Source organism: Aulostomus chinensis, chromosome 9, assembly GCF_037954235.1.
Source record: "Aulostomus chinensis isolate RoL2024-O1b breed Wild chromosome 9, RoL_Achi_v1.0, whole genome shotgun sequence".
Taxonomy (NCBI): Eukaryota; Metazoa; Chordata; class Actinopteri; order Syngnathiformes; family Aulostomidae; genus Aulostomus; species Aulostomus chinensis.
Window position 1 is genome coordinate 24,977,162 of NC_141328.1, and position 64,170 is coordinate 25,041,331.

Here is a 64,170-nt window from a genome sequence, read left to right on the forward strand (position 1 = left end):
GTCAAAATGAAAAGTGTTTTCTCTCACTGCACAGAAGTACCAGGAAGGATATGAGGGGTCAGAGGTCATTGGTACGAGAGAAATATTGACCGGCTGTAGTTTTAGTTTGAGTCCTTGACCTTCGTCTCTTTCCGTCTCAGCAGACAAAAGTGAGGGACCACGACAGACTCCATCATCCTCCAGTGGCTACCTTTAGAGGCCCTTGTGTCAGATGAGGTGAGGCTGGTAGTTGTAGTGACATGACAGTCTCTTCCAAAGACACAAGTACTCAGGAGTACTTATTCCACTACTGCAGTGCTACTGCAAGAGCCTCACTTCAGCATAACTCCCCAGGCAAGGTTGCTGCTTTCAATATGGATATATTACAGATTCTTAGTTACTGCCATTGGAAAGTAATAAGTAATATTGCAATATCACCCTCTGTAAAGTCATGAGTTGCATGGCTTGTTTTGTCGATTTAAACAAAGTAGGCGGAGAAGTACGAGGAGGCACTCGGAGTAGAAGAAGACAGCGTTCCTTTGTCTTCACCTGCTCTCCTCTCAAGGTTCAAGTAGCTCGGGCAGCCAATTTCTCGGTTCTCCTTCTTTCCCTGCTAGCAACATCTTTCTCTTCAAATGCAGTGCTGCATCAGCTTCAGGCTTGTATTGCTCTTTATTATGTTCTGTAAACTGTAATGTTGCAAATGTAGAGTCCAACTCCAGCGACAGGGAACACACGTGGGACATCTTTGGCAGAGTGGTGAGCTTGAATTAAAAACAGAGACACGACTACTTAATTATATTAGTATTTTAGTTATCATTCGTTGCTTTAATGCGAAGATATTACTGACATTCTATGAAAGAGTTACAATACTGCATTACAGATAAGAGTAAGTACACAGTCAAGCCCCCTCAGCGAGAGTGCGATGTTACTTGTGTAACTACAGGTGATTCCAACTCAACACACCGACTTCAATTAAATACATGAACTTGAGTCTCACCAGAACACCCTGACGCCTGGTTTGCATCCTGCCGATCCTGAAGTGCTTGCTGAACAGTAAATCCTCTGTGAATCATCAGAGACATCAGATGGTGTCTGCGCTCTAAATCCCACTTAAATGCAGTTTGTCGTTGCCATTTTGTTTTGAGAGTTTACTCGGTTTTGTTTGTTCCTGAACATAATAAATGACTCTCATCATGTAGCGGTGCTGTAGCTGCAATTTACAGAGGAATCAACCGGAGAGAAACACTCGGAGACGAAATAACATTCAAACTGTCGTGCCAAAACACGACAAGCGTTTACAGCGACCATTATCAGCCTGAGCAGTTCGAGGTGTTTGAAGTGTGCCTTGAGGGTACGTCGCATGATTATAGTAAAGATAGTAATAAAGCAAGACAGTGAGAGACAGAAAACCCCACCAAACACATAATACCCATCTGTGCTTATTGCTCCAGTGTGTGTGTGTGTGTGTGTGTGTGTGCGCTTTAATGTTGAGCTGTAATGGTACACAGCATGTGAAAGGATCAAGTATTTTCATGGTGGAGCACAGGACAAAGCCATTACAGTAATCAGTCTATGCTGAGTGGAATTGAAAGAACCAAATATGCAGGCTTTCATGTTTGTGTGCCATCAGGGTTTGAAAGTTGATTGTGTGGTCATTATCTCTGTCCAAATGATGCTTTTTACATCACTTTTACTTGCCATTATCAAGCATCACACTCACCTTTTCGCAACAAATTGATGTGTAAAAGGACAAGAAAATTGGGGGAGGAAAAAAAAAAAATCCAAACATCCTATAACCACATTACCTGTCACGGCAACACTTCTGCACTGTAAAAAGCCAAAAATGGACAGCTTGTGCTGGAAGTCGCGGGATATTTATCATACACAAGATTTATTCGCCTTTTCCGTTTGATTTTCTTTCCTCGTGCGTCATCCCAAAACACAAAAATACATCTGTATACTGTATACACTAGATTTTTGTTGGATTTTCAAAAAAACCCAACAAAAAAACCCCAATTCAAATTAATGAAGGAACATGAACGCAAACTGAAGCAGACACAGGTCACATAATTATTTGTAATGTTTTCCAAAGCAAGCAGAACTTAAAATATGCATCCTCATAACCAGTGTGCGTTTGAATATTTTACAGCCGGAGAGAATGTGGTTGAAATTGAGGCTGGATGTGAAATCGTAACTTTTTTCGTTTTCTGCCATTGCCGTGCTGTAGATGGCTCTTACAGCATGCATGAGATGAATCAACTTCAGAATTTGTCAGTTCTGATGTATGATGAGTAAACGGGCACGACATGGTGATGCACAAAAGTAAGAGATACATTTATTTTTAGCCGTGCTGATTTATGGCTCCAGAGATGGTGCTGGCAGCCCATCTTCTTGTTTGTTTACAGGGAACCAAATTTTTTATTTATTTTTTTTTTAAATTTAGTTTAATCACCATCAAAGTGCAATAAACTGTCCTTCTGTTCTGGCTGTAACTTTGTCACATTTTAGGAAATGGCGAAAAACTCTTAGAATAGCTGCGGCTGGAGAACATGCACATCTTGCATTGGCTTAAAATGGATTTTACAGTTGCTACATGTTCATATGGTACTTCTGCACGTGTGCTCGCTCATCGCCTAAATGACTCATTCGTTCTGCACGACAAAAATGGAGTGTTTTGTCTCACGGAATTCGTTTTATCGTTACAGATACATCTGCAAAGCCACGTTTGACAAATAACTGTCAAAAATAATTATAATAATAAATGGCGTCCCTGTGGCTCCTCCAGAGAGACACTAATTTCCTCCAGATTTAGATTCCTTTATCATACTTTATTTACTCCTTCAAGTGGGTTATTGCACCAGAGGGGTCCACTCTGACCCACTTGCATCCTATTCATAATTTTTCATTTCAAACTTTTGGGTTTATAATCAGTTTATTTCGAGATATTTTAAGTCTTGGCTTCTTTTTTTTTCTTTTTCGGCAGTCCAGTTCTATGTTAAATAATTTGACATATACACCAGGATCAAAAGCCCTAATGCATCTTACGCGGCCCTGTGTGTTATGCAAATGGAGGTGTTTTAATAAAGGCGGCATGAATAATTCAAGAGTGGTGTTCCACTGAAGCACACTGCTGGAAATAATTCATAGAAAAAGAATTGCTTTAGAAAAATAAAAATTGACGTTGAAGTGTCTTTCCTTTCTGTTTGATATCCGCGGCTGCTCATCTCCCGCTTATTAACAAACTGCAAAATTAGTTTGTGAATTACAGAGTGTGCGCCCATTCTTCGTCCACTCAACTCCTGTCTCGCTGCCAGCCAGTCTTTTAATAATACTCAAACCCAAAATGAAGCCCCAAAGTCTGATTGTCTTTTTGGGTTGTTTGCACAATTGCAAAGTGCGAGTGCTGCTCACAAAGAGACAGCATAAAAGGCTCGGTCACACTTTGCTAAAATAGAACACACCAATTAAATCGCTATTAACAAACATTTGATGCGCTAAAAATATTCAAGTCACTGCCGCTGAGCAGGTGGAGGCTTGTCAACACGAAACAAATAGGAAAACTGCTTTTTGATCATCGTCCTCTGTCACATCTGACGATCATGTTATGAACGGATTGCGCCAAGTTGTTGCTTTTGACAGTGTCGGCCAAGTATTGAAGGTGAGAATTATTCAGCGCCCACGCAGCACTTACAAGTCTCTTATCTGGCTCAGATGAAATCCTTAGCTGGATCAAACTCTTGCTGACCTTAATGGACCCAGGCAGACAAGCGTCCTTTAATGATGCACACAACACATTGTTTCACGTCAAGCTGTTGATGGCGCAGACATCTGCACGCACTTCTACTCTCTTTCAGGTGCAGTAATGTGATGCAGCAGGTGATGTGAACATCCCAGTGTCCACCTTGTCCTGTGCAGATGTCGTTACCAAAGCGTCCCTCTGTTCTCTGACATGAGCCAGCCTGACTTTGTAATTATATTACCAATGCATGTCTCATTAGTTTCCGCCATGGCTGAGTGTCCCTGCCTCCTCCTGCTCTACTCAAGCCCTCTCTCACACACACACACACACACACACACACACACACACACACACACACACACACACACACACACACACACACACACACAATTGCTGGCTAGCATTTTAGAGTGTCTGGACTTGAATCTAAAGCAGTTTACTGGGGAAATAATAGCCCTCTAAAAGGATTCTGTGTACGCAGAATCCTCACATTCCATTTGCATTCTAGTGAGACATATTAAATTTTAGCAGGAGGTGAGTGTAGCACCGTGTCGAGCTGACAAAAGAATGATAAAAACACAGGAGGAGGACCCTTGGGAGCTAAACAGGAATTCTTCCAGATGTTAAAGTTAAAGCCTGAAAGCCGGTGTTTTTTGTTGTTGTTGTTGTTTTTTTTCGGTGAGGAGATTTGGATGAGTTTCTGATTTAAAAAAAAAAAATCAATAAAATCTTCAAGAGAGGAAAGGCTGAAAGAAGCAGATGAACAACAGTGTAGGCTATTAAGAGTAACTGCTCTTGAATGCACATCTAGACTTGCTCAGCAGTGGTGTTTTCTTGTTCGTCTGCTCGGGATTTCAATGAAAAAGGCAAACCCAGACTTTCATCCCACATCTACTTCAAATGCAGTGAAAGCACGAAGGCCATTTCACAAACACGGAAAATAAAACATTGCTTGCCGAGGTCATGAGCTTCCTAACCTTCTTTTTTTCAACTCTGATGCTGCTGAAACAGTTCCCAATCACCACCCAACAGTCAAGTAACCTTCCCTCTTCTCCTCCCACCCTTAAACCCTTTTTTTTGTTAACAACGTGTCCTTGAGAGCTCTTCTCCTGGTTTCTCTCAATAAGTCAGACTTTGTCCCTGTAAAAGAGTCGTGACGCTAGCTCAGCTCGAGATGCCTCTGCAAATGCTTTAACTGCATTCCTTCAAAAGCTGCACGCAGAAGAAGGTCTTCCTCAAGAGCGTCTCCGGAAACACCTCTCACAGTTACCCTCACGGTGAACCCGCCGGCGTTCATTATTGATGAGATGTTAATGGTCATCTTGCTACCTTCTTCTTCACCGGGAAGTTGCAGCCTAAACTCAATATCTTGCTACCCGGAGACGACTCTTCCCTGTGTGCTCCTGGTTTTCGTGGTGGTCCCGTAGCGTTGCCTTTTGGTAAAGCTATTCCTAAAGTGAGAGGTTAAAACTCGTGGGTGCTGGGCTGATATCAGAGCACGTTATCGATTTCCTCCCACCAGGCAATTTCCAGGGCAATTTTCCAAGTGACTAAAACTGAGGAATCTATGTGAACTGTGTGAGCTTACGTGTAAGCATGCAGCAAAAAAACAAACAAACAAACAAGCCCATTCACCGTGGCTACAGCTGATGTAAACGTCCTGACCTGTGCTCATTCAAAAATGGGGCTATTATGGCTCCTGAAAAAGGTCACCTGCATGTCTTCAAAAAGGATTTGGCAGAGAAAAAAAGAAAAAAAAAAGCCACTTGTGTGACACTCACGGGGCTTACAGAGTAATCTTTTGTTGTTGTTTAGAGGTTTTAACGTTCCACGGAGAAAGCAATTTTAAAACGGATGAGGGCGTAATCCCCGACAATACAGGGATTATCTCTTTAAATGACCTTTGTCTTACCATGAGGCATGGAGTACTTTTCAGCTCCTCCATTCCAGGTCTGGTTTGATTACAGCTACAATGCCTATTTATAATCACCCGCTATACAGCTGCAGGAGTCCTCAGAAGATAAAGGCAGAGATATGCAAGACGTCCAGTGACAGAACAGGAGAGGATTGGAGCACGATTGGGGAGGCTGCTGGAATAAAGTTAAATAAACTCCGCTATCTTGTAAAAGCTCCCACAAACGCTCAGACGGTGTCAATATTCAGTAACTATCTTTATCTCCCTCTTTTTGATAAGTATAGCATTTGAATTTCAGGCGCAGTTTCTGGGTTCGTTTTTTTTTTTTTTTTTTGTAGGAATTTGGGACAAACAAATATAGAAATAAAAGGAAAGTTGTTGGGTTGGTTTTTTTTTTAACTTCTGAGCCGTTTCCACTAAAAGGCTAAAAATGAATAAGAGGGGTAGTTGTGGAGGGATGTGAAGGAGCTGACGGATGAGCCGATCATCTTCCATCTTCATTAGCTTGGAGGTTTTTGTTCGTTTTTTTTTTTTTTTTTGCTTCATCAAAGGTGCTGTATTTTGCCTTGAGAATCTGAAGAGGAGAGGGAGCAAGACTTTGGTTCAGATAATTGGAGCCATGGGAGCTGGTACAGTAATGGGGAAGAGATTGACTACAATGTTGACTACATTTCATCGCTAAACTTTCTTCCGTATGGCCACTTTTGATCTAACTGGTTTGAAGTGAAAATGCTCTTTATCGCCGAGGATTGTTTTCTGGTGTCGGTTAAAGCGTGGGAGTTTTTTTTTTTTTTTTTTTTTTTTTAATCTTTTAATAACTTCAGAGAACTCGTAAAACACTCTTTTAGGTTTGGTTGCAACAAATTCAACGAATCAAATTGAGTGTGTGCAGCGATTTACATCTGCTTCTTGTGTTTGATTTGCAAGTGGTCTTCATATTGTAAAAAAAAAAAAAAAAAAAAAGGAAAAAGAAGAAGCTTCTAGCCGATGAAACATTTAGTGCCGTTAGCCAACATGGCTGCTATATATCTGAACTTTACTTGACGTATATCCTTGATGAATATTTTAGCAGTATGTATTATGCAAGTGGGGATCGACTGTAGGGGTCAATGATGATCTCTAGATCTGCGATATGTTTGACCTTTGAGAATATCAAGCTTGATTCCTCCATGTTTGTGTCATTCCAGTCTGCCGTTTGCTGTTTAATTCTGTAAAAACTTTGAAAGTAGCACCAAAGCAGGAGTTTATCTCAGAAAATGTGTTCCCACTCCCAGGTTGAGGGGATGGATTTATGAACTTGTGTTTCTTAAATGAGTGAAAAACTGCAGCAAACAGAAACTGATGAACCATTAAACCAATTAAAAAAACTGGAAAAGAAGCCCCTAAAAACTCAGAGATAATAATAAATACCATGATGCCGGGCAATTTGTCAGGAAAGTAAACCCCCCCCCCCCCCCCCAACTCCCCAACCCACCCCCCAACTCCCCAACCCACCCCACCCTCCCAACTTGGAATGAAATGTTGTTGTTTTTTTTAAAGGAAATCCTGAACCTAATACTGTAAATAGAATCATGAAAAAGGCTTTAGTTTCAAAATTCACACTTCAATGCTGGGGAGGCTCTGAGGTGAAAGCTTATTCTCCAATTAGAGATTTGACACGTTCCTTAAATAAATGCATTCATTACTCCACCGCAAGCATGAATGCAGGATTACACTTTGACCTTCTGTCGAAATATTCTGCACAGCCCAGCTTTACATGAACTGACAGAAGCGCTGATGTAATTCCATCCAGTGTGTGTGTGTGTGTGTGTGTGTGTCTGTGTGCGCACTCTTTGTGCTGCTCTCCTGTTTATGTTGTGGACTCGTATATATTAAAAGTCAAATATAATAATGTAAAGGGAACCATTATCAACATTTCCATTAGAAACAACATTTAAGGGACCGTAACAGCTGCACTGATGGCGCTGACCTTTGTAAACCGTGACGCTGAGCAGGGCAAAACACTCCACTTGTATCACATCTTCCAACAAATACGTTCATATCGGCTTAAAATGTGAATAACCTTAAAAAAAACATACCCAAATCAAACATATCTATTGTCGCAGCATACTCCACGTGGATGTCCAGATTTCCTGTCATCAGCTGGGCATTAAACTCCTGTTTCTCAACCCTGTGGTGGCCGATCCAGTTGAAGTCAGAATTTCCCAGTTGAAATTTCAACTAGAAAGTCTTCCTTAAGGTCGGAGTTATCGACTCCTAAGACACCTGACAAATCCCCAGATCCCCAGATCCCAACTCAATAGCGGGAACACTTTGAGAATAAATTGCTTTTAGCTCTTTTATCTTAATTGTGTCATATCAAAGTCGTCGTACGTACAACCTTTGCAGTACGCTTGCATGCGTAACTCGGGTGCAGCATCGCTTGATCACTCTCAACCAGGACAATGTGATTGTTTATCTTATGGATCCGTGTGTGTGTGTGTGTGTGTGAGGGGGGGGGGGGGGGGGACTGCTTACCAATGTGGTAATCTGGGTTTTGGTGGGACTACTTCTGTGTCTGTGTGGACTCTCCAGACTGAAGAGAATCCTGCGGTGGTTGTAAGAAGACGTACGCATGTTACAGGCTCTTCAAACCAAGAAGAACAAGCTCATCTTTCTGTCCCTTTGGCTCAGACGTCCATCTTTCATGAACCCAGAAGTGGCCTGCAAAGCATCTCAGTAAAGTCATGATACCGTCAGACATCCTGCACGGTGCGTGAACTGCATTAATACAGTGAGGAAAATATATCTATGTTTGCTTAGTGTAAAACAAACTTTAACCCACTGCTGAATAAAATCAATATACATCAGCGACTGACGGGTAAAAAAAAAAACTTTATTACATTAATAAAATCCTGAAACACTCAAAGGATACAGTTCATTCTCCTGCAGTATGTACAAAGATGTGTATGGTGGGTGTATTCATTCCTTTCCAGTCCCGAGGCAAAACGTCTGCCTGCTGTAAAAAGAATTGAGTCATTTTTATTCTCCCATATTTGGCTATTCAAGCTATGTTTAATGCCATGGAAGCTGAATGTAAAAAGTGTCTTGAAGGGATTTGAAGTCGACCATTTCAACTGGGGCTTGGCTTTATGTGGTAACTGGGCTGAGTCCACTCGGCTCGTTAACAGAGCCTCCGCGCTTGCGTCCAGAATATTCTCCGATAAATGAGCCGTCCTCATTGAATTCTCCTCCGCCATCTGCATAGTCGACCAGGCTGTCTCTGCTGACGCTGTCCCCCACTGCATCATCGCCATTCAGGGAACACAAGCTACTGCCCTTCAGTGGCTTTTCATCACTGTCACTGCCATCAACAACAACAGAGAAGGATGGCCGGGGTCAGCGGTGCAACACATAAACAAGCACATTGTATAGCACATCAGGCAGATGTTCGGATGCAACACATATGGCCTCAAGAGACTGTCTTTGACATACAGGCACACGCACCAGTTTATGGAGTAAAGTACACACAGACTATTAAATGCTTGGCTGCAGTAACAGCCACACACACACACACACACACACACACACACACACACACACACACACACACACACACACACACACACACACACAGCAACTTCTTATGGTTTCAATACATCACTACGGGCAGTAAGCAGGGGTGGATGCAGAAGCCCGACAGTAGGAAAGGGAGCACCAGGGAGACGGGGAGGGCTTGCTACAATCACTTCAACTAATTGCTAATTGCCGGGGCTTCAGGACCAAAGGCAATTTAAAATCTCTTTAGAGCCAGGGATGGAAATTGCAAGAGTGCAGCTCATTCTGAGCAGTGAGAAAGAAGATGGGTGGGGGGTGTGTGTGTGTGTGTGTGTGTGTGTGTGTGTGTGTGTGTGTGTGTGTGTGTGTGTGTGTGTGTGTGTGTGTGTGTGTGTATAAAGAGGGTTGGAGGTGAAGGCTGAGATTGAGAAAGGGAGAAGAAAGAGGGTAGGAAAGGTGGGGCATATACAATTCCAGACAAACAGCCTGTCATTCCCGGTGTTCCCAGGGGGCTCGGAGCAAGGGCCGAGGAGATTAGACGCCAATTTAAGGCTAGGCAACTGGCCAACTCGCAGGTGTCTCACTACAAGACGTGGGGTCACCTCAAAACACTGAGCATATTTTTCCTCCCTGTCCTGTTTTCTAATTCCCTAAACCGTCCATGTTTGGTAACACCTCTCTCTCTCCTCCGGTTTAGTATTCATGACACAGAGTGTCTGCGTTCACAGACGACACTCAGGTGGATGCTATATGATCGTGCCATTCGTGGCAAATGGATGTTGACACCTTTTTTTATATAATAATATAAGCGCAACATTTTGAGCAGCATTTAAGCACAAAGCTGTGGCCCGAGCTTAGCTTTCAACTAGGGTCTCCTTCATGTGGACTTTTAATAGCAAATCTTATCTGTCCTATTTCACGAGGACGTTTACCATGCAAGCCACATAAGGTCCGCATTTCCACTCTTATCAAACCTTCTTTCTCTGACGACTCTAGAGCCCTGAAGATAAGTGGCTGTTATCTGAGAGCAGCGGAATGCCACAGACGCTGCTGCCCGCCCACAGTGACTTTGAATATAGTGATAAAATGGGGCTCAGTGCTTTTGAGCCCCGGCTCATTCGAGACCTTGGTTGGGATCGCGTCCGTCGGAGCTGCCGCTGTGAAAAAAGGTTTCCCTTCAGTCCTGCAAACAGGTGAGCGATGGAGTGAAGGAACATCGCTGGGCAGAATGTAATTAAACGTGTCTTGCCACTGACCCACGCTGACTTGGTCTGGGGGCAGCGTAGGAACGTCAGCTGCAGCCGGGATTTTTCCCTCCTTACTCCTGAAGTTTCATTTATTTTAGTTTAAAGGCATCTGGGGGAAGACTCACTCACATCTGTTGCTTCCTCTGAAATCATACATAAACAAATAAATATGAGAAACGAGGTCTAAAAAAAGATAAACTGGCTGAGGAAACAATCGTGTCACCCTGTTGGCTTCTAGCGGACTCCAACTATGACACCTGGTGGTCCTGCAGTGGACATGGGGAGGGGGCAAGAAAGCAGAGGGTTGTGTCTTCCATAGAGAAATCATCTGAAGCATAATTACCACTTGTCAGCTCCCCAGACACGTGGCATACCAGTGGGTGGTTTATTGCCTTCAGAGATTCAAAGGGCATACGAGAGCCCTCCTGGATCTGTCTCTAAAGCCAGGAAAACAATATCATAGTAAGGCTAAGGGCACTCTGGGGGGACAGCAGTCAGAGCAGCCTCGTGAAACCAACCATGAGACGCATTCCAAACAGACAGAAGCAGCCAAACGTCTCCGCTGGGTTACAAACTTATATGACCAGGACTCCCAGTGTAAACTTTGTGCTAAAATCAATAACACAATGCATTCAGATAATCTATCCACACGCCCCAGCACGACACACACAATGGCATTAAAATGATGGCCAGCCCGACAAAACCGGCCTCCACGTGACAACATTCTTACACGTGAGCTAAAAACGGATATCGTTCTACCTCTGCTGCTCGGCCCCGGACCGGAGGTTGTATTCTGGTTGTCTGTATGTGAGGCCACACGTACGTACACGCATTCTCATTTACACATTAATTGAATTTCTTTCAAAGGTCACTGTGGCCTGACATGAACACAACGTATCAGAAATGTGTCAATTTTTTTTTTTTTCTTAATCCAGGACAAACATCCACTGGGACACGAGGATGAAGTTAAAAGGTTTTGGTTGTCAAAGGCCAAAGGTCACGTCGGTACTATTCTCCTCAACGTGAAATTGCAGGGACACCTAAAGGAAATGTCATTACATTTGCCACAGATGGCCACAAGAAATAATTATCTATCTATCCAACAATTATCTATTCCAGGGCAGGTGTGGACTGTCAAGAAAGATATGGTGTTTGGACCTTCAGGCTCGGAAAAAAAAATCTATTCACTGGTGAAAAAACTCATTCATGACTAATAAATTATAATATAAGCTAGGGGCTGTTTAGATAAAACCAAACAAACATTTTCATTCCAGTAAGTCGCACAACTCTTTTTATAAATACAGCGAAACAAATTTGTCAGCCGTCCGAGTTTAAACTTACAGAAGAAAACAATATCTAAAGCAACTGTGCAGCAGTGAGAGTCACAGGCCAACATCCCTTTCATCCCCATATGAGACAGAATAAAGTGACTTATCGCATCTTTAAGCTACACAATCAGGACTGAAAACACTGTAGACAATAGATGTTTCTCCCACTGAGCAGAATTATAGTCTTGGCAAGAATCACAGGAACGCAATTGGCAGCAACCACTCGAATGTGAGTAACCACATTCTGAATAATATGATGACAAGCAGAATCTTTACAGACACAAGGGGCTATTTTAGGTGATTTCTCGTGTGTGTGTGTGTGTGTGTGTGTGTGCGTGCGTGCGTGTGTGTGTGCATGCGTGTGTTTCTGCACACGCAGATACGTCATTGTCACACGGTTGTTGCAGCGCTGTCAAGCTAAATAGGATTCAGTCGATTTTCCTTCTGTTACCGTAGCAGGAAAAAAAAACAATATAAACAATGGAAATTCAACAGCTATTATAAAGTTCAACAGCTGTCTGCTTCAGGCTTGAAAGCCCAGTCTTTCCACCCATTTGCCATGCTTGCTTTGTGACGGTTTAATTTAACGTGAGATATTCTTAGTTACTGTACGTGTAGAATCAATTTGTGTGTCTGCAGTGGGAGCTGCGCCTGGCAATTAAGTGTGGCCTATATTTTAGACTTTGCAGAGAAGAAAGTGTCAAGGTAAATCTGTCAAATCTCGACGTAGGCAGAGCTGCTTCAATAGACAGCGGCGTTCCGTGTTTCAGTCATGAGAAGTTAAGAAACAGAGAAATCATTATTCAAGTGTTGTGTGGTGTTTTGCACAGTATTAGACGGCGCTACAACGGCTGTATCTCATAGAAAGTTGCATTTGCCGGACTGAAATGGCTGTCGAGCTTAGAACGGAGTTGCTGACGTGTTCTTTCTTTACTTCCTTTTTTTTGCTCTTTTTCTGTTTTTTGTACTGTAACTGTATTACAACAGTAATGACCAAAATGCATCCTCCTTGTTAACCTGCCGGCTACATTCTCCATCTCCTAGTAGCAGAGAGGCTGCTGTGGCAACAGAGGGCTTGTTTGGTGGAACGTGCTGGTCTAGACTGCCTGACTCATTGATCCTTTATCTGACTGAGGTGTGTTCGAATCTATAGCCTCAGTCCCCAGTTCTGAAATATCAGCATCTTAACTGCTGTGCATTGATAAATCCATGACTCTGTCCGCGGTGCTGATGTAGCGGAGCTATGCCTCTTTGTCTCAGACTCGGATCAAGCAGCAAAGTCTAAGGGTGTATTCACACCAGGATAGAAAAATCTTTGGGCAAATGAGAACGTGGCATTTAGATCCAGCACCAAACAAGTGAGATCGCCAGGAGAGGGGGATCTGGAGTGTTTAGTCTCTAGGGAAACTTAAGGTCACAGCACTTACAGAGCATTTCATACGATTTAAGATGCTTTACGATTGCATCCAATTACTTCGATGAGTGGTGGCACAAATGTGAGCAGAGATGTGATGAAATTATCAAAAATAGCCAAGTCCACATATGTAACGGACAGTGTTTGTTCGTTTTCATGTTAGCCGTTGGTGCACGCAGCGGCTTGTGTTGATTTGGGACATTTGAATCATGCCTTGTTTTAATATTTTGTAGAAAAGCTTATTTGTAACACAGTAGTGAGTTTTTAAGGGGGAATTATTTCAAACAGAGCGTTTATCTCCGACAGGGGAATCGTTCCAGCAACATTTCTGACAAAATTCCTGGCACATGGCATTTGTTTACACCGCTGCTGAGGGTTGCGGTTTGAACACAAATAATCCAAGCGATAAATGCAAAAATTTGGAACTAAGCAAAATGAGCTACAGGTGTGAATGTGACCGAAAAAACTGGCATAATACAGTCCAAGAGCTCGATAAATCCTCCCCTCATGAGGAGTGTAATGTGTAATGTCTTACTGAATCTTTTTGAGAGAGATGTTAAATGATTTTATTGGACATTCGAGAGGCTGTAATTTGTGTCGCTGTCCTGAATAACACTGACAAGTGTTCATTTTTGTCCATGCCATTTTTTTTTAAAGGTTGATAAAACCCTTGTCAGTATAACTGAGCACAGACCATTAAAATAAATCAACACCTCTCTCAGGCAAGCATTCGTTTTACCTACTGTAAGGGTTCCTAAAAACTGGCAAGCGAGTGTACACAGACAGTATACAGTATAGTGCATACAGGAGGCACAGACACATACGCACATGCACAATCCACAACACAACCTACTGATGCCAAGCCGACTCACATACTGCACAGCGTGTCACACAATCTGAATCTAAGAACAGCTGAAAAGCACGTTACTCCAACTAAAGGTGAATACCACTTTAGTTGCCTTTTACCAGCTACTCTGGTCTACACTGTGTGATTACCTAGCCCATCACATGATGAGAACTTTGGCTTCCAGGCCGATCCTGAGAAAGCTCATGAACGCAAGGTTTGCTTTTGGGATGGGAGAGAAAAACATTACTGTGACACGTAATGAATGGGTTACTAAGTCAAAAAAACCTTTAATGCATTGTTGTTTTGGGAAATATAGCTCAAGGACAAAGGCTTTGTCGCTGTAGTTGTTGCTCTGCGGAGAAGGAGTGCAGCTCACCTGTATTCACAGAAGGTGTCATCATTCATTGGTTGTGACTCCTCGTCGGGGTGGAGGTCTTCCTTCGCTTTCACTGCAGGAGGGGTAGAACAGGCACCTCAGCAACATTGTGACATATCAGCTCTTTCATCCTCCAAATATAATCAGGACCTGAAATCATTTGTAAGGCTCCAAAATTCAAGCGACTCCAGCCTTTCCTGTAACAGTTTCCCGAGAGGAATGACTCAAACTAGCATCCAGCGTTTGTTAGCTTTAATCAAGCTCATTGATTTTTCTGTCTGGCAATTCTCCCCGAATCAGTGCTTAAATGATCTGAACTTTTATTTCAAAACACCTGAGTGCAGGTTGAGACAGTGAGCACAACTAGATATGACTTTGTAAACATTATATCAAGTCTGAACACAGAAAGCCTTTATTCTGTGTGCCTGCACAAAGTGCTACACATCAGCTCTTTGTGTAAATATGCTTTGAAAAATACCAGTTGCCGAGACAAAATATGGGTTTCATGGAAAGAGCTGGATGGGCGAAGGGTGGTGGTACAGTGGTGGAGGAGGAGGAAGGTGTGTATGATGTGGGGTGGGGGGTGGGGGGTCCAAAGGAGCTGTTGAAATATTCAGTGCTATATGTCAAAAGCTACTGCAGGCAAAGACTTGGAATGGTGGAGAGAAAATGGGAGAGGGAGTCAGGAGAAATGCAACCATGTGAGGAGACACTTTGCAGGTATAGGTGCCATTGTTAAGACTGAATTTGGCTCTGATACAAAGCGGGACAGACGCCCAGGCAAAGAGCCGGGGGAGTCTGCACAGTGAGAGGTTTGAAAGGTGTGAGACAAACCCAGCTGATTCCCACTCATCTGGCTTGACAGGTAATCAGAGGTACCATGCACAAGTAGTAAGTGCATGGAGAGGATTTCACATGCAGTGGAACTACACTAGCAGCAAGCATCTCATCTGCCATTTGCTTCAGGTTAATTGAAAGGGCTTGAATGCGCCCAGCATGCGTGGAGAGGGATTTTTCAAACAGGGCGGGGTTCAGGGGTTGGGGTCCATGGTGCAATTCTTTCAGGAGGTCAACCAAAATTACATTTGAAGTCAAATTAAAAAATGGTGACGCTTCCAAAAAAAAAAAAACCCTCCTACCAAATCAGACCAATGTCACAGTGTATTCTAATTTATTGAGCTGCATTTTGGTTCACTGCCTGAAGAGAGAAGCCATGGGGACCCAACCCCGGTGAGAGACTAACTGACCTTTATCCATGGAGAACATGTCTTGTCGCTGGAGAGGTGGCGTACCTGCATACTTGCCACCTTTGTTTCTCCGCAAAAAGCAGGCAATGAGCGCTACAAGGGTGAGGAGCGCCACGGCGCACAAGGTCCCGAGTAACCAGCCCTGGGTGGACAAGCTCCGCTGATGACCTGTCACGGCTGCGAATAAAAACAGCAGAGAAGATCGACTTTACACACCGGACCGGTTGAGTGTGGTTGAAAAGCACACCGGTTGAGTATGCGTTATCCCCTCAAGCGCTCCTCATATACGAGTTTATCTTTGACTGGAAAGATGGATTCAAGTTTGAGAGTCGTATTTGACTCACACGTCCTTCAGCTAGAACACAATCTCCACTGACAGAATATTAGCGGAAAAGGAAGAAAAACAAATGTGAAGAGTTGCGGGGTAATTCACCACACTCACACATCCACTACTCAACGCTAGCCCAGCATCGTACGGCACACGCTGAAACCCTACTGACCGCTCTCACCTTTGACTCGTGTCTGGATAACGTCTTCGAAAATGCTAGCATTATCGAGCAACCTCTTGGTCATGAGGCGCACCGTGTACGCCGTCCCAGGTTTGAGCCCATCAATTATGTGGAAACTTTGAGAGGTATTTACAGCCTCTGAAATCCTCCAGTTACCATCACCTGCACAGCCAAGCACAAGAAGTGCACAAGCAGCGAGTATGTTAGTATTCATCAGAAGTGACTGAATGTATGTGACATCATATATAACTTTAAATACATCTAAAAGCATTCAACAGGGAACGCAACCGTGCAAACGTTTGTTATATAAATGATGGCTTACAGGTATTTTTAGATGTTTATATAAAAACCCTCCCAGATGCACCTAAACATGATGTTGCCTTAAAATGCTATCGGTGTTAAGCGACGGAGAGACAGCGAAAGAAGCTTACGGTTATTCATATAAGCCACATAAAGCTGCGAGTCCTCCTGCTCCTCCCTGGCAGTCCAGCTGATTTTGGCATAGGTGTCACTCACATAAGAGCTTATGTTCAACAGGCCTGGAACTGATAAAGAGAGAAGAAATGGGAGGAGGAAAAAAAACAGGGAGAAAAGAAAAACACACACGCAAAGGGAAAAAAAAACAGGAAAAGAGGATTAGGAGAGGCAAATAGGATCCCCCTGCAGCTTGAGAACAGTGCAGCTAGCAGAAACCCTTCAAGACGACAGTTCAAAAGGCAAGCATGGGCTCCAGACTTAATTGAGTGGAGCTGTATTTTGGCTCATAAAGGGTAGATATAGAGATGGTGGGCGTGAGTGACATCTAGTCTTCTCTCTCTCTTAAGTAAAGCTGGCATTTCTTGACGCCCACCTCACCACAAGAGAACACAAGAATAGACTGAAGAAACGCCGTGTCTCGATTCCCATTGTTAGTTGAAAGTTCAGGTACATCAAGATGAGATCATAGGGGTATCATTGGCTGTGCATGTGTGACTGCGAGCTAGATACCTAGAGGAGGATGAGTAGAATTGCCTGCGATAGAGCTGGGAGAGGAGGGAGAGCAGTTGTGGCCTGGAATGAAAGAAAGAACGCCTCGGATGTTAGATTCTTGCTACCGTCTAATACTCTATTTTAGCTCTATACACTGCACAAAGGTGGGATTGTTAGAGCTACTGGAGATGCTGAGAACTGTGCATGAACAGCACATCTGTAACTAGAGCAGGGTCAAGGCGTACACCATAATTGAATTGCAAATTCAAACGTCAGTTGTAGGTTTATGACAAGAGAAAAAGAAAAAAAAAGCAACTGTATATGTATTTTGCCACCCTATAAGGTAGAGTTTTGGACGAGGCCATGGCAACCGACTCACTACAGCAACAAGCTGACAAGCTTGTCTATCTCTACAACTACTTCTACTGCAGCGGCTGCAGGCGGTGATACATACTCCTGGAAACAGGGGCCACATCTGGAGCCGGCGACAAATCTTCAGAGGGATAAAAGGGGAAAAAAAAAAATACGGCAGAAGATTACAGATCTATGGAGAGCCAGCTTTAAGGTTTGTAGACCAGGCGTGCACACACACTCACGTGCACACACACTCACACACACACTCACACACACACACACACACACACACACATTCATCCTGACACATTTGCTGGGATGCATGAATGCACACTGACATACACACACAAAAGTGGGCAGCGTATTCTCACAAACACATCTACATGCAGGTGGAAGCCTGCCTGAGCGGACACTTTGTTAGTGGGATTTGCGATCTGGTGCCTGGTAGGGAGATTCACCAGCTGAGGGCACTGTGTAGTAAAAAGATCATAAAATGTGACATCCCTGTTATATAACACTCTGAATTCATACCAGGACTTATGTACTGTATGTGGAGTCACAACAAATGAGGTGAATTCTAAGATATCAGCATATCAACGACATCAGTTTTAAGCCCCCGCGCCCACAGCAGCTGAGGCTGGCGTGATGATGTTTTTGGGTTGTCCATCTGAGTCTAATTAACACGATATCTCAACAACGCCTTGATTGAATTTCTTTCTATTTGGCACAAATGCCCACTGTGTCTGGTTGTCAGAGGTCAAGGTCGCTGGCCCTCACATGACGGTGATATCCTAGGAACACCTGGAGGGTGTGTCTTCAAATTTTGCACAAATGTCCACTGGTACTTGAGGAGAGAGGTCAGTGCCAGCTCGCACCATCATGAAACATCTTAAAGTTGATTCTTAAAATCTGCCACACAGCTATTGACTGATATTTCAGGATGAACTGAAAAGAGTTTGGTCGACAAAAATCGATGTCACTGTGACAACTGCCGCAATTCGCACAGTGGCGTGCACATCTCGTATTTTCAGTTCCACTTGCGTCTTGAGTGGAGGACACACCGCTTTAGATTCTCATTTCCACTGAAGAAAGACATGTACGGCACCAGATTAATCAGAAATGATTGCGTTTGTGTTGTCTCAAACTTTCTACATTTGAGCAACTATGGGTATCTACGTTAAATTTCATTTCAGTCTTCGCCTGCGTAAGCCGATAAAACAGTTCCACAAATAGTTTCAAACAGCTCAGTCTCGTCGAATGGAGTGAAAACTATCTTTCTGAAGCCAGTAGCCCAGAATAAAAGCCCGATATGATAAGACTGCAAGATTGTGTGGTGTGATTGCAGTGCGATCAAGATATTCAGTTACAGAGCGATTCAATGAGACTTTTCATTCACCTCAGAGTTTGGTTAGATTATCTGACGCTGAGCAAAAAAAAAGAAAAGAAAGAAAACAGCTGCAAATTCATTTTCACAAACAGGCATCGAAAGAATTAAAACGCTGTAGTGATTATCATGGCTGAGGTGGATAAAACCATTTCACACATGAAAAGTGAAAACTATTATTCATGCGGGATATTTTAATGTACTTTAAAAGGTACTCTGGGACAATAGTTTTACCCTCGCGTGTGATTAAACAATAAACCCACAGTCTTAAATTCCGATTCTTCATTCAGTAACTAACTTCTTTACTCTACTATAATTAATGACTTTAATATGAATATTTTCTTTATGTTTGCCTTCATCCCTTAAATACAGAAACTGTTGCATCTCAGTTGCATTTGTCAACCTCGAACTAAAATGGCTGCCGCGGATCTGATGGCTAAATCCCAGGCTGTTAGTGGCGAAGATGAAAACCAACCCCTGTTTTTTTTGTTGTTGTTTTTCAAAATTATTTTCCTCTTCATCAACATCAAGGTGAAAGCGCAGGCAAACATGCTGGAGAACAACGTGGGAGCTCAGATGTTGTGTCAGAGAGCAAATAATTTAATCTCTGGAGGAGCTGCCTGGTTACTTGTGTGTGACTTTAGAGGTATGTGCTCTTCGTGATTCGTTTTCTAGTTTGCAACCAGCTTTATCTCTGCTGCTCCGTTATCTCATGAGACCTGATGGAGGAAAATAGATATTTTTTTTCCGCCTGTCTGCCACACTCTTCTGCTTCAACTATTAGCTGTTCTCTCTCGGTTTTTCTGGTTCTTTTTTTTTTTCTTTTTCCCCCTCACACATGTTCCACCCCAACCCTCGGTTTTGTTTTCTCTCTTGTTTCAGCCGTTTTCTCTACAGGCTTTTCAAATAAAGACACGTGTACGTACACACAAGTCGGGTTTTTCTAAAATACGACAAACTCTAATTTGACTACTTTAAACCAGCTGGTACCCTAATTAAACAAAACCAATTAAATGGAAATAAGATTTAAATATCATTTCCAGGACAAAGGTGAATTCTCAAAAGAACACTCTGTCGCATGGACTCTCTCACGTGTCCATTCTTCTCACTCTCACTCCATCATTCCCTGTTAATGTCTCTAAATTCATGGCGCCCCTGCTTGGTGCTATTGGCATCCATAAATTACCCTGCTGCATTGTGACTAACATGCCCCGAGGACGGCGCCTGTGAAACAGAACCATTTGATCTCCCTGCAGAGATGCAACTCAACCGTATTTACAAACAATGAATCTTATAGCTCTCAGGCCGGGCATCCACCTACGAGCTGCACAGCCTCTCAGAGGAAATCTTAAAGCCAGGGAGGAATGAATAACCTTTATTAAAACATCAGAGATACTGGACAGATAGTTGCTTATGCCTCTATATTTGTTGCTTACCAAGAGAACAAAAAATAAAAATAAAAAATGAAGAGTTCAGAAAGATACTAAAGTAGACAGATGCTTGATTCTATCTCAGAGAATTTAAATCTTTATGGCTGTGGCTAATCAAATCTTAGCATCCATGCTGCCCAGTATCAATTTGGGGTTTTTTGTTGTTGTTTTTTTTCTTCCTCAAGTCGATTCTATTGGCGTTTTAACAAAAGCTACTATGTTTTAAATGAGATAAGCATCAGATTTGAGAAAGAACACTAATGTTCTCCGCTGCTATCTGGTTTTTGTCGACGCGTTTGGTGGAATATTGACAATACGACTTCATGCAAATAGAGACTGCTTCACGGCCTTAACCAGGCCGTTCCAGACCCTCTGGTGACTCTTGCATGTCTTCTGTGAGGACACACAAGCTTCTATTTACTGCTGTGTGTTTCTGGGCGGCAAGTCTGCTAAACGCGTGGAAAACCTCGGGTGAGATTGGGTCTAGATTAGGACTAAGATAATTTAAAACTCTACAGTAAAGCGATGAGGCTCAGAGACGGTGAACCACAATTCACAAGAATATTAAACTGATCTCGAGTCCATTTCTACTCATCTTGAGCACGTAAGAGATGAACAATACAGAATATACATATGTGATATATACTGTATGTATCAGGTGGACTTTAAAAGTTGCTATAATTTCATAAAATTGAACACACAGTAGCTACAATGTTAAGCCGTCTCGATGTTTTTACTTAATAAACAACAAATACCTCAAAATAGAAGATGCAGCTTATAATCTTTGATCATTCAAGGAGAAGAGACGTGGCAGGAGAGGCAGCTTTCTTTTCAAAGCACAACACCTTTGTGTTCTAAAAACCTGACTGGAGACGTGTGTATTTTCAGGCTATTCATTTAAGAAAAAGGCTGAATTTATGATGCTGTCTGACTGCATACAACCCCTTTAATATGAAATTGTGAGAACATGACCACTGTATAGCTCTACAACTCCACTGAACCATACATGGAATTAAGAATTCATTTGTTTTCGTTTAATTTTGGATGTGCAGAGAATCCTTGGATCAGAACTCGTGTCAGAGATGTCAAAGTGGAGTTTTAGTTTTTTGTTCTGAGAACTTATCATCTCATCAGACCACTCAGCCAGGCTGCCTCAGCGCCTGACACGGTTGATGTCCTCCACAACAACCTGATGAACGCTCAAGGACGAGTACTCAACAATGAATAATGCATTCATAACCTTCCCCCTTAACCGTTCTAAGGCTTTGACATTGGGAGGAACAATATCGTCATTGTTCTCCGATCGAATCCGTCATCACGTCAAAAATGAGCCCTGAACAGAGGATCAGTTCTAACCAGGAGTTCGCAAAGTCCATCCCATCACCCAGAAAAGGACCTTCGAAATTATGAAGCCGCACAACAATACCGCACGACCCAACGCCAAAATGAGTACAAGTTTTTTGCGTTGTTCACCAAGAGTAACAAGCAATACTTAATAACCCTAACGCGAGGCACTCCTCCAGCTATTTTTTAATTCAGTACCCATGTTTAAAACGGACTCAGCTTCTCTGATTGTCATCACTGTATTTCAGCTTCTTCAGTGTGAGTTTTCGCAGCGTTTCCATGTCACACATGGCAGCACATTAAAAATGGAAGACGTCAATGTGAGAAAATATGAAAATGTTCACAACTGTTAAACAATTTATAGACTGGATGATTACAGATGGAATAATTGGCTCACGTAGAGGGTACAGACGTTGGTATAGGTGGTGCTGTGTTCACTGCTGTGACTGTGAATGTGTGGAGATCTAGACTACATGATGACTAGCGTGCTGAGCTAGTGGCTAAGATGATAGTAATAATAATAATAATGACTATTCTTGCTGGTGTTGCCCAGTGCCATCACTCACACAGATCCACCAGTTGCACACATACGTGCATGGCGGACCCACTGACTTCACTCATGCCCTACTACCGTTATCACTGTCTATTTTTTTTTTTTATTTACAAGTGAAGGAAGAGAGAATGATCGACATATCTGCAGTGTAAGCTAACTTCAATGAAATCCTAATATTCTGGATCCTATAAATCGAGACTGTGAAAGGGGTTCCTGCACATTTCAACGTTTCATTTAAGATTTTTTTTTTTTTTAGACCACTTTGAATTGAATTCCATACCTATTTTACAACCGTATTGGAAAAATGTATACGAGAAAATGCGAATGAAAAGGGAAGCGAGTCCCAGAATGAGTACACAGTGAATGTATTCATGTTTAAGAACAACACACCATGACTGGAAGTGGGTTTATTGGCTCCATGTTGATTTTTTTTCCACACCGATTTGGGGAATTGTTTTGTATTACTGTTTATTTAACGGTCACATAAAAACAGACTAGTGTGACATTCACAGGGAAGTTATTGCAACATGGAAGTAAAATCCTGATGTTAAAAATCTAGAAATATATTTGACTTGTTTATGTAAACATAAGACTGTTTAAAGGCCCAACTTTCGGATAAAAACCCAATGGGAGCCCTGAAAGCTCTCCAGCTTGTTCTATTGTTATTACTGTTAAACACCAAATTCAAGCCAACTATATCTGTAATGCGTGATGCTTGGCACTGGATCTTATTACCGCCTCCACAGATACGCTGGTTTCTTCAACTCACCTCCTTCAGTGACAGTCCAGCTCTCCTGCACCGACGGACGTCCACAACCCACTCGAGTGCAGGCACTGAGCTGGAAGCGGTAGCGGCTGCCCTTCTCCAAGCCCTGAAGCTGCCAATGAGTGGTGTCAGCCCCAGTGATGTTCACCTCCTGGGAATCAACCTCCTCCATTGTGGTCTCATTAACTATTGAGGAAGGAGAAAGATGTCATGTCAGTTCATGTGGCGTGAGTGAACCTAGACCAGAAAGATGCGGAAGAAGTCATCAGTTTTGGCACATGTTGTGTATTAATGGAACACAGCTATAATGAGGGTCAATAGTCGAGGGAGGGGGAAGATGAAGAGATGTCATGCTAGCTCATGCAGAAGGTAAACGTAGCAGATACATGTCACGACAGGTGAGATGAGGAGGAATACATTATGAGGAAAAGTGAGAGGAGATGAAAGGGGAAAGATAGAGAGCTCAGAAGAAGAGGAGGGACGAGTGTAAACAAGTGGCAATGGATGAGAAGAGAAGGAGGCGGAGGAAAAAAAACAGGAGGAGCAGGAAGATAAATGATGAGGGTAAAAATGGACGGCATAAAGGAAAGAAAAATTAACGTGACACTAACAAAATATAGTTACAATCACAAATACATCAGGGGGAAATTGAGTGAATAGAAAGGAGAAAAATAACACTTAAAGTGGAAGCAGAAGAAGGAAATCAGAATAGTAGCAAGCAGCATAACATATCACCAAACATGCATTATAGATCAAAGTACAGTATGTGTGCAGACTGTAGAAAGCAACACATTTCTCCTGCAACCACCCTGCTTGATGTCATGACTGTGCTAACGCTGAAACACAGGTGAGGGCTGATTCTGTCCAACCCAGAGCCCTGAATATCTATACCAACCCCATCAGGTTATCACTTGACTAATAATGCATCACTTTAAGCACTGTAGTATATACACCCTTGGTATGTCATGTAATACTGAATTCAAATATTCAACAGAAACCAATGTTTGAAACACGCTTGAGCTACACGGGTGAGTCGATTCTAACGTGACGCCCACACTCTATAGCGTGTGTGTAGAGTCTGACATCTGACATGGGAAAAGGCAGAGAGGAGAAAGGGGACGGAGCTTATTGAAGAGCTGGCCAGACTCTGTGGGTGCTGCTGCTGCTGCTGCTGCTGCTGCTGCGGTTGGTGCTGGTGGAGGCGGCAAAGGGCTGTCTCTGCCTTCACAATTTACACAAAAGACTTCAGATATGTCAGCCGGCAAGGTTGTAGGCTTTGAAAAATGAGAAAACGCAATGAAAGACCTCTCTCACTTGCTCACCCCGAACAGTTCTCAAGCATAGTGGCGGTGTTCTTGTTTCAGGGTTGTTGCTGTTTTTTTTGGGGGGGGGGGGGGGGGGGGTTCCTTGTAAGACGAAATGCTCGCGAGTAAAATAAAATACAGGAGGAAATTGTGGAAGAGGCACAAACAGGAAAGACATGGATGATTCTTTTTTTTGTCTCTCTAGACAAGAACCTGCAGTCCGGGAGGAGAGGAGATAAGAAACACTAAGGGAATCCACAATCTGAAGCTGCTGTTACAGGTTCAGAATCAAACACTGCCACCTAGTGGCTGCCATGATCACATAAGAGAGGAGGGTAGATTGATAAGAGTGTATCTAGTATGTTTTCAGGTAGAGCAAATAGGCATCAATCCTCTTGTATGCTTAAAGATAAACTGCTGTATCCCTGAACTACACCCACACTCATACTCACACTCTCTCACACACACACACTCACACACATACACATACCGTCCTCTCTTCTCTGACTCTCACACTTCCCCCACAACAATTCACACAACACACAGAGCAAGAAGCTACAGCTAGGTGAAACCTATTAATGCAAAAACTCCCAGGGGGCCAAAAGTCATACCACAGCGTGTGTGTGTGTGTGTGTGTGTGTGTGTGTGTGTGTGTGTGTGTGTACATACGGAGGTAGTACTGCAGCAGATAACCAGTCAGGATGCCGTTGGCCCTCAGCGGTGGACCCCATACCAGGGAAATTGAATCTTTCTTGGCGTTGGAGGCGGTTAGAATGGATACTTGCTGAGGAACTGTGAACATGTAAATACATCAACTTTCTACTCATGTTTCACAAGTAGCTGTTTGTTTATTCAAATGTGTGTGTTTTTGTTTGTTTAGACCTGATGCAACAAATTGCTTATTTCCTTTTAAGACCAGAAGACACCCACATCATTTTCCATATTTAATAAACAGTAGAGCAAAATAAAATGAATTTACAGAGAAAAGAAAGCTTTTTTTGGTTTCTATTTCAGATTTTGTATCAGCTACAGAGGTGGAGAAATGAAGCTTCTAGTGAAAGTTAATTCTATCAAAAACCCTCAGTTTTAGAGGACATTTCGGCAATTGTTAGCCTTTATTTCTTTATTCCCTCAGTATCTTTGTCATTGGCTGTGACCTTGATTCTATCCGTATGTCACTGAGCACTAGTGTCATGACCTCCTCTCCCTCTCTTGATCAAAAAAATCTATCATACCGTATCTATTTTAATGTAAATGCTACAAGATGTACAGTACGTGCTTTGGTCTCCTGATAGCAAATGCTGGATAGACGTGTCTAAATAATTGTTATTATTTTCTGTTTCATATTTATCTGGCAGGGACAGATGCAACTTCATAGAAACCTTTGGAGCAGTTTCACAATTCATTCATCGCCGCAGTTTAGCTAATTTCTGAGGCCCGTCCCCAGAAGAGCCTTAAAAATAGCAGACATAAATATCAGCAAAATGGGAACATATTCACAGACAACAGAAGACTTGGTGGTACATGACTAGGCATTATCAGACCTAGGTTCCAAAGCTGCAGTCCACATTTTGAAGTGTCAGGACAAACCGGATTTGGGAGGTACTTGGCATGTGGAGCACATCTGTGCTGTAACCCTGCGCGCCTGCAAGCCTGAGCTTATTTCCATGTTCTTGTGTACTACATGTTTTGAGTCCTCACCTCCTTCTGGCGTGGTGAAGGTGACCGGGTCACTGTTGGGTCCGTTGCCCTTTATGTTATAAACATTGACAGTGAGTTTGTACTCTGAGAAAGGTTCCAGGCCGGGAACCATAGCATGATTCCTCTCCCCGGGGAAGGACATGGACCGGCGCTCATCTAAAATCTTATTGGGATTCATCAAACTCAACTTCCTCAACCAGTGAACCTGAGAGACGGGAGAATGGAAAAACGTTGAGAAACTATTCTGATTAGACCGCAGAGAGAACGAGTAAAGGCAGAGAGGGTGAAGTGAAATGTGGTGAGAAGCAGTGACGAATGCCTGGTCTCCCCTGTAATGAGGAAGATACCTGAAATCACACGTGAAATATGAAGCGTAAATCTGAAACATAGCGTTTTATCACCTCATGTGGTGATCCGATAAAATCCGTCTCTCTCTCTCGTGCTTTCACATCAACACTCTGCTATCTACATACTGACTTTTAATGATCACACTTATTCAAAAGACTGGGAGGTTTCTGCTGTACTCGCTCGTCGTTGTATGAATTATCTACATTTTTCAAGATCTGCGAGTTTTATTCGCGATCTGTGACTCTTTATGTCCAGTTACGCAGCCGAATATACTGTAGCATTATGTAGACTCAATTGTTTGGCCCCAGTGAGTAATAACATATTCATATTAGGGGGGAAATTATGTCTTATAAAAACACATAATGAAAAGATTTCTGCATGTCTATCTCAAGTGTAAAGTAACTTGCCTCATTAAATGTATTCCTTGTGTACTTATTGGTTGAGTATTCATAAAACAGTAGTGGTGGAAAAAGAGGATGTGTTCCTGCGAGGTTAGGAATTCCTGGCGACAAATGAAAAGGGTTAAGAAATACTGCAAAAGATGAGAACAGGAGGGCACCAGATAAAGCTGGAACGCTGGCAGGTACATGAGGTAGCTCACCATAATGGCCATTACTTAAACAACACCGACGGGAATATTCACAACCCTCTCCAAAACACCTGGAACATAATTGCATCAGCTACTTATGCTAGTATTTTCTTATGCTCTTACTGAGCTCAATACACTTCTCAAGAATGTTGCCATTTCCATTAAATGACAGCTGATGAGTTTGAGGATTTTTTTTAAATTTTTTTTAGGAATAATTAGTCACAGCGCCATCTGGTGGTAACAGGAAGTGACTTTTTTAACACTTTGTTGTGCTCTTTCTAGTGGGTAAATGGACTCAATTTTATATAGCGCTTTTCTACCTTACCGGCACTCAAAGCGCTTTACAGTGTCATCTCATTCACCCATTCACACACAAACACACGCTCACACACTGATGGTGAAGGCTGCCATGCAAGGCACCAACCTACTCATGAGGAGCAATTATGGATGACTCTTGGGTTGCTAGACGGCCACTCTACCCCTGAGCCATGCCGCCCACACGTGGATCCATCTCAGATTTGGTCAGAAACACATAGAGAACTTGGTGACGGTCACTGAGAAGAGCTTTGCCTTTAAATAATGTAACTTTGCAGTGCGTTTTCTTGCAGTTTTGTGTGTTGTCGAGAGGATGAAGACGGTTTAATTTGCTCCTGTTTTGTCTGTTTGCATGTATTCTCCTCAGTTTCAGAGTGCTGGCCCTACTAAAAAACTAAAAAAACAAAAGGAACTACAGTTATCTACTTTTTGCACGGTTGCACTAATTGCAGCTCATTATCTTAAGCAGATACAACTTTTCTATTGCGTGTAATTACAAATTCAGCATTACTGCATGTTGTTACATCATTTACGGTACTGAGTCTAATTATATCTTTTTAACCACTAATTACCATGTAATTGCATAATTAGTCCAGTTAGATTTATCAAATCATTGCAGTGTGGAGTTGCCAGTGATCCTATAGTGCTTCTTTAGACTATGTAAGGAAGGGGAAATGGTTTCCATTCTTCTCAACCACTAGAATCACTTCTGCCTCCAAAGGTTTGTTGAACACTTCTTCAAGATGGTGAAAACTTACATTGTAGCCCTTAAGGTCACCTCTCAGCGTGGAGGGCGGAGCTGGGGTCCAGCTTACTCTCAGAACGGTGGTGTTGATCACCTCCACAGCTACATCCCGCGGTGCTGCAGAAGGAACTGGAGAACACATGCAGGGAGGTCAGGAATACAGACTAAATCAGACAGACTCTACAGAGACTCTTAAACACTATAATAAAACACTTTGAAAAAAAAAAAAGAAACACAAGAAGAAGCTTGTAGCCACAGCAACGAAACAAATAATCAAATAACACTGCTGCAAAAACTAATTTGATGCTTTGAGTAGTTACTTGAAAGGCAGAGGTCAGACTAACGCAGGTAAAAATACATCCTCAGCTGGCCCAGAGCTGAAGCTGCTAAAGTGCACAAAGCTGTCTAACAGAAAGGGAAAAAGAACAACAACACAAACATGTAATGAAAATGTTCTATATGTTTTGTGCTCTACACGTCGCTGCACCAGTATGACAGGAGAGAAGCCGAGCAGACACTCGACGAAGAAGCAGCCATTGTGCCTCAATAAGCCTACGCTGTTAAGAGTGTCGCGATCTGTCAAATATCCCACAGCTTCTGAGACACAAATGGAAATTTGACTTCTCTCTGCTCTACAAAGGTTATCTGACACCTACTGGATGGATTTTTTTTTTTCTTTTCAGAGGGAAGGAAAAGCCGCTACTACACACCTGCACGGGGTTAAAACCATGAGCAAAGAAGGAAAAGAACTTAACCTGACACATTTTTCCGTAGACAATGCCAAAAGAAAACTGGAGATAGAACAGGAAGTGATGGCAAGAAAAGTCCGCAGTCAATCAGCAAAACATCTTCCTCAGGCTCAGACGTGTCAAAACATAGCAATTTGGAATTCAATGTGTTACATTTGTAACTCACCGTCTTCTCCAGAGTAACCTGTTTTAACTTTAGGTTGAGGTCCCCACCCATAGGTGTTCCTGCTCTGAATTTTGACCTCATACGGGATGAAGGTGGGCGTGTTCCTCACGATGAAGGAGTGTCTCTCAACCAGGTGCTCCTTCCACTCATCGTCCACCCCCTGTTTCCTGTAGCTCACCTTGTACTCAAGGCCCGGGCCATTGTGTTCGATGGGCAACAGCGGCTTAAACAGGATAAAATCATGTTTTTCTAATATATTATTAACACATAAATTTTACAGAGAGACGTTCTTCTCTTACCTCCCAGCTAATGTCCAATAGATGAGGAAGAGGGCCTTGAATTTTTATGTTTTCTGGGTTCCTGTCAGGAGCTTTAAAAAGATTTGTGAAGTTTAAGCACATTTTTAACTACTGGGGGAAAAAAAAGGAGTAAAAGCAAATGTTCCATCATGTTCAACTAAAATTAATAGAGGATAAATGTAATGAGAGACACAATTTACTTTAATGGGTTCTAAGACCCGAAATATCCACAGCTCCAGCGTTACAAATACGTGTGTCCAAATGCGACCTTATTCATACTGCAACCTGCTTCAAATGTGATAAGTAAGCGCTCAGTGAGTCCAAATGCGGTATGAAGTTGGTGGTCTTGTACCGCCGGGATTATGGATGAGATGCAGGCACTCAAAAAAGCCAAGGGGAGGAAAAAACCAGCATGTGTTCTTCATCTGAGCAGAAGACCACACGCTGCTCGAAGAATTTCCAGCCATTACGTTTGAATAGAGGCTTTTTAACTTCATTTCCTTCCCCTGACTTTCTGAGTGTCTGCATCAACCCATCGCTTCCTGAGCAGATTTCTAAAACTTTGCATGCTTCCACAATCGACAGATACACGTTAATTACAGGGAGCGAGTCTCACCAGTAGGGGGTGTTTTGTATCTTTCACTGGGCTCACTAGGGGGTCCGGGGCCCACGGCATTGACGGCATACACTCTGAACTGGTAGTTAAGATGTCCGTGTAGTGCTAACTCGACTGTTGCCTGGTTACCAGGGACTTTCTGCAGCTTCTTCCACCTGCCTGGCTCCCATTGGCTCTCCTCATACTCTACTATAAATTCTGTGTTCGCACAAGAAGATAGACGCCACACAAACATTTAGTCACCAACATGGAAAAGGCAATTACATCTGCTGAAAGAGAGCATGCGATTGTAAACAACAGAATATTAATAGATGATGTTCGAATGCTTTCACATACCAAAAAAGCCATAGTTAAATAAATAAATCTTTAAAAAAAAATCGTTCTTTCTGTGTGTTGGATGAAAAGATCAATAGCACTCTAATGTTTTGTATTAAAAACAAAAACGGGACAAAGGAGGTAATTATCCTCTCTGAGTATGAAGACGGGAAGAAAATAGTCGAGTAATAGCATACAGCTCTTCCTAAAACACCAAATTGCTGTTTGTGTACAGATTAAACAAACTGCTGCGATGGTGAGCAGAATTTTGAACTTTGGAGAGAAACAGATACAGTCTGATGATAAACTGTTCCAATCACCTCCATGATTCCTTACGGATGGCAAGATTTTCATCTAACTCCTTAAAAAAAAAAAGTAGATTTTTCTAAAACTTTCCAACTACTCATTTATGAAATCTTTCACCCACGGGTAATAATTCGTCAGGATATTACACCTATCACGCAATAGCGCACTCGTTTCCCTTGAGCTATTTTGATGTTAAAACACTCAATATTCCCTGTCTATCCTTTTTATTTTCATCCGTAAGCCCACTCTTGTATATTATTGACTAAATGAACTTCTGTTATTTTTGTGTATCCTCCTTGTTGAGATAAAGTTAATTTACAAAAAAGAATAACAGAAATCTAGAAAATAAAAGAATAAATGCACCTGCCACTCACTCAAAACTCACAGGACATTAGGCTGGAGATTTACCTGTTACGGAACTGTTGTGATCACTCCCGGGAACCCAAGACAGGCTGATGTTCCTCGGATTCGGGGTTTCAGATATAAGTACGTTTGTAGGAGCATCAGGAACATCTGCGTTACACAGCACAAACGTTAGCTACTCCGCAGCTGTGAATGGAAACATCGTCTTCATGAAGTGAATTATACGTATTAACTGCAGAATGAATATCATGATCTCACCGAGAACCGTGACCAGAGCAGTCGCGATGTCCTCATCTAGACTGGTTCTGGCTACGCACGTGTACGTTCCCTCATCACTGAGGTTCACGTTCATCATCTGCAGCACACCGTTTTCCACCAAGTATCTGAACAGACAAACACATTCAGAAGGGATGAAATGTGACATCAGTCAATCAACAAGTAAACAAAGATGCACCATCGTTTGAAAATTTATGGATGAAATGTTGATTTTTTTTTTTTTTGGTCAAAATGTAAATAAGGACTAAAAGATTTATTAAAGTTTAGTCTGTGAATGCCTAACTTTCTTCCATCCATCCATTTTCTATACTGCTTATCCATTAAGGGTCGGGGGGGGGGGGGCTGCAGCCTATCCCAGCTGACATTGGGTGAGAGGCGGGGTTCATCCTGGACAGGTCGCCAGTCCATCGCAGGGCCACCAGGAGTAATTAGAGGTTCAGCATCTTGCTCAAGGACACTTCAACATGGTCACCGAGGGAAGTGAGGATCGAACCAGCGACCCTTCAGTTACTAGACGGTCACTCTACCACTGAGCCACGCTTCCACCCCTTGCCTAACTTTCCTGTTTCTTTTAAAAAATGACAAACCAGCCAAACACACAAAAAAGTTGAAATTGTAGAGGGAATGAAACATTCATCTGAGTAACTTTCCTCAATCTGTTGATCAGGATAAGGAGAGAATTAAAATGAATTACATTTTTTTAATGAATTTGTTGAATATGAACAATATAAATTTTCTTTCATTCAAATTAAATCAAAACGTAAAAAAAAAAAAAAAATGGAGTCTCCTTCTGTAATTGAACACATAAAATATTTTGGGATTTCCCATTTCTTCCCAAGCAGTGACATCCAGATAAAGAAAGTGAGAGAGCTGGAATCTCTTCAACGCAGACACACCCAAAGGAAACACCATCAGACCAGGTCCTCTTACCTGGAAGCCTCCTCAGTGGCGAGCGAGATCTCCTCTCCATCCTTCCTCCATGTCACCTCAAAGGTGTCCTGCAGGCTTTTATCGTAGTCCGCATGACACACCAGCCGACCCGTCGTCCCGCTGATGATCTGCACATCCTCAGGTGGTTCCACGATCTTTGTGGGATCTAAAGATAAACAACCCCCCCCCCAAAAAAAACAACATTCGGATCAAAATTATATCTTTTTAGATAACATTGGAAAATCTTGCGAGCGTAACAACGAGGTTGTTACATGCATGTTTTGCAGATACCTTTCACGTCTAGCAAAGCAGTGATAACTGACTTGCCCTCTGAGTTAAAGGCAACACACACATATTCCCCGCTGTCTTCTTTTTCTGCACTGATGATTTGTAATGATCCGTTCTGGAGAGACAAAAATCGTTCCCCCTCGATGGTTTCTGGAATCTCATCTTTGGCCCTGGGAGAGAAAGTTTTCAGATCTCCTTTAAAGTTTATGCAACTCATCTGACAGCAGAACTGAAGAAGAAGAAGAAGAAGTGTTAAAAGATTTCCCTTCTGTATATCAAGCCCAGATTATTTGAAGAAATTCAATTTGATTTTTGGTTAAAGCAGCGCTATGAATATTTAAGTCTCAAGATCTAATATGCTGGGGGTCTTGTGTGAGGTTACGAGTGTTTGTGATTCAACTGAGATCCTATTTGCTCCTTTGTAGAACTGTAGCAGAGCTGTAGTGCTGGTTAATAGGATTTAATTAGTCCAATTTCAAATAACGGGAGAGGATTATCCTATTAAAGAGACATAAGTGTGACATCAGACTGTCGAGCAGACACCTGAAGCAGCACGGCCCACTGAGGTGGTACAATAAGTCCCTCGATTCTTTTTTCAACTCCAGCGCAGAGCTAACTGATATACACTAAGTAAAATGTCACACCGATAGACGAGGTTCCATCTAAATGGGCTTGGAAATTCCTAGTCACTCACCAAGAGAACTTTGGTGTCGGAGAACCAAAAAAACTACAGTTCATGACAACGTCCCTTCCTCGGATCACCATATACTCCTGGAAGTCCCTGGTCAGCATCAGAGGAGCCACGTCTATGACCAGGCGGAGGGAGGAGAGATTATTCAGATGTCAAATTACTCTTCACCGTATGATTGTGACAAGAGCTCAGGGTCCCTCGTAACATCTGCAACAACACAGTCTGTTCTACACTACATCTGGATGAGGATCAGGCATTCTAGAATCAATCTTTTTTGTAGCGCGTTCAATAAAAGAGATGGGAGACCCAAAGATTTTAACCTTGATGAGCGCAGACGCTTCCCATGCAAGTTCATCTTTATGTCATATTATCTTGGTGTAATTATCTTGGCGGGCACAACATATATGTTTTATTTTAACTTGAACCCACGAAGGATGGAGATTCAGAAAAAATGGAAAAATGTTGTAATGATGATGTGCTCTAAAAACCTGTTGTGATCTTGTCTAAATACAAATTTGAATTGAAAATTAAAAGGATAAAAGTCTTTATTCGAATATCATGAAGATGGAAGCAACCGATTTAGAGAAACAATTTATTCATGGTCATTCATCAGCGACAGATGCACTTTGGGAAGAGAATTGGACAAATGGTCATTGCACCGCATAAAGGCATTCATATTATCTTAAAATGTGGACAATACGCCTTTTGTTTTTTCAGAAATACACATGACACAACAGGCTGAATGAGAGATACGGTTGAGGAAGCCATTGGAACAGAAAATCTGAATCTTTCTTATATAACCCTCCATTTCAGTCAGTATCCACTCGACTAGACCCACAATACATCCGCTGACCATAATAGAAACGTGTGAACAACCTTGATAGGGCTTTGAACTGCGCTGCTAGATACACAGAAGCATTTCACAAAGACAGCTTTATCTGGTACCATGTGGAGCATCTTAGTTTTCAACCACGATACAATAAAAAGTGTGAAAGTGCACGTTAATGTTTGGAGATGCAACAGCTTAGCAGTACACGCGGCGCTGCACCTGCAAATTTCGGCAGATGGGCAGCAGCAGATTTGACAGAGATGCATGCTGTGCAACTGTGGGTGTCAGCTTTGATTGTTAGATAATGAGAGAATGAAGAGATAATACACATTTGATCACGACATTTGGTGATTAAAGAGGGAACAAATAGCTGTAGCCCATATAAATCCATCATTTCAAGACTGTTAATGACCAGGTAATGTTTGATAATGGCCTGTAATCCATTGGGATCAGACAGAATGTGACGTTTTTCAGTTGGACGTGGTTTGTCTTTATGGTAGTTCATGGTGTAATCACTCTGCTCCCTCGTGTTGTGCAGGGCGAACGCCTTGACTTGTGACAGTGGTACTCACTCATGACCATGATGTTAATGTTGGCTAGAATGCTGCCGTGGCTGTTGGAGGCTTCACACTGGTAGACAGCGCTGTCCTCTGGCATGGCGTTGTGGAGCACCACCGTATCATCGAGCACTCGCCTGTTGTTCAGCGGGTCGTCTGACAGCCCGACGCAGAATCAAAAACATCAGAATCATTTCATATTGAAATACAACTATGCAGAACGTGTTCAGGTGTAGTGGCACATGTTTTTTCTTTCTTTCTTGTTGTCTTCTGCATGCATACCTGCTCTCAGGTAATAAAATTTGGCTCTGACTGATGTAACGTGAGCTGCTTCTCAGTAGCACCCCTGATGGCTGCTCACTGTCCTCCAGGCTGATGGGAAAAGATGCTTTTACAGCATAATTAGAATTATTGTCGCTCACCTTCAAAAATCTCCCCGTTCCTCCTCCAAACTATGTCTGGCTGAGGTTTCCCGCCGACCGAGCACTTCATGTAAACATCTAACCCAATCACGGTTAGCTGGCTCTGTGGAGGCTCTGTCAGCCATGTTGGCGGCTCTGGGGGAGTTAGGAAGAGCTAAGTTGGTTTGAGTCAACATGACGAAAGTACCTATAAATACACACACAATTAGATCTCGACCAACCTTCCACTATGACGTCAAAGTAGTGCACAGCCTCTCCAGCGGAGCTCCTGGCCATACACATGTACTTCCCTTCATCCCTCTCTTCAATCGCAGATATGGTCAACAGCTTCCCAAAGTTGTGTAACTTTGTGCGAGTGGAGAGCTTGTCTCCCAGTTTCATCCATTCCATCTTTGGAGTGGGACTGATGATACATAAAAGAGTCACATCTTAGAAGACTTCACAAAATATGTGGTTTATTTTGCTTGGTGATGGAGTCACTGATACATACAACCCCTCTGGTATACACTCCAGCTGCAGCTCCTTGCCCTTCAGCAGCACTTTCTCTGTCTGGACACCAGAGGGCAGCAGCAGGCTGGGTATTCTCTCTGGGGGGGCTTCTGCCACTTTAAATAGAAAAAGTAGTCCTCCTCACTCACACATGCACAATTCTATACAAATGTCTTACAAACTGAAGACAGAGTAGGTCTTTTCAGTTGAGTCGCATCATACAAAACATTTTTTCTTCACTTCCACTGAGAATGATGTGATGTGTCACTCACTGACGTCGTTGTTGTTGTCAACAGATCGATTGTCAGGTTTCCCTGAAATGAAAACATAATAAAAATAATATCAACATCTAGTTATAACACGCTCAAAGTATTTGGTATGAGTGCTCTAACAGTTTCCTGCAGAACCAACGTGACAAGACAAGTCCTGCTTCTTGGTATGCGGGGGGAGGAAAGTTGTGATCAGGCCAGAAAAGTAACAAGACAGATTCCATGCGTCTAACGCTACGCTTTTAGCTGGAGTGAAAATGGTTTTATAGCATTATTTAATTTGATCATCACACTGATAATTCTCATATTAATTTCTCAGGAGAGTTTTTCTGATGTCATGATAAACAATATTTCCATACGGATTCAGTTGTTGTAAACGTACATGTCTGGACCACAACGGCCATGGCCGTCTTCTGGACAATGGTACGAATTTTGGGGAAATCAGCAAAGCAACAGTAGTCCGGACGACTGTCTTTCGGCAGGGCGTTAGAGAAGTAGAGGTTGCCATCGACGCCCATGGAGACCCTCTCATCCTGCTTTATGTGTTGCAGACCTGGAAAAGAACATTACGAGAGACCTCAGTGTGAATTTAATACAACGAAATATAATATGTGTCCCATTGTGAAGTACAACTTATTACAAGTTGAACCTAAACAATTTAAAATTCAGTGTAGATGCTCCACTTTAAAGAGATTTCCTTGTATGGAGACAGTGAACTGGTACATCCAGGGGAACAGTTTACGCAGAGCTATCACTGAAGTCTCAGGTCACTGAAGCTTCATTTACAGCTCCATTTAAGAAATAGCCTTCAACGTCATGAAAATACATATCTGTTTCTGATTCATGTCACGTGGAACTTGAGCGAACCAAAGCCAAAGTTTCGTCCTTTTTGGGCGGGATCCAACGACAATATTCAAACCGTATAAGTGCACATTCCTCTAGCGCTCCTCCTGAGCTCCGTAGGTTTGTTGGATCCATTTGTGGAGCTGCGGAGGAGCAGGAGGGGAAAACTCGGGTCGACTGGCTAAACATTTCAGCCTTTAATAGAGGTGGCCCTTGACACAGTTAATCTTTTTTTTTGGCAGTGGTGGGGAGAAAAAGGACCTGATGTGAGGTAAACTTGCAGGACTCGAGTGTGTTGCTTCTTTCAACAGCCCTAACTGTCCTCACCCTCAGCTTCTTCACTTGAGGAGGAGGAGAATCACGAGCTCTAAAAAAATACACATGGTGCTGCTGGCTTCTTTGATTTGAGGAGAAAGCAAACACTCGCAGTGTTTACACGCTGACAGATACATGAGGCCTTGACAGGTCAAATGGGTCAGTCAGATATAAAGACAAAGTTTGGGATTATCTGGGAAGTGGGAACAGCTGGCATTCTGCCTGGTGAGTTTAAGATTCACTGAATCAGACTTTTTTTTCCAGAGAAGAGGATTCTGTCTTCCATTCTGAACATGTGCTCTTTATCAATAAAGGAAAGAAAGAAAGAAAGAAAGAAAGAAAGAAAGAAAGAAAGAAAGAAAGAAAGAAAGAAGGAAACCAAGCCAGAATACAAATTGTGCATCCATCTTCTCTGATGCGATGTTTCAAAAATACATCAAAACGCATCATATGAGGTGCCTGATGGATTGTCCAGCCTCATCTGACCATGTTGTACAATTTTTGTAATCCTTCTAAAAATGAAAACTAAAAAGAAGTCACGCTCACCCACCTTATGGAGACATTGGTATTCAGAGGTATGAGTAAGTTGGCATCATTGAATTTCTCTTTCATGCTCTTGTTTTTTTTTTTTTCCATCCTCCATGTAACTACAAAGCAGAACACCAAGCATGTCTCTGAGGAGACACGGTCCAAAGATGGGCACCATTATCCCCATTTCTATGATTCATCGCATCTCGTCCCCTCCATGACCACAGGCTTTTTGCCCTTCTATTCAGTAGGACCATTCATGCACTTTGCTTTAGTCATGGTCCAAAGAGATATTGAACCGTTTGCTTTATTTATAACATATGGAGGCCTTGGCAAACACTGTTTTCCCCCGATTGCCCTCGTACTTCCTGATAAAACCAAGTGGGACAATGGCTTAAAGAGGCTTTCACGTTGCAATGGAATATTTAACCAACAAACATATTTAGTACATAAATCATCTGCATTGCCATTTGCGCCCTGGCTTACCAATAGACATCCAGTGGATCTTGCGTGGGGCCACACCTGCCGGGGGGTTACACTTCAGTACGATTGGCTCTCCCTCCTCCACAACAATAGGCTCAATCAACTCCTTCGGAAACTTTGGGATACCTGAGCAAAAATATTTATAGATATATATGGAGAAATGGAAGCTGAAGGAAAATACAGATTCTCAATATAGAGCAACAACTCGTGAGCAGTTTCTCCGTGTAACTTACTAGGAACCCTGAGCTCGATCTCCTCCGTCATGGCAGTTCCCAGCTTGTTTGAAGCATAACATCGATATTTGCCCTGGAAGTCAGCAAGGTTCTTGTTGGGAAGCACGAACGTTCCATCTCTGTGGTCGGCTGTTGCAATTAGGGGAGGAATAAAGTCAAGACCACCTTTGGTCCATCTGTATCTGTTAGATCAAAACATCCAGTGAGACACTCAGACAGAGAGAGTTCAGTTATTCCCGGAAGGCTGTGATCAGGGTGATGACACGTACTCTGGACGAGGGTTGCCCCTGGCTTCACACCTGATGGTGACAAGGGTGTCAAATGGAAGGGCAATGATGGGACCCGAGGTGTAAGTTATGATGGTTGGAGGCTGCTCCACTGTATTGTGAATGAAAACAAACACACACACACACACACACAAACACACACACACACACACACAAAATGAAGCAAAGTTGTTCACAGTGAAAGAAATAAAGCACAAGTTTTTCCTTTGTTGTTTTCGGACCTGCATGCAGCTCATAGTGAGAAGTCAGCAACAGAGCAAAGCTGTGAGCCAACAATGCTGCATAATCTGGACAACAAAGATACACAGTGAGCTAAAGTAGCACGCAAGGATTTGATTGCAAAATGTTCTTTGACTTCAACAGAGAAAGCTCCATGGCAAAACTTCCAATAGGTTATTCATAATTCACAATTTCAAAATCATGTTTTGTGAGGTTACAGTGACCTTGAACTTTAACTGCCAGAACTAAATGTGTACCGAATTCTTAAATCAACATAGATATTCCCGAGATATTGTGTTAATGTGAATGTGATGGACGCATATCGCCTCCAGCTGCAGCCATCAGAGATCCAAAGGCATCAAAATACTCAAATAGGAAGGACACCAAAGGTTTTAACAGGCACTTTTATCCGAATTACTCACAACAGATGGAGAAGAAACAAAAAATTAGTTTGAATAACCTGTTGAAATACAAATAAAAGATTCGATTTTGCCTTGGATGCTAATCACACCTTGTAAATCGCTGCTTTAGTTTTACTGGAGAGTAAATACACAAAAGGTATAACGGTAATCTGTTGACACACCTACCTTCCAGAGGAATATTGAGGCCTGCGGCCCTGGAAGTCAGGGCCAGCAGCAGGGCAACGTACAGGCTCCCTGCCAGCCTCATCACCTTCTACTGGTTAACCGAGAAAGAGGAGATCAGGAGTGTGTTGACGTGGGCGATCAACTGGCGTCACTCAGAGTTGGGAAGGCACAGAGGAGCTGGGGGAAGAATATTTACAGAACACGGTCCAAAGTTCAGTTATTCAACGAGGGGAAGAAAAGCTGAGCATTGGCTCTCATCACATAAGTGCGGCACGAATGACGTGCCGAAGACTCATTTTGCTTTAAATGGTCTGCAAGTGATCAAGGTAGCCGAGCTGAAAACAGACTCTAAAAATAGCACTTTATGAAAAATGGCTGACTGCCAAAGGAGTACGAAAGAAACTACATCTAACATCTTTAAAAAAAACATATTTTTCATTGCTTTTTGGTGACATTAAAATACATTCAAGAGACTTTCCAATGTCTTTTGACAATTTATTTTGAGATGTGCTGCGCCGCAGTGTGATGTGTTCGTGATGATGTTCTACTAGTAAATGTAGATGGCCTGTAGGGAATTTGGCAATTTAAACTGAAGTCTTAGTTTGAGTGGCAGAGTAACAGCAGTTACAGAATTAAGCAACTAAAGTGAAAACGTTTGACTTTGATTAAAATGATTTTAATTTCATCACTGGCACGACAGGTATCTTTGCTTATACAAAAATGAAGATAAGTAGCCCTTCGAGAATGCGTTGTTTCTCACCGCCGCCAGCCATTTAGCCTGGGTTGTTCCTCATTGTTGTGATGTTGTAGCACAACACAGCAGAGCACTTGTCTGGAGATTACCCTTTGAACTGTAAAGCCTGGCTGGTGGCATCTCATGGCATGCGTACAGTAAACCCGACTGGCACAAAGGCCTGAGCTGCTGTCTGCTGCGATCGCAAGATCCAAGATGGCAGACTATAAATTGGTCTAAGCCCATCAGTATTTTTCACGGCTTAGTTCTCACAGTGCTGAGACTGTGGCGGCAGCCTCGGCGATGCCAAATGGGTTCAGCCTCCAGCTAATCCTACTATCAGGAGAATGAAGGCAGCGAGCTCCAGCAGTCATACAGTACGCCACTTAACTGACTGAGTGCTTCTCAGGGTTCTTCTAAGGACACAGAGCTGCATGTGTTGTCTCTTCTTAGTGAGAAAGGGTAATGTGGTAATTGTTATAGACGAGATTCAGGATTAAGCTGATTGAATTTAGAATCAATTAAACAAATTGAGAGATTGTGGCGGAGTATTATTCGCAATAAGTACTTTTTTGTGATTATCTTCCGCTGGATTAAATGGTAAACCAAACTGCCTAGATGTTTGCTCGTGTGGCGCAAACATAAATTTCCATGTTGCAATAAAGCCGTAAGCCTCTTTCGTTCGCATATACATGCCCACGAGTACACGCCTGCACACCCAGATACAGCCTTGCTTTAGAAAACAGGGTCAGGCATTGGCAGCGCTACAGCGCAGGCACAATTAAAAATGGTACAGTATTGTGATTTTAATGACAAACCCTGCAAAGCCTGTAAGGTCTCCGCAGATGGTTGAAGGCCCACAATCACCCAGTCACACGAGATGTGGGACCTTTCATCCAGATTTGTGTTGATTCTGACAGCACAGTAAACAAGCACCTTTCATTCATGTGTACCAAATCCACTGCTTGGTGGATGTCCAAAGAACTTTGTGGGTTTGGCTTGAGCTGCACGTGGAGCTCTGAAAAGCTGCCACTTCACTGATAATTCAAACAAAGCTGACACAGTTCAAGTCAAAAATGATGGAGCGTCAAACAGGGTGGCATCTCTATGTAAAGAGATTCAAAGCATTTGTTTTGGAAGCCAAAAGGATCTATTACCTGAACACATGGCAGATCATGGCCACAAATCCGCATGGATTGTGTTTCCTAAGTCAGGGCGTGAAAAATGTGACTACTACACGACTAATCCTTGCCATCGCACAAGTTTACAATAACCTCCCCCTAAACAGCTAAACCTTTGCACAGTCTCCTTCTGACCAATCAGCAACCGCCCCTAAAGCTGCAACCCTCGAGCAGTAGTAAATAATGTTACGCGTATAAAACATGCTATTCCAGACAAACACACAGAAACAAACTATTTAACTTTTCATGAAGTAACTAATACTTACTGGTTCTGTGAGTCATTCTACATCTTAACGTCCACCTCTAGCAGGGGACCAAGGCAGCTGCACTACAAGTCCATAGAGAAAGCATGAAACAGGACCATCAGGAGATCAGTCCAACAACTCTCTCTGAACCAACATCTCTGACATGTCCTCCCAGCTCCACCTCACTCCCCTGGTGCACGCCTCCCAGCCCGCCCCTCCACTCAAGAGCCTGAAGGAGTGACAGGAGACTCACTCAAGTGACATATGTCGCCAAATCCTCTCACTTGCCAAAGAGGCTCTAAGCCTGTGACAATGTCTGGGACAAAGCTGCACTGCAGGGTTACTTTTGTGAGCATTAAAGACTGGGTGGAGAGGAAGTACAAGCATGTCTCTCTTTCTCTCTCTCTCTCTCGCTCTCTGTCCCTCTCTCTTTCTTGATTCCTTAGTCCAACCTTCTACACACTATGCACGCCCATTTACACCCAGTTCTACCTCAAAGATTTTAATGCAATGTGTCGTAGGTCCATTGAAAAGGGAAGGGAGTCATCTTCTCTCTGAGAACCTGAGCTTTTGTGGAAGTGTGCTTTCATTTCCATGCCTTGCTCCGGGGTATTGATAGATGGAAGCATGGGAGGACCTGCCTGAAATAGACACAGGGTTGATAACAGGCCATTAGGAATTTAAGCTGCATGATTGGGGGCTTTACTTACTCCTACAGTACTTTACTTTCTTAGGTTTTAATCCTGTAAGCATAGGAATTATATAATAACAATCTGGGTTTCTTTATGAGCTAAAAACTGAAATCTCTCTCTCATGAGGAGGTTTCTAGCTTCATCTGCGTCCTCTAATTCTCTTGATTTTATGGGTTGATACCAATGTTTTAAGAAAAATTTAATTTATTCCAGTTTTTGTGCCACAAAACCAAGAGATCCTCATTGCAACAGGATCACAAGTCGACTCACACACACTCACTCATCATGAAACCGCCTTCGTTAAAATCATCGGATAAACAGCCACTGCCATCATCAAGGCGAAAATCCACCCGTACACATGATACATTGGTGCATCTCTCGTTTATAATACAAGTAGTTAGATTGAGAAGGAATTATATCAGTGGAGATATGATGAATCCACCAGAAGGTAAATGAACTCTGTAAAAAGACAGTATGTCGTGGAGAATAACACTTTACTCCAGAACAAACACTGGCTTGGCTCCTGTATATTTTATTATTTCCCTTTAACTCTTAAATTTGTGTCGAACCTCTTATTTACCTACAATCAAGAACTGGTCTTTTGGCTTAATGTGCACAGTCTGGGCAGAATGTTTGGATTTAATTACACAGTCCATTCTAAAGACGACAGCTGTAATGACTTTAAACGTATGGCGTGTTTAGAAGCACGCGGCTTCTGTAAACATGAAGAAGAAAAAAAGAAACCTCAGAGGACCTGCATGACCACCACAGCCTGACAGGGCCGCGTGCAAACACAAGCATGTAAATCTAAGACACAATAGCTGTAGCATGTCCAAACATATATTGTCTGGTCTCAGACGTCATACAGATGACAGTCAACATCAGTCCTTCTGCCCTCGTCCCTCAGTTAATGGGTTTCAGTGACAGGAACAAGCTCAAACTTGTAGCTAACAGTCATAAACTGAACCCGCACGCTGGGATTGAGTAAAAACAACACTGAACACGCAGGTGAATTTGTCTTCTTTTTTTTTCTCTTTTTTTTAATTGGGTTAACACGTTACCTCCTCTTCACTGGGAAATGGTTCTCCTGGTGTTTTAAAAATAAATGCAGTATGCGGTAAGTTTTGCGTGACAAAATGCAAATATCTCTTTATACTGTAAAGGGACATGCCTCACCCATCATCCACGCCTCCAACTGCCATCGCCCTTGATATTTTGTGTATATTTTCTTGCAAGCTAGTCTCAGTAAGCTAAATCCTAATGAAATACGACACAGTCTGAGTGGATTGGGACCAAGTGTTAATCAGATATATTCCGTAATATTCATCAACACACACGTTTATTAAGTTTATCTTGTTTCAAAGTATCGTCTCTCTAACTGTGACTTGCAGCTGACTGATGACACATTCACACACTCCGAGTGACACCAAAGCGTTTTGCTGTCAAGCGTTTTCAGGGTCTCTGCTCACGACCGCTGTCATTGTGCCGGTTAAATGAACGTGAATGTTGAAACAAACCAGAGACAAAGTGGTTTGTGAGTTCCCACTTCAGGCTTCCACTAAATATCTCAATCCCCTGTGGTGACTCAGTGAAAAGGTTGCCCTGCCCGGCGCCTTTGTCATGATGCACTTCCTCCCCAACAGTCCTCGCCTCTGGTGCTCTCTGATAATTACAAGTCTCCTACTTGTGTCTTCATGCAAAACTCGCAGACACAAATTATAAAATACCTTCCAAAGATGTGTGTGACTGGCTTGGCATGCAGCAGCAGTGTGTAACATGAGAATTTAAATAAATGTAAATATTCATGTTTGTTTGTGTAATGACTATAATCAAAGAAAGGTCGGAAAAGCTGGTGGGACACACCTTATTGAGTTAAGGCGTTCACCTTTTTTGTTCAGAACGCCATGCTCAAAACGTTTGATCTCGCAAGAGAAAGAAATGACAGAGTTTTCACCCACGCAGACATGAAACTGCATAAATATTAGAAATGTGTCATTACAACAAGGTTTGCTGTCATCGCAGACAATGACAGCGACAAGGGAGGAGGTTTCAGACGCCCATGGGCTGTTGGGGGGGGGGGGGGGGGGCTGGGCTCGAACTCTACTCATGAGCAAACACCAAAGAGGCTTTTCAAACAAAAACTTTCCCCAGCTACAGTGTTTTAGCCGCACAGGAAAACATTTGGCTACTTAATATCTCACGGGCAAAAAAAACACGACGAACTTGGATCCAGGCTTGCTTGCTTGAAGAAAATTAATACTTTCATGAATTCGTGGAAAAATCCCACCTGTGCCATCTATGAGGCAATAACAGCACCTAAAAACACAACAATGACTGGCAACTATTCTGATAAACTAATAAATAATTCCAGTCACATTTTTTTCTTGATTGTTCCAGCTTCTAAAAAGTCAGTCATCATAGTAACTTAAATTCCCTCTACTGCATTACTGCCAGTAGTACTCCATTTTTGCCTGTGTTTTACAGAGCAGATGAATAATTGATTGAATGACAAAATATTTAGTGTATTATTTGATAATGAAAAAAATCAGAAGTTAGAGAGGTGGAAGAGCCTATCAGCGTGTTGTCTTAACACTTAGTTTAAAAAAAAAAGTCCAGGTGATAAATCTCCAACTCCCCACGTTCAACTTCAATATGTCTTCCTGTCACTGCTTGCCATGATGGTAGCGTGTGGCTCGAGTCCTCAGAGCATTTCAACACGTTAGTAATAATGCCTGGAATTCACGCAAACAGCTCGGTGACACATCCAACCTGTGCTTCCAGTATTATGTAAAGAGTCAGGAGCCCCACGCATTCACAACCGCAGCATAACAGGTTTAAAACCAAAGCCTGGCAGCGTTTCATGTTTGAAACCCTCAAAAGAGAGCCTGCTATTTCAGTGCTCCTCTTATTGTGTTTCAAACAGCTGATTTCGACTTGGCAAGTGTGACTGATCCCTCCACAGATTTGTTTTGACAATTTCAAGACAACGCGGGCTCGTGGTGATTAAAACACACTCCTTCACTTTTCGCCGCTATCACCAGAACAGTGGTTTCCTTCATCGTTTGACATGAATGTTATGTTTGCAGAGCACGTGCTGTGTGCTTGTTTGTGGGGGCGTGTCTTATTTAAGTGCTGCCAAGCTCAGTCACTTGAGGTTAAATGATTCCTGAGCTGGCGCGCAAACACTTGGCAGGCAATTACACTCTTAACACCAAAACACCATCGGAGCGCGAGACTTTCCTCTACAACTCTGTAAAACTTCCCAGTGGAAATGTCATAAGACGCAGCTACGATAACACAACACAACACCTCTTTCCAACAAACAATAACTGACCCGAGTCTGTGTGTGTGTGTATGTGTGTGTGACCATGGCTACAATATGAACCACGATGGAAACAACCACCCCCATCGAAGTGAGAAGTGTCAAAGACTGGCATTCAGGAGCTTAATCGGTTTGCCACAGCTAGCGGCACCGAGGACAGACAGTGTGGAGACAAGCAGTCACACTCAGCTTCCTCCCTTCAAACACTGAGGGCACAAGAAGACCTCTTCACACCTTCTGTCACCCTGACACATTGTTCATCACTGAGGCAGATAAGCAAGCAGTGCTGTGCTCCCTGGTCTGAACTAAGCTGGTAATTAGTTTAGGGGGATAATCTTGAAGGTCTAAAGTGGAATTTAGTTGTGTTGGTTGGAGTAAAATGCAGCGCTACTACATTTTGGACAACGTTTTGTTCCTACCTACATCTTTGTAATTATACCCTAAAAATCATACCTCCTCTAGCATGTGTGTCACAATTATTATCATAATTACTATTTGATATGTTGTTCACATGCGCAGAATTCATGTTCCTGTAGATGCCAAAAATCTGTGCATGCATGGGACACGTTCTCCAAGCAGACACCCGAACATATAAAAGGAATTGTTTGAATTAGTCAGCGTCGATGGTGGACTCAGCTGTTCCTGAGTCCATCTGTTTGGGTAGAACGTTCTTCACAAAGACATAATGCTAATTCTTAAACACAATACAAAGAGGCAGTGTGTTTTCTGTACACAGTTTAGAAAAATGGAAGGCAGGCCTATTGACTTACCTGTTGACATTCTTGTCATCTGACTATTCCTCACATCGTTGGCTGTTAAAGAAAGACATTTACAGCCTCTAATGAAGCTGCAGAGAATTCTATGCACATAGTGACAAGTTGTGATAAATACCAGTTTATGATGTTTGGAAAGAACAGCTGTTCCTTGATCCAGGGGATTTACTTTCATCTCCAAAGGGCTCAGATACAGAAAGTGGTGAAGCCTCCCTTCACCTGTCTGGTCTTGTAGCACGCACGCACGCACACACTCTGCCTTTTAAACACCAAAAAGTAGTGTGAAAGTGTCATTTCTCAAGCCTTAGGTGAACTAAAAGAAGAGGAGAAGATGGAAAAAGAGTGAGACAAAAAGAGAGAGAGAAGGATTCTCTGTCACTTCGGGAAAAAAAAAAACGCATTTGGGTTTTTTTCTTCAAACGCCTCACACCTGCAGCTCAGCGTCCTCTCAAACAAGACCAAATATAAAGAATCATCATTTCATCTTAACATCGGTTTTCTAATTTGTGATGTGAAAAGAGTCGGAGCCAGGATCTCAGTCCCCAAAGTGAGACTGAGATTAAGAGGTATGATACAAATTAGAAAACACAATACACTTCATCACCCACATTTTTTACAATTTCATTTGGCAGACACCAAAGCGACGTACAACACAAGCAAGAAAAGAAATAATATAATATAGTGTGATACTGAATCCCTCGTATTAGTTAACAAAAAACCCTGATATATTTGGTGAATAATTCCAGATGGAATAATGTGAAAAACCAACTGATATTTGTAGCTTTTCAGGAGAAAAATAACAGCATGACATTTCATCTGGCATCCAGTGTCCTGAACAGACCATCAGCAGTGGGAATCTAAAGCAAAATAAATGTCCTAGTGATGAGCTGGAAATCAATGAGTCCTAATGAGGGCAGGCAACAAAAAAATCAATAATACAGGTACAATCTTTGATTTCTGAATTGAAAAGAACCCTGGCTGTTAATATACAAGGTGCCATGGACAAAAGAGACATGTATCATCTGGATCAGTAAGGAAAACAAGAGTTCGCATTAATCAAATATGTTAGTACGAGAGCACTAGAGGCATCTGAGGCCTTTTCAAAGATTCAAAGAAGTTGGATTCTCGAACATGATGGTACATAAAAAGGAACTAAATTAGGTACCCAGGTCTTGTTTCAGATAGAAAAAGAAAACATTTGCAACAGTGGCATGTGCAGCATTGCTCAGTGAGGTCAGCAGTTTCAGGAAAAGCACTACCAGCTCACTTTAACCTGGTTTGCACTTAATCTGTTACATCAATGCTGTGGCTCAGGGCCAATGGCGCTTACAACTCATGAGCTTGGTAGGTCTTAAATACAGTGACCATAGGAGTTGTACCTTGCATCATCCCATGTGAGTGACAGTCGTACTACTGTCTAATATAGGGCCATAACAAGTGTACCCCTGTGAAAGTTTCAGAGCCTTGCTTCATTAGCATTTTTGGAACCCCATGAATGAAAGTGTTTGTTCTGGTCTGTGCTTTCAATTGAAAGGGTCCATTAAACAGTGTTTTAGAGATTCCTCTGTGCTTGGTCGGAAGTTTAGGAGCTGGTCTATGGAGGATATGACAAAGAAAAAAATGTTGTCGAGATCACGGTGGCCCAGATCAATCCATATGCAGATGACACACTGCTTGACATCTTTCAGCTTGTGAACAGGTGCAACACAACAACCAGTGAAAATGTCAATCAGGTAGTGTTTTGACACAGATGCGTCACATGCTGGAAGGTTGAGATTAAACTTGGCCAGTGTCACATTCGCGGACGAACTGAAAAGCCTGTTTACAGTACACGAGAGATTGCGAAATCCCCCTGTAGCGACTCTGCAGACAAACCATTACCAAATACCCTCACACAATTGTACTGTTTGAAGTCAGGACGATGTGCAGTTATTTAAATGCCTCAGTGAAAACTCACAGAAGCCTTAGCTGGGGTCACTGGAGGTGCTCAAACTCACATTCTTCTGTGATTTCACAAGTTGCTCCAGTAAAAGCTGTTTAAAAAGTATTCCAATGCAGCTATTAAATAAACACTCAAACAATTTTGTTTCTACATACTGAGAAATTCAATTCAACAAGCCATTGAAGGCTTAATTTGGCCACTGACAGAATAAAACAAAGAGTTGCAGTTACGATGATATTTGTTTTTACTTGGACCCTTGCACAGGTACTGCAAACCTGAATTCATCCTATCTTGGACTCATCTGGAGGACCTGGATGTGAGACCACAAAGGACATACTCTAATCCCAGGAGCAACATGATGCCAACGACGCGTAATGTCCATTTGTGTCCACAAGTCATGTCCTATTCAAAGTGGGGCAATTCAGCGCGGTGACAACATTTTGATTATTCCACGGAAATGAGACATAGTGATTCAGAGATTTGGCTGTTTATAAATTCAAAACTGGTTATGCATTGTTGGCACCATGGCCTGCTTCCTGCAGGCTCTACCAAACACCAAACATATCCTAACAACTTCCAAAAGGGGAAGAATCTGAAACAGACAACTTTACAGTGACCTTAATTTGAGAAAAGGCCAATTAACACATCATTTTTGGTAATGGACAAGTTACAGTTGCTTACACATGACAAGGTGTTTGTTCTACTATTATTATTAAAGCAACATTTTGCAGCATTTTCAGCTCAAAGTAACAGTTTCAACATCATTTTGATGCTACACTATCCTCCTATGAGTAGCAGTGTGCAGAGTTGTGCGTGTTTCTCCATATGTTTGATTCTGCACGATTGAAGTTGAACTAACGGCACGAAACTCTTGCTGAGTTACGGTGCTACTTTCAAGTGCGAGACGTTAAATCAGAACTGTCATTATAGAAATCTTAGATGAGAAAAGAAGAGGTAAGTGGCATTTACAGAGGAAGCAATTCAAGAAGAAGAATATGAGAAAATCAAACCCTTACCTGCTGACACTCAGCGTGCAGTAGCCATTAGCAGGTGCATTTTAACACCTAACTTACACTGTTGTGGGTCCAACTGATGGTCATGGTGACGAGATCAGTCATAAGCATGATGAATGTCTCATGAATAACAAACCAAAACTTGTCTCATATCATGTTTAAACACAGTTCCTTTCCAGTCAGCCCTGCTCTTGTTCGCCCAATCCATCAATCCATCAATCCATCGATTGTCTTCCGCTTATCCTGTTAAGTCGCGGGGGGAGCCTATCCCAGCCGCTTTCGGGCAAGAGGCGGGGTTCACCCTGGACAGGTCTCCAGTCCATCGCAGGGCCAACACATGTAGACAGACAACCATTCACAATCACAGCCACACCTACGGTCAATTTAGAGTCTGGATTAACCTCGTCCCCTCTTGATGTCTTTGGACTGTGGGTGGAAGCCGGAGTACCAGAGAGAACCCACACAGGTACAGGGAGAACATGCAGACTCACACAGAAAGATCCTGGGCTCAAACCCCAAACCCTCTTCCTGTGAGGCGACAGTGCTAACCACTGCACCACCGTGCCGCCTGTTCGCACAAACATTTGTCCAGCCATCCATCCATCCATCCATTGTCTTCCACTTATTCCTTACTAGTAAGGGTCGCGGGGGGGGACTGGAGCCTATCCCAGCGTCTACGGGCGAGAGGCGGGGTTCACCCTGGACAGGTCACCAGTCCATCACAGGGCCAACATATAGAGACAAACAACCATTCACACTCACATTCATACCTACGGTCAATTTAGAGTATCAATCAGCCTCGTCCCCAATTGCATGTCTTTGGACGGTGGGAGGAAGCAGGAGTACCCGGAGAGAACCCACGCAGGAACAGGGAGAACATGCAAACTCCATACAGAAAGATCCTGTGCCCGAGCCGAGACTCGAACCCAGAATCTTCTTGCTGTGAGGCCACAGTGCTGACCACTGCACCACCGTGCAGCCTGTTCGCACAAACATTTGTTTCAATTCAAATCATGTCACAACAGTGCGGTACTCTGCCAATCCTCACATTTACAGATTAGACAGCAATGCATGTTCGAACAAGAAAAGAGATGCATCCTGATTTCCCTGAACCTCTGCGTGGCCTCACACAGCTCTGTATTCAACACCTGCTGCAGATGCACATCAGCACCTGCTATAAAGTGTCACAACGTAGCATCATTAAATACTGTTTGTTACTCAACACCTGGTTGGGATTCTGAGCAGACATGAAGCTATAGCACAAGACACAGACCGCAAAGGGGAGGGGGGGGGGGGCAAAATATCTATGGCATGGGAGAAAGAAATCCATGGGAAACCAGCTCATTAGCATATGAAACAAATTCCAGCAGCAGGAAAGGACAGACATTCAGTTCAAAGCCCGTTGTTGGAACACCAGCAGTAGATGAGCAAAATGATTGCAGCGAGTGTGAGGGTCAGAGTTAATCCTCTCCTGGTGCGCTAGCTAAGCACAAGGGATTTCAGTTACTGGGCAAAAATATGATAAAATAATACTACATATACTACCATGACAGACTGCCACACATACTCTCGGTGGTGGTGAAACTCTTGAGAACTCTCATGCATGACTAAACTTTGTCCTAGATTGATGAGTTGACACAATAATAGTGATTCAATTCAGCAGCTAATGACATTAATACGTAACAATGGTAGCCAGACTCAATTAATTGACTGTTTTTATACCACTTTGAAATACTTGCACTCAATTTCCATTTATACTACTTCAGTACTCCAACACTGTACTTTTACACACATTAGAAACAGAAGATGACTTGGTAGACGGCAAATGATTTCACATGCAAACCCAATCGTCTAAAAAAAAATGTAGTACATTGTTAAATTAGAACCCAGCAGTAGCCTGTAGGACTTTTTTTTGTAGTGCGATGAGAATGTAATATTTGAACTTTCAAAAAAATGGGTGTGTAACATTAAATTTTAGATCAGTATTTTTTATTACTGTGCTAATTTGTCTTAAAATTGACCTGAAATGAAAAATGCCTGCTGAACCCTTTTAGTTTAGATCCTTGTTCACACTGGTCACCTGCTCAGCAATATACAGTCTGCCAAAAAGAACTACATGACACATGCATGACATCCACCCATCAATAATCCAACAACCCTGCAATAAATCCCCTTGTGATGAGGATTATAATCAGTTTTTATTGAATCCACTTCAGAAGGGTGTTAATTATTTCAGAGGCTCTCATTTTTGTACCGGCTTATACCAGGAACTCCTCTTAATATTTTGTCACCTTTAACCATATTAATGGTTTGGACAAATAATAAACTACAGCTCTCAGGAAAACCCAGAGTATGTCAAGAGCAGGAATAAATAAAGCTGTCAAAGTGGCCAATAAATCTGCTCTGCCAAGCAAATTCAATAAAAACTGAAAATCATAATTATGAAGGAGGATTTATAACAGGCCTGTTGTATAATACTCAATACTAAACAAGCTGTCAATGGTTTTCATGCTTTGGCTCATCAGTCTATGTCTACAAGCTCAGATACATTTGGTAACTGGCAAGCAAAAATGCTATGTCTGTGTGTTTTTGGGTGTTCACCACCTCAAACCTTGTTCTCTTCTCCTAGAATACTGTTGTTAAGACTCTGCTGGCTCCAATCTATTCACGCTGGGATGTGGGACAGCTCCAGGTAATCATCAAGGTGTTTAACAGAGGCTGCTTCAGGACCTACGGTGCAAATGAGGAGCGTCATCTCCTTCCCTGACGTATATCCCGTCATTGTTGCAGGGGCCTCACCTGACTTCATGCTATGACACGTTCCGGATACGCCCACTTCTCAGCATTCCAATTTAAGTCTTCTCTGTGTTATTTCCCGCCTTTTCTATCTGGTTTTCTTCAGTCATACACTCTTGGAACGTTGCTGGACTTAAATCAAATGATCAAAATACACAGAAAAAAGTTGCACAACAGCAGGACACAAAAATCAAAATCAGTAACAGAGACAAACCCACTTGTTTCCCCGTGTCATGCCTGTTTAGGATGTTGGACTGTAAATCCTACAAGTCCTAAAGCAGGGCAACATGTAGGAACATGAACTCCAAGCATCACGGAAAAATTCTTCACTTTTATCTGTGATGGAAGGCTTCCTATCATTATGTCCTCTTGTGCCCGTTTATACTAGTTTTAAATGTGCGACATGCTCTGATTTTGAACAAGCCCCTCTATAGTTCCCCTCTTTCTACAGGTTCCAAGACCAAAACAAAGCAGTTTGCAGTGATCCAGAGAGAAATCTGCAGGTGGTGACCACACGTAGAGAGGATGTTTACTTCAGAGTCTGGCAACCAGGACATGCTGTCGGCTGTCAACACGATGAGGTTCTGTATATGTCACAGCTTATTTCTGTACTTCTGTCTCAAAGTGAGCATTTGTCCTAAAAGAGGGGGGTCTTAACAGTGAGGGCACTGTTCAAAGGCAAGAGTCCAGATGAATGGCGTGAGGAGACATTTTGAGCGCCAGCAAACCATGTTCCTCACTCACTGAGGAATGCAGCCTATTGTCAACTGAACTGCTCCTTGAAGTACAGCACAGGGGGGTCTGAGGACAGCATGAGGGACCTCCCTCCAAGCCAGATCATCCCTGTTCTCCTGTGCCTGCAGGGTTGGCCTCAGTTGCTCAAATTCAGACAGGGTGCAAAGTTATTTGTGCCCCCTGAGTGAGTCGTTGACTTCCCCAAACAGTTGTCGGCTGGAGCGGTCATGACCTTTGCCCTTAGTTATTAGGAACCAGCAGAGCAGAGAGCCAGAAAGCCACGCACCATGGTAACAGGAATGCTGTTATCTACACTGAGGAGATTTATTGAGCATTTGAAAGAAATCTAAAGCCTAATCCGTGAACAGATGAGAGTGAACATCTGTAAACTTTTCTTCTTTCCAAAGATATGAAAAGATGGAGCGGCTGATGACACAATCAGCCTCTGACAGTGAACCCTCTATTTTAAACCGCTGTGTTAACTGTGGTGAATTCTTGTGTTACTGACTCCTGTAAATATTTCACAAGCATTCCAAATGTGTACTGGCTGTCCCCAGAGGGAGACCAATAAATTCCCTCACCAAATACACACATCAGCACTCACCCCATTTACTTTCTCTTTCATGGTCATCTCCTGATTAAAGCACCACCAAGCACCATTCAATTATTCAGCTGGTAGTGGGGCTGGGATTTCTGCGTGTCCTTTTATGGAACCAAAGAAGGGAGTTACTAGTCACAGTAGGCAAGACCTGGGGAACTGGCATGGCACAGCCACCTGCCACTCTTCATCAAATTAAAAATGTCAACTGTGGTGAAGAAGACAGCGACAAATACTAAAAAGAAATCAATGCTTTTTAGTTTAAAAAAAAACATTTAAAGATATAAACATCAGCTGAGTCTGCTGGGTTGTTTGTGACAGCTGTTATCGCTTATTCTCAAGTGCAGATCCAGGCGACTCTTTTAATATATTCATGTATGCAGTTTTTCAGATTATCTGCTTAAACAGTACTCAAACAGTTAATCCACAGGAATGTTTTCTCCCGGACTATTGATATGTAAAATGTAGGATTATGGTGCCTCGTAGGAAAAAGCCATCACTTTTTTTTCTTCAGATTGATTAATTTCTGAAGGAATAACAGATATTTGGCAGCCTTAGTTATCCAGCACCCTAAAGGACTCTTTGCATTTTTTTAATATCGCATATCTTTTCTTTTATTATTGCTTGGACTGAAACGGTGTCACATTTCACTTGTTGTTAATGGTGGACTTGTAGAGCTCTGATAACGAGACTAGAAAGCACTTGGATTCCCCAGCCAGCGACACAAAATAGATAACCAGATCACCGATCCAGAAGATGAGCCATAACATTTTGCGGGAGCTTAAAGCCTTCCCTCCCCCAATAAGTGTGATTTATCTTTCCACTGCTCAGCCTCAGGTGTCTTGATCACACAAATGTGTTTTCTTTCATGTTTCTTGGTGACTCCAGAAGTCAGAAAATCACAACTAACCGAGATTTCTACCTCTAACAACTCTCACTGCGTCTTCAAGTGTGATCCACATCTTTTTAATCCAGCTGTCTTGATTTGAAAAATAATAATAATAATTATTATCATTATTACAATTGACAGTACAGAGCCCCCCCAGTTTGGTGTGAGTGTGAACAAGAGAGACCGGCTGCTACTTTTGGCTGGTGATTTCTGCATTTTGGAGTCACCAAACATGAAGTAGCACATTAAAAACATGCAGAATACAATCACGGAAAAGCCAAAATGTTCTTCACGCTACATGGAATCATCTCTAAAAGTTAACCTCTCGTTTCTTGGAATAATGCCCATCTTTCCACCAAATGTCATCCAAAGCTCTCACTCACTTTGTGAGGTTTCCAGCTATAAAAACAACAGCTCCAAACCTCCGATACTTCGGTATCGTATCGCCTGTTCACCAAACTTGTTGTGCGTTATGTGCACTGGGAAACACAGAAAAACACTAAAGCTGGACAAATCCCTCACAACAACAAATGTAAATCATGTGAAATCCCTCTGAAAGTGACAGAAGAGCAGTTATAGGCAATCCAGAGCGCTTAGGCTTCCAGTAAATTAGATTATTAGGTTACACTAAATGTATTTTATGTTCATTCGTGTTGTCACTGCATGCTGATGGCAAAATGTTGCGGCTGGCACGGAGCTCCCCAGCGCATCACTGATTAAGTGGCTGAGAAACTCACCCCCTGCCTGTTAAGGCTCTTAGGCTGCACTAGCTGCGTCTAATGGATAACAATGAGCTGCTCAGATGCTGACGGCAGCTGAAATAGCTCAACACATTTGGCAGCAATTCAAAGCCACTCTCAGTATTATCAATAGTAGAATGTTGCCTAAATATGCTGCAAACTACATTCAACAACCATGCTGTACAGTAAAATAGTTTGCACACAAAGTTTTAGGTAGCAGGATGTTGTTTTTTTGTTTGTTTTTTTTAGGTCACCACCTCTGTAGAGACACCTAGACCTGCAACACAGACAAAAACCAACAAGCTCCAATTATACAATTAGAGGCCTCTGAGAGGCAGTAAATGCTTCTTCCCTGGAAGTATATAGGTGGAGAAACATGCCTGGCATGTGCAAACACATGCTGGATATACCTGTCCCAGGGTGATGCTGAAAAAAGTAGTAGGCCACATGATTCACTGGAAAACGCTACATTGATCTTCTCTCCTTGTCGCCACTGGGGATCTATTTGCGGCGAGAAGTTTTGATTTTCATTTCACAGTGTCAAAGCATTATGACATTTGCAGCGTGAGTTCACTGTCAGTTTGCATTCAAGCCCGAGTTTGAAAAGAAGAGCTCTCAGACACCCTGACAACTCCAATTTATCATCTTTTCTCTGGCTTTAATAAAGTAGAAAATGCCAAAGAGACAAGGATGTGGAAGGTTCTGTTCAGAAGGGAAACCCTTTGATCAAGACAACATGCACAATACAGGATTTCTTAGAGAGAGAGGGAAGATTTAAGAGGACTGTTGAATCCAGCAGTGAAACAGGATTTGCTAGGGCTGTAATTGAGGGTTGTTTTCATCACCTGTGACCTTGCCATAAAAATCAATACTTGCTCGGTATATAAAATATCCCAAAATGAGAAATATCCCATGATTTTTTTTTTCTTTTTGCAGCGCAACCTGGAACTCCGTCTGCGTGTAGGTTCATTTATAAGATGCACTTTTCTCGCTGCATTTTGGATCACATCACCCCGTGCAGTGAGAGAGAATCAGAGCCCGCCGCGCCTGACCAAACATACGACTGGATACTTTTCATAGTTCAAAAATAAAAGCTGACCCTATTCTCATGCGACGATTTGCTGGAAATTAATTTATTAAAAGCTTGACCAAACATCACCACAGGGATCCCAGAACTCACCAATTATCACATTTCAGTCAAGTTGGGTCACATAAAGACCGGAGCTCGACCCAGTTCGCTGCGATACACAAGGCTGAATAGGCCAGGTTCACAGGAACCGAGCCTGGCTCAGAGTTCTGGACTGAGAGAGAGAGAGAGAGAGAGAGAGAGAGAGAGAGAGAGAGAGAGAGAGAGAGAGTGTGAGTGAGTGAGTGAGTGAGTGAGAGAGAGAGAGAGAGAGAGACAGAGAGAGAGACAGAGAGAGAGAGAGGTGACCTCACAGCGAACAGTTCACGCCTGAGCTCCCATTCTTGTGTAAATCTGATTATTCTAAGAGTATCACAAACCCCAATCACCATCGATAAGAACCTACTTACACTCCAGTAACTTACTGATAAATGTTTCCTGGTATGTGGAATATAAATAAATCTTGCAATCACCTGCACCACACATGAACACTGCTTCTTTTAAATTCGAGGGCTCCGATTAGTGCTGCACTTTTAATCCAATGGCTGCCGGCTTTTACTTTTGCATTTTTTGACGCTATTTTTTATAACGACGAAAAAAAAAACACATTTCAAAGCGATCAGTACTTTAAGGCATATCTTCTTGATAACCCAGCAAGTTGACTCATGGTTCCGTGTGTTTTTAATAACGCAATGTTGTACACAATAATAAGAATAAAAAATGGTGCAGTATGTAATACATTTAAAAGGTATTTTTGTGGTTGGAACCCAACCTTTGGTCGTAGCACTGCGTGTTCTTTATTATTTGGCACGCCGTGACAGTTTCATTTAAAAACCTTACAGTCTCAATCACAACTTGCCTTCAATATTGAATTTTCTAATGGATTTTAAGGATTAGCATCTCCAGCACAGGACAGCGTTCAAAAATGACAAGAAAAACTCTCATGAAAACTGTGTTCTGCTCTTGCAGAGCTGTTCACATACCTGCCAGGTCACAGGTCGAGTCCTACTGATTTATACTGCTATATGAGGTCACATTTTTGACATGTTTGGGCGAAATCATAAACGCGTTTGGCAAACCTTCAAAATTAAAAGGGGTTTTCTTTCTGTTTTGGATCATTTCCCACTATAATGTGGGAAACAGAAGCCCAGATAATAGCATTATTTGTTTTTGGCTCATCATTCCCTTCCAAATGTGGGTCACATCTTCGCTGTTTATTTGGCCCACATCCATGCCAAATTAAAAGTTACTATCAGACTCCAACTTGCAGTTGTGCTGGTTAGATTAACTACTTAATCCCAGTTTAAACATTTCCACTTCATGCCGACAACCCAGTTTACATGACGCATAAAATGAGAGTTTTTCAGCCGCACAAGAAACATGACGTGGTTGCCTGAAGGTAAACTGGGAGAGATGGGGAGCGTCTCCTACCGATGTCGCTCTTCACGGTCCTCGGGTGAAGCTCCGGTATCACATTTTCATCAAGAATGAATTTGTTCAAGTTCAATCTGCCCAAGTCTTTGACTGACGGTCCGAACTGAGCGGCGCAGTCAACAACTGCAACTGTGACTCCAGCCTCACAAGGTCGTTCCTCTATTTTAGAAGCGGCATGAGGTCAAAGGACACGCGGCGAAGACGGAGCGTGCGCGCGCGCGCGTGTGTGTGTGTGTGTGTGCGTGCGTGTTATCGCCGGCATGCAGGGATTGGCTGTAGGTTGGATTCATGTGTCTGCACAAAACGTGGGGAAATGTTTCAGCCCGCGTGCTCTTGTGCGCGCGCGCGTGTCGAGTGTCAATCAAAAAAAAAAAAATCTGTTACTCTCACCTAAATTCACTTGTGTCACAGATGAGCCTCCTTGTGCAAGGGTGCAGCTAGGAAATTGGGGGGGGGGGGGGCCTTTAACCTTCAACACCAGCCTGCCTCAGTAATTGCGTTTCTGTTTAATTAGAGAATTTTAAGTAAAATGATGATATGTAATGCCACCAGAGGATGGCAGTATATTAAACTTTTGACATAGCTGTGGCCATAAAAACGAAAAAAAAAAGAAAAAAAGAAGCAGAACAGGAAAGCAGCGTGGGTATGGAGGAGTTCGCTCAGTTTGGACAGGTTGTAATTGCTCCTCAGTGCCAGCCAGTTTTGGATTTGTTGCGTGATGTCTGGAGACGAGGAAAAAGTGAGTTAAAGATTTGCCACATCAGAAATTACTTCTGGGTGGCGCGCTGGTGCAGTGGTTAGCACTGTCTATATGTGTTGGCCCATAAAGACGGACAACCATTCACACTCACAGCCACACCTACGGTCAATTTAGAGTCTGGATTAACCTGGTCCCCTCTTGATGTCTTTGGACTGTGGGAGGAAGCCGGAGTACCGGAGAGAACCCACACAGGCACAGGGAGAACATGCAGACTCACACAGAAAGATCCCGCGCCCGAGCCAGGACTCAAACCCGGAACCTTCTTGCTGTGAGGCGACAGGGCTGACCACTGCACCACCGCGCCGCCCCACATTTTTGTCCATCTTTCCTAAAGCAATGCTTTAAAATGTAAATCCAAATCCTCTGATGGAAACCAGATTTATGACCCTTAGATATACTGTATTTTTAGTTGGTAATTTTCCCTGTTTATTCATGCACATAATTACTCTTCCTGAGTATCTAAACTGGATTAATTTAGCTGAGTCAACTCCCCTGCTCTCATTTACTGTTTCTGTCTCCTCCACTTAACTGTGATGCAGCTCAAGATTATTTCAATGGACCAGTGCAAGTGTATAATATGATATCTCTCATGGAGGAAGGAGTGCAGGTGAAAACAAATGAAACTATGTCCGTGTTTACAGACACATAGTACACATACCCGTCTGAGTTCATTTATAGTAACACCCAGGCTGTCGGCTGTAGCGGTGAACAAACACAATTAACACTCAACCAAGACTGAAAAATGTGTTGTGTGCTTTTCTGTCCTCAAGATGAAACATTCCACCACCTAAAGTGCTTGTTCACGTTTCTCGAGGAATGTGTAGAGCAGCTGTCTGCAGAGAAGGAGACCAACGAGGACTCTCTCTCTCACACACACACACACACACACACACACACACACACACACACACACACACACACACACACACACACACACACACACACATCATAGGAAGCGCATTATACTATGTTTTCAAGGAACTTTCCAAGTCAGCATCTGATTACAGGGTGTACTGAAGGATACAGATCCAGCATTGACTCTCTCTCAGTTGATTTGGAGATGAAGTTTGATTTCCTGCTTTTTAACAAAGAAACATAGAAACATCAAGAAAAGTACAGCATCAGAAGTGACTATGAATAAGTAAAATGAGAGTAACTTGTGCAAAAAAAAAAAAATTGCAACGCTAATATTTAGATTTGTTAGTTTCATGATATGAAACTGAATGACTGACTTATCTTTTTGGATAAGACAGAAAGTGGGACTGTGTGAACACTGGTTTGAGAAAATGAGAAGATATTCATCATGAACAATAACTGTCAGATGGCAAGTAATAAAAGCAACTTTTAAAAGCATTCACACCTCAAATTGTAAAATTTATAATGTTTGGATTGCCACAAGACGATGAATCATAAAGTGCTCTATTCTTTTACAGTGCAAAGGTTAAAAATGAGTAATGTGAAGTTACATTGATCTGTTGTGGAGTGGAGATTTGTGTATGCGTTATATTGGGGCTACAGTCGGAATGTAGCAGAAAACACTGTGGTGTTGAATTTAATTCATCTGGCAAAGTGGTCGTGATTCAGATGTAAATTCAAAGTGAATCGACCTTGTTTGTCAAAGAACCTCTGAAAACTCTCCATGAAGCACATTCTGCTATAAACAGCACGTCCTTGCTCTGAAATAAATCACTTTTTTGCCAAAAACTTTGAGCCGAACAATAAACATGATAATTTTCGGGTATATCTTTGTAGATAAGGTTATAAAAATGTTAGTCCGGCAAGGAGATTCAATATACTGAGGCTTTGTGTGAGACGGCTACAAATGTGAATACCACCGAAGACGTAAACACCCTCCAGAAAGACCTTTGTCTCTCAATTTACAAATGAGGTGATTAAAACACTTTGACTGCAGGTAATTTAGGTTCACACAACACTTGATGTTGTTGCGACTTTAAAATCCTTTACAAGTGTTCACTGAGATTTTAATCTTTTTTGCATTTTAATCTTCTAAAATGTTAATGTAAACTAAAAATAAATAAAAACAACAAAGCAAAACAGTCCCGCCCAATGCATACTAACCGTGAAGCGCGGCTCCTCGGTGCCAGGTTGACTAGGCCACTCTCTGCTCCCGCAAGGTCCAGACTTAATTTTAAAGCTACAGCAGAGAAGCTTACATTCCAATTTCCACTTGAACCGGCCGTGTCTTGAACCCTGACTTCACCCTCCTCGGAGAGAGATCCTGGAATGCTGCTCGGAGATCACACATTTTCACCCATTAAAGCCATTGTGCCTCGCTGACCTGTAATCTTGACCTGGAGTTGTGTGTCTGTCTGGCTCAAAGCACTTCACCGCTGATAACTGAGATCTGTAGATGCCTCCCCACGTCTGAGTCACAGTATTTATTAATGAAAATATTCCTATAGTACGCGGTGAAACAATGTCTCAGCCAAATTGAAAACTCTATATTCAAGTGGTGAGTCTGACACCCCCGTAGCAATTTAATTCTATCAATATGTGCAGTCTCAATGGTAGTTCGCATTGACCCCCGGCCTTTGTTTTTGACCCTCTGAGGAAAGGTGCAAAATATATTCCACAGAGGAAGGATTGTGGAAAAAAGCAGTTGCCATGGTGATGGACGTATATTTTATTGGCAGCAGCTCTTTCCTCCTGTGGTATAACAATGCCCCCTAGTGACATCTCATGTGGCCTGGCACACCCAAAGAGATAAAACAATCAAAAACAGTATTTTCACAGCTCACAACACTTTCCAACCAGGCTTTAGTTTCAGTTCTCCAGGGGATTTTTTTTTTTTTTTTGATAGCTATCATGTTTTCAGAGAGGCTGATAAATGTGAACGGTATCATCTGAGGACATTTAAAAGATTAAATTTATGTCGAATTTTAATACGTGATAGGCACGCCGTATTCCATCTCATGTGGCGGACGGACACAGCTCAGTATTTTCTAAGCTGCATTTAAGCATGACACCAAATTCTGCTGCAGCTGCAGAGTAAATGCAACACAACCGCTTCTTCTGTCCAGGTCCATGATTGAAGGTGGGGGGTGCGAGTGTCAGGTAGGAAAGAAATGTTCCTCAGGATTGTCTTATGTGGCACATTTTATTGAATTGAACAGTCAATGTTGGTGTCTCGAGATAGCGCAGTAATTCAGCTGATGATTTGACATAAAATATTAGATAGAAATACCGAATGTAAACATATCACAGCTCATCAGAGGAGCCTCTTGCCTGACTGGCTCACATCTGTTCTCTCTGGCGCTGAGGGTCTACGATTCGTACAGCTGGATACTCCCATTTACAGGTCTGGACCTCCGATAATCAGCTGGATAAAACACAAGAAGATTTGCGTTTTGAAGTTGAATTGGGAAGGGAGGTGGGGAAGAAGAAACTTTAAAAAAAAAAACACTTCATGTCAATTTAAAACTTATTTTGAGAGTTGATATTTGCTACCTTTTAATAAGGCTGCAACAGTATGTGGTCATGGTGCTAAATAGGCTCTGAAAATATCACAGTTGCACAGTATTCAAAATATTCTCATGAAACATCCTAATGAGATATTAGGAAAAGTTCTGCCTCAAGTAAAAAAAAGTTGGACGTTCCTTTTCGTCTCAGTGAAATAATGGTGACAAGGTCTGATTATGTCGGCGCACAACCTGGTTAGGCTTCGGGAAAGATAAAAAAAATGAAGAAATAAAACAGCTGCAAATGTCGCGACGTCTCTCTCTCTCTCTCTCGCTCTCTCTCTCTCCTGCATCATGATTACGTGTGCTGTGCACAAATGAATTTTCCCTGGTATAAATACTCGGGCTGAGTGTGAACCGCTTTCAGTGTTACATGTTTATTAGCACTTACAAGGACTCCCAAATGAATTAAAGCAGGAATCTCCCGTTTCAAAATGAGTGTTAAGTAGCAAGAAGATGTGCATGCGCAGGTGGATTTTCTGTCTCGTCACATCTCTTTTTACATCACCTTAGATGAACATATATTTGATAAATGTCCCTAATATTCCAGCAGTTTACATCGGAAACGGTACATGACTGCGACCCTCGCTCATAATCAACCATTCAGTCACTTATCAGGGGACCACTATCAATACTGGAACAGCAAACATGTTAAGAAGAGAGTGCAGGATTCTACTGATGTTAAATGGGAATCGTGGTTCTAGCCGTCATCTTTATGATTGCAAGTTTATCATTCAGTCTGTGAATATTCGTTCTTCAAGGATGATCCTCAAGGCTGAACTGCAGCTGCTCACTGTTTGAAATCACCTTGCTGAGCTTCTTTGTATTGAGACCCAACATGTGGGCACATTGACCTGACGACGTCCAGCATCTTTCACAACATCAGTACTAATTTCAATATCTGTGTGCCGTGCAGAACTGTTTTTTGTTTCGTTTTTTTTCCTTCTTTTATCAAAGTCTGATATAACCAAGCTTACCTTCAAGTGTCAAATTCATAAAAGAGTGCAAGGATGGATGAGAAGTGTAAGGGAGGAAAAGACATAATGCAGCAAAGTGCAGGGCTCTTTCTGAAGAAGAGTTCTTCAGAGAATACAGAGCATGTATCCAAGGAGAATAGCTATGCCCTGTGTGATGATAATGACTGATTGTATTGTGTAGACAACACTGGGAACATCAAATGCCTCCTGCAAAATTTCTGTTGTAGTAGAAACGAATTATCTTCTACGCAATGCCCACCAAGATAACGGCATTGTGATGGATGCTAAATGGAGATGGATGGGGAATAAATGTTGACTGATAAGTGCAATCAAAGCCAGCTGCCTTCATTTATTGACTCGAGGCCCAAGGGTTGGAATGTGTGAGAATGCTTGTAGAATCAGTGTTGTGGTGCAGTACAAGGAGTTACATCATCACCACTTAACAGTATTACAGGCAGCTCGCTAGACTACGGATGCCCAAGGGAAAAATTGCAATTGAAATGTTAAATGACTTTAATACGCACACACATTAGGAAAATATGAGGGGTGTGTGTGTGTGTGTGTGTGTGTGTGTGTGTGTGATGCCACATTCAGGGACACAACCCACATTTAACACCACTTTATTTCGTACTGGCATGTGCAACAGTGTAAGTAGCATTTAGGGTGTGTGTGTGTGTGTGTGTGTGTGTGTGTGTTGAGGGGACAGTTTTGTGAGTTAAGTCAAATTCTATTTATATAACCCCAAATCACAAATCATAGTTTGCCTCAGGGAGCTCTACAATCTGTTTAAGGTATTACACCGTCTGCCATTAGACCTTCCCTTCCAGTGCAGAAAAACTCCCCAAAACTGGAAATACTGCACTACAAATGTATCCCCCTAAGATGTGTGCCTGTCCCAATGACCTTGACCTTTAACCTCCTATTTTTTTTAAGTTCATCCCTCAGTCTCTTAGACCAACCTGATATTCATGCCACATTTGAAGAAACTCCCTTAAAGCATTGCTGACATGAAAAGCCTTTTCCAGTTGACTTGGAATCCAACGTGGGCTGCTAGTGAGGGCCAAAGCCCGCCAAGTTAACGTTAGCTGTCCCTACTCACAGGGCCTCCTCTCTGTGACAATGACTCATATTTAACCACCGCAGAAATCTCAGCCAGCAGCAAACCTCAACATGATTCACCCACATAGCTGTGAACCATCAGCAAGGACCACCCAACAACACACAGCCAGCGAGTGGGGAGGCCTAGCTAGTGTAGCGAATGACCATTGCGCTAGCTAACCCATATCAAGCTCCCAGGATTCCCTGCTAATGTAGACAGCTAGCATTAGCTCGTGTTTTTCCCAGTTGTAGCAGCCGTTATTTGTTTTCTGTGCTTATGACCTTAAGTAATAGAGCAATAAGATTTCAGTATAGTGGTTCCAGGCGGCAAAGTGGTGCTGTGGTTAGCACTGGTGCCTCACAGCAACAAGGTTACGGGTTCGGGCCCTTGCTCTTTTTATGTGGAGTTTGCATGTTCTCCCTGTGCCTGCGTGGGTTCTCTCCGGTACTCCGGCTTCCTCCTACAGTCCAAAGACATCAAGAGGCGACGAGGTTAATCAGATACTCTAAATTGACCGTAGGTGTGGCTGTGAGTGTGAATGGTTGTCTGTCTATATGTGTTGGCCCTGCGATGGACTGGCGACCCGTCCAGGGTGAACCCTGCCTCTCACCTGGAGGCAGCTGGGATAGGCTC

At 42.5% G+C, this 64,170-nt stretch overlaps 1 protein-coding gene across 10 annotated transcripts; it reads right to left on the bottom strand.

Moving 5' to 3' along the window:
• Positions 1-8,490: 8,490 nt before the first annotated feature.
• On the bottom strand, positions 8,491-57,340 carry chl1a (cell adhesion molecule L1-like a). Of its 10 annotated transcripts, none has more exons than XM_086214501.1 (31): positions 57,220-57,340; positions 55,843-55,963; positions 39,004-39,180; positions 38,180-38,288; positions 37,911-38,092; positions 37,681-37,803; positions 35,891-36,061; positions 35,512-35,553; positions 35,241-35,355; positions 34,972-35,153; positions 34,751-34,885; positions 34,344-34,484; positions 32,946-33,057; positions 32,255-32,421; positions 31,964-32,129; positions 31,016-31,140; positions 30,803-30,907; positions 29,774-29,971; positions 29,158-29,228; positions 28,859-29,081; positions 27,957-28,072; positions 25,947-26,151; positions 24,915-25,037; positions 22,945-23,127; positions 17,565-17,603; positions 17,129-17,191; positions 16,573-16,686; positions 16,142-16,303; positions 15,633-15,809; positions 14,386-14,458; positions 8,491-8,979 (listed from the first exon to the last, which is right to left on the bottom strand). In XM_086214501.1, exons 3-31 carry the CDS (start codon positions 39,083-39,085, stop codon positions 8,766-8,768), a joined length of 3,918 nt encoding a protein of 1,305 aa, XP_086070627.1. In that variant the 5' UTR covers positions 39,086-39,180; positions 55,843-55,963; positions 57,220-57,340; the 3' UTR covers positions 8,491-8,765. The 10 variants fall into 10 exon arrangements, with proteins under 10 accessions (XP_086070627.1, XP_086070629.1, XP_086070626.1 ...); XM_086214507.1 differs by lacking the exons at positions 55,843-55,963; positions 57,220-57,340 and adding exons at positions 14,159-14,228; positions 41,184-41,317 and having other exon boundaries at positions 8,833-8,979; positions 15,678-15,809; XM_086214506.1 differs by lacking the exons at positions 55,843-55,963; positions 57,220-57,340 and adding exons at positions 14,159-14,228; positions 41,184-41,317 and having other exon boundaries at positions 8,833-8,979.
• Positions 57,341-64,170: the final 6,830 nt, after the last annotated feature.

Bases quoted from the DNA above. Each gene is read 5' to 3' on its own strand.
- chl1a (XM_086214501.1), bottom strand. From the start codon at position 39,085: ATGAGGCTGGCAGGGAGCCTGTACGTTGCCCTGCTGCTGGCCCTGACT. The intron at 38,093-38,179 runs GTACGTGTCATC...TTGATCTAACAG, and splicing joins AGGGGCAACCCTCGTCCAGA to ATACAGATGGACCAAAGGTG. The intron at 28,073-28,858 runs GTGAGTTACAAA...TGTGTTCTCCAG, and splicing joins AGGTTACTCTGGAGAAGACG to TTCCTTCTGCAGCACCGCGG.